Raw genomic sequence first — 72,089 nt, forward strand, 5'->3', positions numbered from 1 at the left:
GTTATGGACATTGGGGAAGGTATGTGTTATGGTGAGTACTGTGAAGTGTGTAAACCTGGCGATTCACAGACCTGTACCCCTGGGACGACTAATACATTGTATGTTAATAAAAAAGTAAAAATATAAATTAAAAAAAGTGTTCTGTAAATGGTCTATTTGGCACCTTTCCAAATATATTTCAAAACACCTCAAATCTGGCAGCAGACCTGATGTGAACTCTGCTATTCATACCCACCAGTAATCTGGAGAGTTTATCTACTGATGACTTTATCCAAAATACATATTCCTACCTCTTCCTATAATTGGCATGATCCTTCCACTTCATTATAGATATTGTTGTAAATGTTGTTCAGATCAGTTTTCATGGGATATATTATTAGGGTCACTTTACTCACATGGTTTCATTTCCCACTAGAGCATACAATTCCAGGACCATAGGGCTGATTCATTTCGCTTCTGCTCTTCGGATGACTGTTTTCCAATCTCAGAGAGCAGGAGATTATCTAAGTTGATACACACCTGGCAAAGAAGAGTTATTATAGCATAGAGCCATTCTTTAAAATCTCCTGGTTCTTCAGTTTAGAAGTGGGCAGAAGACATGAAGAGACACTTCTCCAAACAAGACACACAAATGGATAACAGATGCATGAAAAAAAAAAAAAGAAGTTCAATGTCATTTACCATCACAGAATTGACAAATCAAAACCACAATGAGAGATCACCTTATACCAGTCAGAATGGCTAAAATTTACAAGACAGAAATCAACAATAGTTGGTGAGGATGTGGAGAAAGGGGAATCCTCTTACACTGTTTGTGGAAATTCAAGTTGGTGCAACCTTTCTGGAAAAAAGTATGGAAGTTCCCCAAGATATTAAAAATAGAGCTACCCTATGATCCAACGATTGCATTAGTGGGCACTAACCATAAAGGTACAGATGTAGTGAAAAGAAGGGGCACCTGCACCCCAATGTTTAGAGGAGCAATGTCTATAATAATCAAACTGTGGAAGGAACAGAGATGTCCCTCAGCAGATGAATGGCTAAATAATATGTGGCCCATATACACAATGGAATGTCACTCACCATCAGAAAGGATGAATACCACAATTTTCATTAACATGGATGAAACTGGAGGGGATTGTACTAAGTGAAATAAGTCAAGGAGAGAAAGACAGTTATTGTGTGGTTATTGTGTTTCATACATGATTGTGTTTCAATCATATATGAAACATAAGGAATAGTGCAGAGGATGATAGGGGAAGGTAGGGAAAACTAAACGGGAAGAATTCAGAGAGGAAGAAAAACCATGAGAGACTCTGGACTGCAGCAAATAAGCTGAGAGTTACAGAATGGTGGGTGTTGGGGGATGGGGTGACAGGGTGATGGGTATAAGGAGGACATATGTTGTGATGAGCACTGGGTGTTAAACACAACTAATGAATCATTGAACACCACATCAAAAGCTAATGATGAACTATATTTTAGCTAACTGAACATAATAAAAAAGGAAAATTGCCCTCCATTTTCTACAAAAAATAAGAAAAAAATAAAGTCTCCTAATTCTCCCTTGAAGATGAGATCATTTTTTGATACATTTCTCCTATTTCTCACAGACTACAAGGCTTTACAAATTACACCACATTCAGCTTTTAGCCTGGTTTGGGACTATTCTATGGGAAACTAGCGTATTTAACTTTCAGGGATTTAGGAGGGAGATTCTAGTTATATCAGGAGAACATTTAAATTTAGGTTTTTAATATTTGGTACATGGTTGGGAAAGTATTAAAATGGAAATTATTTTATTTGCAACAACCCACATATTCTAGAGTAAAAAAAAAATGAGTTAAGGTGGGCTTTTGCTGATATAAAATCATACAATTTGTATTTGCACATATGTTTACCACTTGTGCTGATCTTCATTTCTTTCAGAACCATATTCCCAGTTGGCAGGATTTATCTGCTCACTAAATGGCTGATACTGATACATTTCTTGAACGTCATATGTCTGAAAGTCTTCACTACAGCTTTGTTTTTAAAGATATTTTTGTGAGTATTGAATTTGAGGTGGACAGTTTTTCTTTGAGCATTTTAAAGATGTTGCTCCATTCTCTTCTGCTCCACTGGTTTACAGTGTTTCCGGTGGGAAGTTTGCTGTGATTTTTATCTTTATTCTGCTCTATATCGAGTGTCTTTTCCCTTGGGCTGCTCTTAACATTTTTTAAAATTTTTATTTATATTTTTAATTTATTTTCAGTGTTCCAGAATTCATTGTTTATGCACCACACCCAGTGCTCCATGCAATACGTGCCCTCCATAATACCCACGACCAGGCTCACCCAACCTCCCACCCCCCACCCCTCCAAAACCCTCATATCGTTTTTCAGAGTCCACAGTCTCTCATGGTTTGTCTCCCTCTCCAATTTCCCCCAACTCCCTTCTCCTCTCCATCTCCCCATATCCTCCGTGTTATTCCTTATGCAAAACCATATAATAATTACCTCTCTCTGCTTGACTTATTTCGCTCAGCATAATCTCTTCCAGTCCTGTCCATGTTGATACAAAATTTGCGTATTCATCCTTTCTGATGGAGGCATAATACTCCATAGTGTATATGGACCACATTTTCCTTATCCATTCATCTGTTGAAGGGCATCTTGGATCTTTCCATGGTTTGGCGACTGTGGCCATTGCTGCTATGAACATTAGGGTAACATTTTCATTTTAATCACTGTTTTTGGCCTATGTATTATGATGTATCTATTAGTGCAGTGTGCATTATGACTTTGTGTCTTCTTTGATTATTGGCTCAGTGGATTTATAGTTTTCACTAAATTAAAAAAAAATTGGTCATTATTTCTGTTTTCTGGAATTTCTCCCATTCTGTTTTTTGAAGAGTCTAATTATTCATTCATAAGGCTGTTTGAAGTCTTTTCTTAGCTCATGGATACTCATGTATTTGTTTTTCAGTCCTTTTTAAAAAAAAAAATTCTTTGCTTTATTTTGATGGTTTCTATTTTAGTGTCTTCAAGTTTACTAATCTGTTCTGCTGCGGTGGACAATCTGTTCATCTGCTATTCTCATCCCAGTTATTGTATATTTATTCACTAGACTTTTAAAGTGATGTAAAAGCCTAAAATAAGGCTCTTTTTTGTGTTTCCAATGTTATACTTACCATATTCGAATTTTTCTCCAGTTTCTTGAAGATATTCAATGCAGTGATAATAATAATTTTATGGTACTCATTTACTAATTCTATATTCATTGTTTGTGTGTGTGTGTGTGTTTGTGTGTGGTATTGAATGGGTTGTTTTTGTCCCCATGAAATGAATGATATATTCTTGCCTCTTTACATGCTTGGTAATATTTGATTGGTTGTTATGCATTAAGATTTTTATCTTTGTTGCTGGATATTTTGCATTTCTATAATTGTTCTTGAACTTTGTTAAATGGGACCAGAACAGTTATTATTTTATGATTAAGTTTTCCTCTCTATTTAGGCAATGCACTTTTTAATATCTTACCTTGTCCTGTGAATTATGAGTTTCTCTATTCTGGTGGGTGGGAAACCCAGACTTATCCAGGTCTTGCGTGAGTGTCAAGGATTGCTTCCTCCAATTCCCCCTGATATCTGAAACGTACATGAAAGACCCGCGGATCCCCTTACCCAAGAATCCAACACTGCCACTGGATGCAAACAGCAAGAGGTTTATTGGGGCGCAGGTACCGGCAGGTGGTCGGCAGCTCCAGCTAACCGAGCACACCGACCGAGGGGAAAGCGGGATTTATATAGACAGGTACAAACAAGTTTTGGGTGGGGACGGCGCTGATTGATTGATCCTTTGAACAGGCATACTTGGCGTCAGTGGATTGGGTCAGGGGACCCCGCGCGAAAAGCAGACAAAGCAATCTTACAGAAGCAGAACTGGCCGGTTAGCCTACGCATGTGAAAAAAAAGCACTACCAGGATATTGAAGGCCTGGTTACTTATCAAGTAAAGACAATTGGGAGTCTCCTGGTGGAATGTCACACCCCTGCCATCAAGCATCCTTGTTAATGAGATTTAGGTTTAGAAGAAATTCAACTTTATTTACTTTTCCTTCTACCTCCGCCCCCCTCTGTTTTCATGGAGGGGAGGGTGACATTAGGGCTATTGATAAGGTAACTTCTTTGTTGTAATCTCAAGGACATTTGCAAACCAAGGGTGACTCCTACCTTGCAGGACTGTGATCTCTGCAAGTTAACTATTTATCGTTTTATGGCAGTCAGGGGTGCCTGAGGAATGTCACACATATTACCAAGGGGAGTGGGTGGAGAGGGGGTGCAAGGCATCAGCCCCTTCTCCATCCTCAGCCAGCCTCCTGCTCCCTCATCATTTCCCCCTGAACAATTTTGACCCTTAAATCTTTAAGGTGGTTGAAGGTGGAAGGTCTCATCTTCTGTAACTTCTTCGTGCTGAATAGGGGCGTAGAGCTGTCCCTACCTACTGGGGTCAATATTGATCAGGGTAGGAATGTATAAGGGAGTTACGAAAGGTGGAGGCAGCTGAATCCAGAGCTGACAGTGAAGAGGCGTCCTCGTGTGCGATAAGGATCATCTGTCATGGTGTAGTCATTGTAGCAATGGAGTCTCGGCACCAAGTAGAGAAACATGGAACAAAGTAACATATTAAGGTTAATAAGGCGATAAGAATAAGAAGCCCGAAAAGGAGATTTGGCCATAGCCCTCCTCCAAGCCAGGAACTTAACCAATCACTAAAAGAGAGAGAGGGACCTTGTAGAGCCTTAATCTGGGCATTCATATCCTTTATTAGTCCTGTGATAGTCTGGGATGTACACACAACATTCTGTCTTGATAATTGCACATGTGCCACCCTGGGCTGCTGTCAGGACATCTAAAGCCATCCTATTTATCTCTTAAGGGAGGGGACTCTCCAGGGCAGGGGTCTTTCATACACAACATCCAAAGATCTCAACTCTCCCAAGTTAACCTACACATTAAGGAGTTCCCCAGTAAAATCACTAATAACATATATTTTTAAGTAGACAAATTGTTTTCTCTTGAAAAATAAATAAGCAAAACATGAGCAGATAATTTGGACGAAAAATGGGGGGAAATTCTATCAGATAAAATACAGTACCCAGCTACAAATAATTACAAGTGTGTGGCATTAGCTAGGGAATAAAGATATCATGGAAGCTGAACACACATCTCTGAAATAGATCATGATAGATATAAGATTTTGGAAAAAAAGATTAATGTGATATTTAAATTATTTGGAAAATAAATGATTTTAAAAAAAGTTGCTAAGACAATACATGTTTAGTTATCTGGAATAATATTTTTATACCATGGGAAATAAAAATAATTAACAATTTAAATAGAAAATACTTATCTGTTTAATAAGGGAAACTGTGGCAAAGGTGTGTTGCAGTTTTATGGTAGAGAAGGTTTTTCTAATAATGACTCAAGGGCAGAAGGAAGTGAGAAGCTTTCCTAACAAGATTAAGCAGAGGGGACAGTTAAGGATTGAAGAGAAGTGGTAATTTTCTTACAATGAAGGGAAGAGAAGGAGCTGTGCTTTATATTTTGGGAACCTCTTCTAGTTTTAGGAGTATTTGTGGAAAGACACAAATGATTGAGAAAGTCCCTGTCTTCTCAGTAGAGCTCAGCTTCCCACGATCCAGTGTGTTGGAGAATTTTACTGTTAATTATAATTTTTATGCTCAAACTTTATCAAAACACAGAAGAATAGAGATTTTAGCATTTGTTAATTCTTCAGTCTTCTTCCAATAGCTGGGAACCAGAGGTCATTTTCTGTGGAGGCATGCTTTATGGGGAAGCAAGGCGGAGAGGTCATTTTGGAGATCTTTGTGGGTATCAGAAGTTATACCTAGAGCATTTACCATCCCCAGATGGTTTCTGAAAAAGCTAATTTTCCTTCCTTTCAAAGACTGTGTTTCTAATTTGACCCTGTATCCTGCATCTTAATGTTTCTTTTTGTTTTCTTTTTTCCATTCTGCCCTATGCTGGAAACTTTCTTCAATGTCTCACTGGAAGAATTCATCAAGATCCTTTTCAGTAATCATCATTCCCTACAAATGCCCAAATCAAACAAAAAGTAAAAATATTTCTAAAAGATAAATTTAATTCTTAAGAGATTTAAACATTTCATAATTAAATGTTATAATCTAAATATTACAGGACCGTGCTAGACCCATTAGATAAATTTGCTAATTAGTTTGAGGCAAGAGTCAAAATAAGATTCTTTTATTTATCAACAAGGCATTAGATTTTTAAAAAATGGGGAAAAAAAACCGTGCAATTTCATTTGTTTTGTGACCCTATGATGCCTATTCCTGAAGTGATTTGCTGTCAATTGCAGTTGTGGCTATCATGTGTGTGTTCACATCACGGAAAGAGGTTTGTTTTCTAATTATTGGTATTATAAGAATGATGATCCAAGTCATATCCAAAATATTTCAAATCCACAAGAAAACCAAAGTGAAAAAAAAGAGCGGTATTTTCTCCAAGTTACACTTACAGTGTTCATTAATATTTGAATATAAATATTCATATATCAGTAGTGAATTTGAATGCCATGACTAATCTGTAATTGTACCATTAGGCAGATTGGACACAGAAGTAACCTATAAAGTCATATCCATGAAGAGCAGAGACAACCAGAAATGACACTGATATAGGCCTTTTTCTCTTTAGTCTTTCAAATGCTGAGTTCTAAACTGATAAATTATTTTGGATGAATGCCAAGGCTGAAGCTGAGTTTTAGAGCATCCCTATTTAAAAGTCTTTTATAAATTTGACGAAAATGCTTTACACATTATCAAGGAACATGTAGGTATCATGTGTGTAAACAGTGGACACGTCAATGGATCACACAAGACTTGAATGCGTAGATGGCTCTGTGCCCATGCTCTGAGTGACAGGAAGCAGGAGAAGAGTGATCGCAGGAAGATGTTCCATGTAAAGGCAGGGATTTGGCATGAGTTCATGGTTAGGGAGAATGATTGGAGGCTTCAGCTGCAGTTCATGACTGAGCAGGGCACTGGAGTCAGAAATACAAAGATACCATTCAAAGTGGCTGATGTAATGTCTTCAGAAAATCAGGCATTATGTTGGGAGAATTGGAGCCTGCCTGTAGGAGCATTTTTCAGTAGCTCCATAGTAGAATTTAGCTCTGAAACTTCTTGCCAAGAAACCATTGGCTGCTGGAAGAAGGTGTCCCTGAGGAGTTGAAAAACAAAAGTGCCTGTTAGTGTGTTAGTGGTTTTGGCATCACACATTCTGATAATTAAAGGATTGCATCAGCCTTGGAGACCAGGAGACCATGTTGGAAGGAGTTATTGACCACAGTTTGCTGTGTACCTCAGGGAATCCACTTTTTCATTTCCTGCATCATGAGCCAAAGGCAGGAGTTGGTGTTTCAAGGCATCTGAGAGTAAGGCTGACCTAAGGAATACAACATTGTCATAGCTTCAGGATAGATTATGACCCCAGAAGAAAACTTGGCATATGTGTTTAAAAGTCTATACATCAGCTAGTAAATCCTTTTATTGAGCACTTTTATGTGCACAGAAAAATTGAGAGGGAGGCATAGCAATTTCCCATGTACTGACTGCCCCCACACATGCACAGCCTCCTCATTGTTAACATCCCCTACAGAGTCATGTGTTTGTTGCAGTTGAACTTATACTGATATGTCATAATCACCCATGGTCTGTAGTTCAACTTAGGGCTTACTCTTGCTGTTGTACATTCTGTAGGTTTGGACAAATGTATAATAATAATATGTATCCCATATTATAGTGTCATACAGATTGTTCTTACTGTCCTAAAGATCTTCTGTGTATCGATTCAACTCTCTCCATTACCTCTTCAAATTGGGTGTTTAAATTATGAAATAGGATGAAGGTAAATCTATCTTAGTTAGGCTATCTTCTTGAGGTCAAAAGAGTATGTTATGACAGTAAAAATGAATCTACAACTGTATTCACAAACCAATGTAAAACTTGGTAACATACATAATGTTAAATGAAAAATAAAAGCAATTCCTAGAATTCTGCATATAGTCTGTTATATTCTGTAAAATTCAAAACAGAGAAACTGAACAATATATTTAAGATGTTTTATTTTCAGGAAATAAGATAGTGATGTATTAAAAAAAATCAAATATTAGCTACCTTTAGGATGAAGCAGGGACAAGATAAGGAAGGAGTTAATTGGATTTAACTTTTGGTAATATTTTAGTTCTTTGGATAGTGTTAAGTTTGCAAATATTCATTATACTTTTTAAAAGCATGCAAAAAAGTAGTATAAAATGAATAAAATAAATATGGTAAAAGAGTTGGAAATGTGAAAAATGTAGAATTAAAGATTTTTTATTTTTTTATTTTTTCCTACTTGTCTGCTGGCTCTGCTTCCTTTTGGGCTCACTCCGTTTTAAATCAGGCTTTCTCCCCTATGACAAGATCTTAAGATTTCTAGGTCTCTACTCCAGAAACTCTATTAGGAATAAAATAATAACTTTTTTCAAGAGTCCAAGCAAAAATTTTGAGCTTGCATCTCATTTGGAAATAGATCTCTGACCTGATCATTAAACAGGGATGGGAGAAAAGCTTTCTGATTGGCCACACAGAAGTCATAGTGCCACCCTTGGAGAAAATGCTGCTCATAACTCATACTAAAAATGGAGGATTTGTGGGTCTTCAGGGGAAAATCAAGGTTCATTCAAAGAAGGAAGACAAATCCTTTCAGGAAAAATCAAACAGGGCACACTAAGGTTTTTTTCTTTTTCTTTCTTTCTTTTTTTTTAAAAATTTTATTTATTTGACAGACAGAGATCACAAGTAGGCAGAGTGGCAGGCAGAGAGTGGGGGAAGCAGGCTCCCCACTGAGCAGAGAGCCCCATGCGGAGCTCAATCCCAAGACCTCCAGATCATGACCTGAGCCAAAGGCAGAGGCTTTAATCCACTGAGCTACCCAGGCGCCCAACTAAGACAGTTTTTATAGCTCATCTTTAGCCTCTTCCTGAGGCAAGTATGGTGTATCTACTGAAGTGTTGGAGATGTTTCCTCAAAACAGCAAATGCCCGCCAAAGATTCTCCTTATTGATGATACGTTCTACAGCACTTCATGAGAAATATCACACTGTATTATGAGGACAACCTGACATTTCAAGGTTATTTGATGTTTAGTGGGATTCAGTGTTTCAGAGCTATTGACTCTAGCTGCAATTGAGGCCCAACACTGAAGGGACTCCTAGAGGACTATTAGCTGTCTCCCCAGACCAGACCTCACTTCAATCCACTGTTTCTAAATTAGTAGTTTTAGATTAGTTCAGAAATGATCTCCTCAACTTATTCCAACTACCATCATAAGGGGGAATTATTCAGAAGTAATTATAAATTATCGCTCAAAGCATTTTTTAAAAAGATTTTATTTATTTATTCAAGAAAGACAGAGAGAGAGGCAGAGGAGGAAGCAGGGTCCCCACTGAACAGGGAGCCTGTTCAGGGATCCTGACCTGGGCCCAAGGCATATGCTTAACCAAATGGGTTCCCCAGGTGCCCCCACTCAAAACTTTTTTCAGCTTGGTTTACTTGTTTAATTCATTCATTCAGTTCATTCAGTTAGTAACCAATAGATTGCTTAATGCATAACATAGACTGTTTTGGTGGGTTTTTTGAGGTTTTTTTTTTTTTGCGATTTTATTTATTTATTTGATGGAGAGACACACAGCAAGAGAGGGGATACAGGCAGGTGGAGTGGGAGAGGCAGGCTTCCTGCTGAGCAGAGAGCCCAATGTCCTGCTAGTTCTCAGGCCCTGGGATCATGAGTTGAGCTGAAGGCAGAGGCTTAATGACTGAGCTACCCAGGCACCCCTGAACTGCTTTTTGTAATTATTTACTAGTAGATTTGGTGGATAATGAGACAGTGGTAATTCCCAACCTCAATGAGTATTTAAAGTTTATGGAATATTATGGAATATTACACCTCCATAAAGTTTATGGAACTTGTGAAGATTTGAGGAGTAAAATCGGAATTCTTAATAACATATATACTCAGTACACATACTAATCTTCAGATCACTTACTACAAATCTGGTTCTTTGGGGGTGGGCTCAGTTATAACACAGAGAACAGAAACTCTGGTTTTGGGACACTATACTCCTTTCCCTGGATTGTACTTGCAAATAAATTAGAAGAGCTAAAGAAGCTTGTCTCCTAAAGCATAGATATTAATTTAGGGCACTGGGCAGGGATCAGAGTAGTTTCTTAGAGAACCACATCCTCTGTTGCCAAAGACACTGTTTTTTCTTCTTCACATCCTCAAGCATCTGTATTTTCTTTTTTCCCCTGTATCTTGGTCATCCCAAGTACCAAATGCCACAGAAGCACCAAGAACTACAAAACCTAAGTCTGAGGAGATTTATCTTACTCTACTGTGTTAGAACCAAAAGTTAAACATATTACAACATCTGGGATGTTTTTGATTAATAAAGAAGGGAAAACTTTAGAGAATGGTATTCTCTAGGGTGCTAATATTTTTTATCATCATGTCTTAAAATATTCCCTCTAGGATGCAGAAAAGGGATTTTTTTTTTTTTCTGTGTTTCATGGGAAGGCTGCTTTCAAAAAGGGATGGAAATATTTGGCACTAATTTATGGTGTTCTAACAGGTAAGTGACAGTTTGCTTACATCTTTGTACTCAGAGAGGCATCATTATAAAATAATCCAATATATTTAAAATATATTTTCATACATCATTTGGCTATTGCTCCCAAATCCTCTGAGAAGAGAAAATGAAAAAAAGATTTTTTTTTTCAAAAGTTTACTATTAATGCAGTAATGAAATAAAATGAAAGGTAAGCTTTGGAGTAAAATAATCTCATGAACTCACAAATATTTTATGAGTACCAGGTATGTGAAAATATTTGTGTGGTTTTCCATTGTTGTATGGGGGTGGAAGGAAGGATTTCATGTTGTAAGGTTTACTATAGGTTCGTGAGGTAGCAGAATGTGTAAAGGTTCACAAATGCTTTTCATATAAGGTCACTGAGGAGGATAGATCCTCAGTATGGATACCAAAAGTTAGAAGAGCTTAAGCCTGGTGATAATCTGGAGAAAAGGTCAATAGAGACATGACCTTGACAGGTTTGGGAGAATGTTAACTTTCCTATCTCCAAGTGACAGTTTCAAATAGGAAGTTGTGGGGTTCCTTGCTGGCTCAGGTGGTTGAGCATCTGACTCTTGATTTCAGCTCTGGTCATAATCTCGGGCCCCTCATTGAGTGCCATATCCAGCTCTATACTCAGTGGTCAAGGTCTCCAGGTCTGCTTGAGATTTTCTTTCTCTGCCTTACAACTACCTGCTGATTTCTCTCTCTTTCTTTCTCTTTAAAACAAATCAATAAATCTAAAAAATAATTAGAAATTTGCACATCATGGCATGGAGTTATTATTCTTTATTTTTTCAAAATAATATTGTAAGAATTTAATTTCCATTTGACCTATATTTGAGACGTAGTCTGATTGCTGAACAACTTTTTCTCATGGAAAGTTTGGAGGAAACATGACAATGTGGAGGCAACACAACATCATGAAATTGAAAACTGCCACCATATATGTGGGATGGTTTCTTTTTTAATCCTTCTTCAGTTTGGGCTGTTAAGGGATAAAGAATCTGGGGACTTTTTATTAACCTGCCCAGAGAGAATGTGAATTTTGCATATAAATGAGTATAGGCATTCTCCCAGAGATGGAAGTCTAGTGTAACCAATCAGGGAGGGTTAGGAAGTTGAAGGAAGCCCTTCAGCAAGCACTGTGTCTGCTGCAGAAAAACAGATTTATGGGGTAGAATTATTCACCTGACACTATATTCCACTCTCATCTATTCTCCACTTTTTTTTTTTTTTTCTGTGTGCTTTTTTTTCATCTCTTCTCTGTTACCTCCAAACCCAACATGTAGTTTGTTTTTTACCGTGCTGACAGATTTAGACATTCCAAAGTTGGCTGCACTTGTTTGAAAAGTTGAGGTGAGACCAATACTTATAAGAAGATGTGTTATTGTACTAGGGCCATTTGACCCAGGTCATTGCAACTCATTTTTATGTCATTTTTCTTGGAGAACCACATGACAGTGTGAACATGTTCTTGGAAAAATGGACATGTGGTCATCCACTAAGACTTGGACAAAAACATGCCTCAGTTACAAGAACATAAGAAAAATGTCAAGGCTGTCCTTTCATTCTTTGTGGGTTATAGAGTCTTGTAGAAAATACTAATGTTTAAGATGATGATTTTTATGGGTGTCAGTGTTCCCAGAATCTTTCATGGCTGTGTGATGCTCTTCAGAATACAATATTTTCTGCTCCAATGTCTACTACATTGTTTAAAATTGAACTCAGCTTAGTTCCTGGATTTATAAGTTAGGAGAATGTCTGTCTGCCACACATAATAAATAGAGAGCCACAGGCGATTAATGATGTGGATGTGTTCCATAATCTAAATATTACTAAAACCATCAGATAAATATATTTTAAGAAGCAATTAAAAAAATTTAATTAAAAACTACTAAGTACCTATATGATACAAGGTGTTGGGGTTGGAACTTTGGAGAATAAAATCCTGAGAATAAATAGTTTTCAAAGATTCCTATTCAATAATAATCTTACAAGAAAAGCTATAAAGGATGCCATTGGAGAATAGGAGTGAGAATTATTATTATTTTTTTATCATAATGTAAATACCAAAGGTCTCCAGAGGAGAGATTTTTGAATTGGGTCCTGAAGTTTAGGGACAACTGAAGTAGATAGAAATGTAGGAAGAAGGAAGGAGATTATTGATTAAAGATTATGGAGTATATATCTGATGAGAACTCACAGTTACTAACAAGTTAATGAAGCCATATATATTTATGTTAATTTATCTTAAAATATATGTCCACATGTGTATATAATTTTGCTTCAGGAATGAACAATCTAAAGGGTTGATAACATGGAAACCATACACTCAAAAGAGTGGTCACAATTTGGGGTATAGTTTTAAGTTCAAATATTTTGTGATGGATCACTCTTTCAAATGAATAAGAAAAGAATGAGTTTATTGTACTGATTAAGACACCAATTCATTTTCTTTGTAGTTTGAAATCTTTGACAAAGATTACATAATCCAAAGAAAATTAAACAAAAATAAAATGGAATTCTGAGGTAAATAAACTTACCAGACACTTTCCCAAGAGTGGTTTTTGATTTGGAGGAAGATAAGGTACAGTTCAATTACATTGGGGGAGAAGAAACTTTACCAAGGGAGAGGAAAAGATATATAAGGGGAATTTTCTGTCCATTTAGTTCATCTGTGCTATGGATGCTCACAAATTTCAGGACAGATAACAAAGGATAGGTGACTTTGTTGTTAATTTTTTTTTAATTTCTTTTCTGTGTTCAAGAGTTCATTGTTTATGCACCACGCCAGTGCTCCAGGCAATATGTGTCCTCTATAATACCCACCACCAGGCCCACCCAATCCTCCACCCCCTCCCCTCCAAATCCCTCAGTTTTGTTCTTTTTTTCTCAGAGTCCACAATCTCTCATGCTAAATCTGCCCCTCTGATTTACCTCAACTCACTTCTCTTCTCCATCTCCCCATGTCCTCCCTTTTATTCCTTATGCTCCACAAATAAGCAAAACCATATGATAATTGACTCTCTCTGCTTGACTTATTTCACTCAGCATAATATAGATGACTTTTAGAAGGAACACAATGGAATAAGTAAATCTTCCAAGTTACATTTCAACCCATCACATTTCAGGTTTTATTTTTACTTGTATGTAGTGCCTTTTCAATAGGCAAAAAAGATCTAGATAAAAGATTTTGTTCTTGGAAGTGAAGTCAGTGGTAATTTTTTTCTCCAAATTTGAAAAAGGAAATCTTCGTTTGAAAGGAGTGAGATTTCAAAGTTGGATGATCATCGACTTTGCCAGGATAGAAAACAAATTGGATAAAGTCAGTTCTGACTATTACTATTCCTCTTGTCTTAAGCTATATCTGCCTCACTCTTATGAATCTCTGCTCTGTTACAAGGATGTGGCATTTTGGGTTCCTGTAAAACCTACAGGGGATGATAGTCATAATGATCTGGTCCTACATGAATTACCTGGTGACATCTCCCCAAATGACCTCAGACCCAAAGTGCTAAAACTAATACTTGGATTAGTGAAAGCATGAGCTATTGAGTGATCATATCCCCTTTTCATTTATACATAACCTCAGGGATTTGGGGTCCACTAAGGAATGTTTTATAGAAATGGGAGGGAGAAATTTAGAAATGCAGATATTTGAGATATAAACAACTATCAAAGAACATTCATTCACTTATCTGCATTAGTGTCTGTCAAATACTAAGTATCATAAATGTGTATCAAGGTAATAGTGTATTATTTAGAAGATTAAGCATTTCCTGTTCCTCTTTTCAAGCTGTAATATCAGGCAGCAAATATTTTCAAAGAGGACATGTTATATATTTATAAAGATATAAATTTCTTTTATATGTGTTTATATAATATATAAAATATACAAAAATATACTCTATAAGTATGTATAACAAATACAGGCTGATAAATGTATGTATAAAAAAGACATTCTTTATAGGATAAATATCAGGTGTGATTTTTTTTTTACTTATACCATGAACCTCTAGTGGCAGTCAAATATATTGAAAATGCCACGTGATACACCATCAAAACATGGGCCCAATGATATATTAAATATGCAAAAATAATGCCATTAGTAATAAAATGGAGCCATATCTTTTAACTTTATATTCATTGAATTGTCAAAATAAATCAGAATCATTTAAATGCTATAAGATTGTATCTGACGAGTGCTCTAGGAAGATATAACCTTCACAAGATTGTTGAGACTCATAATGACCTTATGAAAAGATAATTATAAATAAAGGAAAGAACTATTGAGGTGACTTGTGAAAAATCACCCCCAAAATATTGATGAGGAATATTTAGTTTGCTTAAAATGTTCCATTAAATCACACATCACACCATGAATTAATACCTTTATTTTTTGCAGATCAACAAATTCATACTCAAGCGTCTCCTAATTGATGAAATAATGCAGCTGAATAATAACGTGACTGAATTCATTCTGCTTGGGTTGACCCAGGATCCTGTTAGAAAGAAAATAGGGTTTGTCATTTTCTTGCTTTTCTATTTGGGGACGTTGCTGGGTAACTCTCTGATTATTACTACTATCAAGACCAGCCAGACACTCGGGAGTCCAATGTACTTCTTCATTTTCCACCTATCTTTATCTGACACCTGCCTCTGTACTTGCATAGCCCCTAGAATGATTGTGGATGCCCTTTTGAGGAAGACCACTATCTCTTTCAGTGAGTGCATGTTACAAGTCTTTTCACTACATTTCTTTGGCTGCTTGGGGATCTTCATCCTTATCCTCATGGCTGCTGACCGCTATGTGGCCATCTGTAAGCCTCTGCACTACACAACCATCATGAGTCCTCAGATCTGTGCTGTGCTGATGGCTATGGCCTGGATGGGGTCCTGTGTACATTCTTCAGCTCAGCTTTCTCTGACCTTGAGTTTACCCTTCTGTGGTCCCAATGTGATTGATCACTATTTTTGTGACTTGCAGCCCTTGTTGAAACTTGCCTGTGCAGACACCTATGTGATCAACCTACTGTTGGTGTCCAATAGTGGGGCCATTTGTACAGTGAGTTTTGTCATGCTGATGTGCTCCTATGTTATTATCTTGTATTCTCTGAGAAACCACAGTGCTAAAGGGAGGAGAAAAGCCTTCTCCACTTGCATCTCCCACATCATTGTGGTCATCTTGTTCTTTGGTCCTTGCATATTTATATACACACGCCCTGCAACCACCTTCCCCATGGATAAGATGATAGCTGCGTTTTATACCCTTGGAATACCTTTGATCAATCCTCTGATTTACACATTGAGGAATGCAGAGGTGAAAGATGCCATGAGGAAGTTATGGAGAAAGAAGTTGATCTTAGATGACAAAAGATAAATGGGTGTTTCAAATTTTTCTTCATAGTTCAGATTCACCTAGAAGCCAATTGAGAATCTTATCTTTTTATTGTGGTGTTAACATCATCAAGGGACATGAAAATTCATTCCTTCAAGAATGAACATGTACACTGGTTAGTGCTGAGTCATTTTCATGTACAGAGGAGACAGCACCAGGTACAAACAGCCATGTCAAGACACATGCTTTTGATGTTCACTGCTGTGTCTCTGCCTCTCTTGCCTGCCTAGCATCACTGTGGTTTTGACCCAGTGTTTTCCCTGACCTTTTTCACACTGAATTCTGGTGTTCTCTGTTTACAAGTAATGTTTTATACACTTATATCCACAGCCTGGGAGGCTTTTCCTCCTTCAAATGACTTCCTTATATTAGACACTTCAGTCACATCATGTCGGTCCGTGGAGCTTCAACTTGGTTGTTCTTGGTTGACTGAGCAGAAAGCACCAGTTTCAAATAATTGTAAAATCCTTATGTTTTAGGGGACACTCTAGTAGCTAGGTAATCCCTTTATTTCTTGGGGTCATATTTCAAATTCTTCTTATATTTATTTAGATTCTTCTAAAACAGTGGCAGAAAATAGTGTGAATATTTATTTTTCTGATGGATTATTTTTACCTTGGAAAGTTTCTGATAATGGGACTGGTACTCTTTGTATTTTTTTTTTTTGTAAAAACTTTTTGCTTCTACAATGATCACTTCTAATTTGGGGGAAGCATTAACTTTTCCTTGGGTCATACAAATTATAATAATTTATTTATACTTTTGGGTTATTATGATTGTAGGTAGCATACATGTCCCAAATTAAGTAGATATATTCATGTGGGCTATAAATAAAACATATAAGCAGCCAATGGTTGAAATAGGGAATTTGAATATGATAACTGAAAATATTAAAACTCAGAGGGGACTTTTTAGGCTTTGAAGCAAATACATTGCAAATATGGATTATCTTAGTGAGCTTTATTTTTTTTAAGATTTTATTTATTTATTTGACAGAGAGATCTCAAGTAGGCAGAGAGGCAGGCAGAGAGAGAGGGGGAAGCAGACTCCCGGCTGAGCAGAAAGCCCAATGTGAGGTTCGATCCCAGGACCCTGGGATCATGACCCGAGCTGAAGGTAGAGGCTTAATCCATTGAGCTACCCATGTGCCCCTCTTAGTGAGTTTTAATAAGATCTAGAAAAGAGGGTAACTTGAGAGACACCAAGATATTTGGATTAAAAACTGTATTTTTGCAGTGTTGATGTATATCACCTTTTGCCACCATTCATCAATATGGCAATATTGAATTATATGATTCTTAAGAATCTTTTTGATTTCAACCCATTTTATTATTTGTATTTTTTTAAATTTTATTCAATTTTAAATTTTTCAGTGTTCCAAAATTTATTGTTTATGCACCATACCCAGTGTTTCATGCAAAACGTGCCCTTTTTAACACTCACAACCAGGTTCACCCCACCCTCGGCCCCTCTTCCCTCCAATACTCTCATTTTGTTTCTCAGAGTCTACAGTCTCTCATGGTTTGTCTCCCCCTCCAATTACCACCAAATCACTTCCCCTCTCCATTTTCCAATGTCCTCCATGTTATTTTTTATACTCCACAAGAAAGTGAAACCATATGATAATTTACTTTCTCTGCTTGACTTATTTGGCTCAGCATAATCTCTTCCAGTCCCATCCATGTTGATACAAAAGTTGCATATTCATCCTTTCTGATGGAGGCATAATACTCTGTTGTATATATGGACCATATCTTCTTTATCCATTCATTTGTTGAAGGGCATCTTGGTTCTTTCCATAGTTTGGCAAGTGTGGCCATTACTACTATGAACATTCCATAGTTTGGCAAGTGTGGCCATTACTACTATGAACACTGCATATTCATCCTTTCTGTTGGAGGCATAATACTCTGTTGTATATATGGACCATATCTTCTTTATCCATTCATTTGTTGAAGGGCATCTTGGTTCTTTCCATAGTTTGGCAAGTGTGGCCATTACTACTATGAACATTGGGGTACAGATGGTTCTTCTTTTCACTACATCTGTATCTTTGGGGTAAATACCCAACGGTGCAATTGCAGGGTCATAGGGTAGCTCTATTTTTTGTTTATTTTTTTAAATTTAATTTTATTTTTTTCAGTGTTCCAAGATTCATTATTTATGCACCACACACAGTGCTCCATGTAATATGTGTCCTCCTTAATACCCACTACAGGGCTCACATAATCCCCCTTCAACCTCCCCTCCAAAACGCTCAGTTTGTTTCTCAGAGTCCACAGTCTTTCATGCTTCATCTCTCCCTCTGATTTCCCCCAATTCACTTTTCCTTTCCTGCTCCTAATGTCCTCCATGTTATTCCTTATGCTGCTCAAGTAAATAAAACCATATGATCAATGACTCTCTCTGCTTGACTTATTTTACTTAGCATAATCTCCTCCAGTCCTGTCCATGCTGATACAAAAGTTGGGTATTCATTCTTTTTGATGGAGGCATAATATTCTATTTTATATATGAAACATATATATGTATATATTTTATCCATTTGTCTATTGAAGGGCAACTTGGCTCTTTCCACAATTTGGCAATTGTGGCCATTGCTGCTATAAACATTGAGTTAGAAATAACCCATTTTTTTATAGAATAAAAATGGTTTGTATACCTTCTTTCCATCACAGTGCACTTGTTCTGATCCCGAGTTGATGAATAGTGTCAGTTATGTAGAGATCCTACCATATATTATTTCTTAAAGAATCTCCACACTGTTCTCCAAAGTGGCTTCACCAGCTTGCATTCCCACCAACAGTGTAAGAGTGTTCCCCTTTCTCCACATCCTCTCCAACACTTGTTGTTTACTGTCTTGTTGATTTTGGCCATCGTAACTGGTGTAAGGTGATAAATCAATGTGGTTTTGATTTGAATTTCTCTGATGGCTAATGATGAACATTTTTTCATGTGTCTATTAGCTGTACATAAAATTTGAGAATTTTTGTTTATTTGGAACATATTTTTTTTATTTATAAATTACTAAATTATATCAAAATTGCTAAGTTTGTATTAACTTTATAATGCCAGGAATATTAGAACTTCTTAGTTTCAGGGGTACCTGGCTGGCTCAGTGAGTAGTGCATATGACTCTTGATCTCAGGTTTGTGAGTTTAAACCCAGTGTTGGGTGTAGAGTCTACTTAAAATAAAGATTAAAAAAAAAAAAAAAAGAACTTAGCTTGGGGAAAAAAAAATGATCATCTATTTCTTTGTGTGGCAATGGAATGTCATGAATTCCACAGTGAATACTTGTGACATACATACATCATTTTTTTTTCAGATTCAGAATTTATCCATCTCAAGCAGTTTATCATTGATCATAGTTGTTTGTTTTCTTCTTGCAAGGGTCACATTTTGCAGATCCTAGTTGGTAGAGTTTTAGTTGAAGTCCTCTTCTATTTAAAGATAAGACATATATAAAAAGGGGAGTATGTTGGGTTTCATTTAGGTACCTCCCCAGAGACATTCTATTCAAAATATATTCTGATATGCTTCTGATATGGAGCTCCCATGACTGCTGTTTTCATGTCTCTTGCCAACAGAGATAATGATCTAATTCTGGTTTAGAATTTTGTGATAATGAGAGTGGAACTGCTAAAGTAATGGAATGTGGAACCTCACTAGGTTTTGTTTTTTTTTTTTTTTCCCTTATGTCAGTGTTTTGATAGGAAAGAGTCTGGCTTCTAAAAGTAGATATCTTTGTATATGTAAGAGGAGAACTATGAACTCAGAAATGATCATGCATTCTCTTAGTTGTCACAAGCAGCTCCCTGTCCCTTTAAAGAAGGCAACAGCAGTCTTCTCTTGCCTAGACACATTGTGATTATCGCATTTAAACAAGTTGTCAGACAATGATATTTGTTTTTTTCTTGAGAATCTCCCGCATGCTTCTTTGCTGCCAAACATCTAACTAGATGCATGTCACAAGGAAGGCCAAGCAGGAATGTCCAATCGTGCTCTATGAGTACACGTCATACATGAGAGAACTGTAGGATTCAATGGCCACTATGTACAAGTGTGACCTCATGGAGCACTTAATGATAGGGGTGTTTTCACAGCGTGGAAAGATAGAATTTTGGAGTAGATGTCTATCCTGATGAACCTTCTGCAGACCCACATCATTGGAGTTGCCTCATAGAATAATTATGTTGTTTGCTTTACTCACAGACCTATTTTTTAGGTCTTTGGAAGGAACTATAAGAAAGAGCTGCCAAAAGTATGAAAGACATGATGGCCTTTTTTTTTTTAATCTTATGTATTGGCATATCGTCAAAGTCTGTATTATTCTTGGGTTTGCTAGTTCAGGAAACTAGCAATTCCTGAACTAGCAATTCCTATTCAAAGAGCCCTAATGTAAATTGCTTGAAATAATTAGATCCCAAAGTTTCTAGGCAGAAAAGTATCCCATCATAAAGTCATTATTGTGTCCATATTCACATAAAATATTCAGAGAAAATAAGCCCAACTGAAAGAATTGAAATGACATGACAACTGAGGATTGGGCATGGGGGATATATATATATATATATATATATATATATATATATATATATATATATACACACATACACACACACACACACACATATATGTATTATCTTTATTTTTATGCTTGTTGGCATTCTTAGAAACATCTTTATTACAAGTGCTCTTGAACACTTCCTCATATGCATTGCAGAATGGTATAACTTCTATTTACTGATACTATACTGTTCAAATTTTTATTTTTAATGGCAACCATACTACAATATTATAATGTATCAGATCAACATGTTGTACACCATAAATTTACACAAGCTATTTCAATTTTTAAAAAAGCAGATATTCTTTTTAAAAAGGCTATCATGAAGATAAATTTTGATTCAAAGATTGGAGGAACTAAGGCAACCTTGGTGGGCATGAAAATAAATTATGTGAGATTCCTTATGTAAAAATGTACTGACTTTAAATAATTTTGTCTACTGCTACATGTAATAATTGAAAAAAAAAACATTTATGGTTAAAAAATGCATATGTCTGAACATAGAATCTTTTGAGATGAAAAACTTACTTAAGACTTGAAAGTTGATGTTAGGAGTTGAATTGTGTCCCCTAAGGAAAGAATATTTTGGAGTCTTAATCTTCATAATGTGACCCTATTATGAATAGTGTATGTGCCTGACAGTTATTTATTTATTTATTTATTTTAATTTTAAAGATTTTATTTATGAGGGAGAGAGAAAGTGAGAGAGAGAGAGAGCACAAGTAGAGGAGCTGTGGGCAGAGGGAGAAGCAGACTTCCCTTGAGCATGGACCCTGATGAGGGGGCTGGATTCCAGGACCCTGGATCATGACCTGAGCCAAAGGCAGACTCTTAACTGACTGAGCCACCCAGGAATCCTGTTTTTTTTTTTTAATTATTATTATTATTATTTAAAGTTCTAACATTAAGCTTTGATGGCTGGAGCATCCATTTCAAAGACCTCTCATCTGCCATGAACACAATGCCAGGGACATAATTAGGTGAGGAGTCAGGCTGCTCCACCAGTGAATTCCCTCTTTTGGAAAGCCCTGGGTGACCTCTAACTGATCATTTGTGTGACCCTGTGTTTTTCTTCCTGGACTTTATATTTTAAATTCACCAGTAGTGAACCTACAAATACTGGGCACCCTACTCTTTTTCTCAATAAAGAGAATATCAGATTGTCAAGCTTTTTCTTTCTCTCCCTGTCTCTGTGTACCTGTGATCAAACTGTGCGTCCCTAGGCCTGTAATGTACCCTCTGTGACTTGGGAGTAATAAACCTTTTTTTTTTTTTTTTTTTTTTTTTTCAGTGTCCCCTCATAGATTCAAGTGAGAAAAGGAGGAGAAACTGAAAAAGACCACAGACCACTATTTGGGGTCTCAGAATTGCAATTTGGGGAGCATGGATTTGGTGTAAGCAGGAAAAGTGTCCTGTTTATGTGGGGAAAGCAAAGGGTTTTTTAAGAGAGAGGAGAAAGGAGTTATCAGATGATTTAGACAAAGAAGAGGAGAGAGAAAAATAAATCAAAAAACAAACTTGGTACTGACAGATGGAACTACTTTCAATTACTAACTACTAACTCCTTCATTGCTTTCCTTTTTTGTGCGTTGTTTTTATTTATTTATTTATTTATTTATTTATTTATTTATTTATTTAAGAGAGAGAGTGCAGGGAGGTGGGGATGGTCAGAGAAAGAGGGAGGGAGAACATCCCATGTGGGCTCCACACTCAACACCGGCTGGATCTCACAACCCTGAAATCATGACCTGAGGTGAATCAAGAGTCTGAGGTCTTACCCACTGAGCTACCCAGGCACCCTGTTTTGTTTTGTTTTGTTTGTTTGTTTTGTTTTGTTTTGTTTTTTTAATTAATTTCTTTTCAGTGTAAAAGAATTCATTGTTTATGCACCACACCCAGTGGTCTATTCAATACATGCCCTCTGCAATACCCACCACCTGGGTCCCCCAACCTTCCACCCTCTGCACCTTCAACCTTCAATTGTTTTTCAGAGTCCATAGTCTCTCATGGTTCACCTCCCCTTCCAATTTTCCTCAACTCCCTTCTCCTCTCCATCTCTCTATGTTCTCTATATTATTTGTTATGTTCTACAAATAAGTGAAACCATATGATATTTGACTCTCTCTGCTTGACTTATTTCATTCAGCATAATCTCTTCCAGTCCCGTCCATGTTGCTACAAAAGTTGGGTATTCATCCTTTCTGATGGAGGCATAATACTCCATAGGGTATATGGATCACATCTTCCTTATCCATTTGTCCATTGAAGGGCATCTTGGTTCTTTCCACAGTTTGGCTACCATGGCCATTGCTGCACCCTGTTTTTAATTACCATCTAATTAATTATTCTATTGATGCTGTCACACAAATGTATTCCTGGCATGGACTAGTTAACTTTTATATCTTCATAAAGTTTAATAGTTTTATGGTCCTTATTATAGTTGTTCTTTTGGATTTTTTGAGGAATTGCTTATAGAAAAAATTAGCATTCTGGCCCAGTTCAAGAATTTATTCTTTAGAAAGGAAAATGGAGCTTCAAGATGGGGTTTCCTGTCTTTAGAAACTTCCTAGCTGACAATTAGGGGAAGGAGGGGAATGTCGGCTTTCAGCTCCCAGAGGGCTTTGTATGTGGCCTTTCATCTTCGAAGCCAGGGGTGGTGCATTTTAGTCTAACTGTACTTTGAATCTATCCTACTTACTTTTCTGTTGCCAGGCTGGAAAAATTCTCTACTTTTAAAGAGCTTGTGGGATTAGATAGGATTGAAACATATAACTCAAAGTCAACATGCCAGTAACTTTAATCACATTGTTGAAATCCCTTAGACAAGTAATTCTACATTAATATGTGCTATATTATCATATTTATAGTCCTTGGGGCTAGGGCAGGAAATCCTGAGAGATATTTTGGAATTATTTCCACCACAGTGTAAAAGAAGTTTTAAAAATCATAGCTTTAACCCAAGAACTGAAGAATGAATAAGTCAATATTTATAAAATGAGGATTGTTCTATCCCTATGAAATATGCCACTTTTGCATCCTCTTCTAAATGTTATCTATGTGGAAAATATGATAATCCCTTAGGTCGGAATCAGTCTTGGAGGAAATATAAGTAACATTATATATTAACATAATCCTTGAATCCAACTAAATGTATGATCTTCATCAAGTAGCTTACACAATCACTTCAGCTATCACAAGTTGTCTGCATGCAAGAACATGTCAGTGTCATGGATGAGGCCTTGGAGTATGGAATTTATATTTCAGTATCACAGAATTTTGTGCAGTGAGTTGTTGTCTTATTTTGTCCTTGCGTATCAGTGACTTCAGTCTAAAGGTTGTGACTGGAATGCTTTGTCCTAGAAATATTTCCAAGTTTCTTTATAAATTGTGTCAAAAATTTCTAATAATAATAGTTAAATCATAGCCATACTACTACTACTACTAATAATAATACTGAATGTGTATTACTGATGTATGATAAAATAATTATAGTTATATGAGAAGAATCTAAATTCCAGTGAGATAAGTGCCTTACCTGAAGCCACATTGCCTGTGAAAGGTATACATGGGATTTAAACTCAGACTCTCTGTCTTTAGCATCTGAGGTGATAACATGAATCATCCTGGACATCTGGCAAATGCATCTCACATAAAACTGCCTCTCCTACCAAATGCTTAAGCTGCATATCTAATTAGATTTTGACACTGTTGCTCTGGTGCATCCTTCAGCCATCTTCCTGTGTCCATTCACATGCATGTATGCATTGTACACACAAAAAAATAATCAGTCCTGGGGCACCTGGGTGGCTCAGTGGGTTAAAGCCTTTGCCTTTGGCTGGGGTCATGATTCATGATCTCAGGGTCCTGGGATCAAGCCCAGCACCAGCTCTCTGCTCAGCAGGGATCCTGCTTCCTCCTCTCTCTCTACCTGCCTCTCTGCCTACTTGTGATCTCTGTCTGTCAAATAAATAACTAAAATATTTTTTAAAAAATCAGTCCTCCTTTATTTTGATGGCTGCATAGTATTCCATTGTGTATATATACCACCTCTTCTTTATCCATTCATCTGTTGATGGACATCTAGGTTCTGTCCATAGTTTGGCTATTGTGGACATTGCTGCCATAAACATGTGGGTGCACATGATCCAAAGGGACACGTGCCCCTTTGGATCACTATGTTTGTATATTTAGGGTAAATACCCAGTAGTGCAATTGCTGGGTCATAGGGTAGTTCTATTTTCAACACTTTGAGGAACCGCCAGGCTGTTTTCCAGAGTGGTTGCACCAGCTTGCATTCCCACCAACAGTGTAGGAGGTTTCCCCTTTCTCCACATACTCACCAGCATCTGTCATTTTCTGACTTGTTAATTTTAGCCATTCTGACTGGTGTGAGGTGATATCTCATAGTGGTTTTAATTTGTATTTCCCTGATGCCGAGGCAAACCATAAGTGACTCTTAATCTCACAAAACAGAGGGTTGCTGGGGGGAGGGGGGTGTGAGACGGTGGGTGGGGTTATGGACATTGGGGAGGGTATGTGTTTTGGTGAGTGTTGTGAAGTGTGTAAACCTGGCGATTCACAGACCTGTACCCCTGGGGATAAAAATATATGTTTCTAAAATATAAAAAATTAAAAAAAAAAACAAACAACAGTAAAACAGGAAAAAAAAATGAAAAAAAATCCTTTAAATTTTATGTTACTTTGCCATCCTAAAATCATCAATACTATAGAAATTAGAAATTTATTTTGTTGGTGCAATTGAGGTTCTACTATGAGTGGACTGTATAAGTTGGAAAATAAAAGTACATATGCTAAGTACTGCAATTCAAAATTTAGGTGTGATTTTGAACTATTCAGTACATTATTTTTTATTTTAATAAAAATTCAGATATACTTATTAAGACTTTACTCTGTATAAAGTATAGAAATACTGGTCACAGTAGGGTCAGTAAAGCATTTTAGCAAGGTCAAATTCTATTATACTAGTTACTAGCTGCCTAGTCTTGTCAATTATCTCTTTGTGTCTCTGGGAAATATTAAAAATATCATCTCATGGGGTCATTACATGCATTACATTTTAAAAATCCCTTTAACATCCTTAGCACAATTACTAGTGCATTGTAATGACTTTTCAATACTGCTATTGTTCTTGCCATGATCTAAATTTAAATTATTAAATACAGTCTTGTGAACCAATAGAGCCTATTTCATTGAGTTAATAGTTCATTGAGAAAGTGAGAGAACACCAATATTTAAAGAAGACACACAAAACCCCCCAAAACAAAACAAACAAAAAAACCTTCAGACTATCTATGAAAGGGGACTCAAATGATCTGATGAAATTAGGTATTGTGAGTGTAATGGGATAACTTGGGGCATGGGATTAGTTTTCAGAAAGGGGTATAATGTGACTAAGTTTTGTGGGAATGGGGACACTTAAGTTTGACCTTAATTATTTTAAGAAAAAGCTGAACACCTTTAATATTAAAAGATAATTAGTCTTGGGGCACCTGGGTGGCTCAGTGGGTTAAGCCACTGCCTTCGTCTCAGGTCATGATCTCAGGGTCCAGGGATCAAGCCCCGCATCGGGCTCTCTGCTCAGCGGGGAGCCTGCTTCCCCCCTCTCTCTGCCTGCCTCTCTGCCTACTTGTGATCTCTCTCTGTCAAATAAATAAATAAAATCTTAAAAAAAAAAGATAATTAGTCTTAATAATGGAAACAGTGGAAGACCTATAATAAACATAATGGATGCATTAGGGTTTATTCCTTGTGTAGAAAAGAATGAGGTCACTTTAAAATTTTTATCACCTGGTTGGCTCAGTGGGTTAAGCCTCTGCCTTTGGCTCAGGTCATGATCCCAGGGTCCTGAGATCAAGCCCCATATCTGGCTCTCTGCTCAGCAGGGAGCTTGCTTCCTCCTCTCTCTCTCTGCCTGCCTCTCTGCCTACTTGTGATCTCTGTCTGTCAAATAAATAAACAAACAAAAAATCTTTAAAAAAATAAAAATTTTACCACTGATCATGGAAACTGTATTCAATGTTTAACATCATATATTTGATATTTGAAACAATCTTTTAAAAAAAATATTCAAAAGCCCATTGGAAAAGCAAAAGCAAATTAAAATCACCAGAGTTTATTTTTACCAGACTTGTCCAAGAATTCCATTCCCATAGGCATTGCCATTGACAGGTCCAGTTCTCACAAGCATCCAGTGCCTTTAAATATTCTTACTGACTATTACCCTGCATCTTCTCCTAGAGTCCTCAACCCTGTACATTTAGGGAAGTAGACCTTAAAGCTCATTATTGCATCAAAGGGGAAAAATACGCAAGGCAGAAAGGGCCAGATACAGTTGAGATTTTCCTTCCAGTTTTATGATATACTTCTCATTCTTATTTGAGTATTCATAGTTAATTTTTAAAACATATTTCTTTTCTTTTTTTTTACTTTTTGTAGTTTCAAGTTTTTATTTATATTCTAGCTACTTCACATATAGTGTAATATTAATTTCAGGAGTAGAATTCAGTGATTCATTACATTTTAAATATAATTTGAAAACTATCTACAAAGTATTAGACTTCTTTTCATTACTTTTTGTTGTTGTTGTTATTGTTCTAAGAGATCTATTTATCTTTTGATTTTGGAGATTTTTTGTTGTTGTTGTTGTCATGAGTTCAAGAAGACAAGAATATCCCATTCACTATTAATTGGAATTGGCTAATATTAGAAATGTGAGTTCTTTTTTTTTTTTCCCTTTTCCATCTTCTGTTTATTCTTATGTTTTATATTTTTGAATACCTGGGCCTAAGTCATCTCTTTGAGCAATTACAGAATCATCCATCCTTTTTCACTTGTTTTCTAAGGTAATTGTTTGCTTGTTTTGCATGAATAATAGTCTAGAAATATATCTTCTTGGTAATGGCTTCTTTTATAACTTTTAGGCTTGTAATTCATGTAACAATTTGACATTTTAATAGTTTACAAAAAATCTTTAAAAGGTCTGTTGTAATAAAAAAAATGGAAAAATGAGAATGCTATTTTGAAATCCTGGTTTCAAATATGGGCCTCTTTAACTGCCACATCAAGGAGCTAGGAGAAATTATGGAACGTTGTGTACTCTTCTTTGGACAGAAAAGAAATGAAAAAAATAATAAAAGTCTGGAAAAAATAATATAAGAAGAACATAAAGAGAATAATATAAACAATAAAATAAAAAGAATAAAGAGAGTAAGAAGATGATGGAAAGTGAATTGATAATTTTGATAAATTGGTAAATAGGTCAGAAAATAACTTGATTAAAAAATTCAGTTCTTTGCAGGTGGAAGGATCCATGAAAACTACAATTCCTTATTTTCTTTGTTTTTCTTTTTAAAAAATTTTTGTTTGCTTGACAGATCACAGGTAGGCAGAGAGGCAGGTGAGGGGATGGGGAAGCAAGCTCCATGCTGAGCAGAGAGCCTGATGCAGGGCTTGATCCCAGGACCCTGGAATCATTACCTGAGACAAAGGCAGAGGCTTTAACCCACTGAGACACCCAGGTGCCCAATTCCTTATTTTCTTAAGAGGAAATAGATACCAAGCGGATATGCAGAACTTCTTCCTAAATCCCATAATCAGGGAGTGGCAGATCAGGACAAGAACCTCCATTTATTTCCTCACTGAGCCACAGGTATGTAATAGTGAGCAATAATTCCTGATATTTGAATGAATAGGGATTATATGGAAGAACATTTCAGGGACCACAGGTGGAGAGTTCAAATTATATAATTGATGACTATTTTTCTAACAAAGATAGATCTGATATATGTATTAAAAATGTTTAAAACCCTGCAGAAAATGATAAAATGAACTAAGTAAAATAGAGGGATAAAATATTTTCTTGAAGTGTTGGCTCCATTCATTCTAAATAAGAGAGAAATAATCTTTCGTAGGGTGTTGAAGGTCTTCATGAGTAAATTTTTACTTTGATTTCAGTTCTTTGATCTATGAAATGGGTAATCCTGTGTCCTATCACAAGTCTTGGTCATTGGTTTGGGATTTTCAGTAGTGGTTACTTGTCAAAATACTTGTATAACTTCTATAGAAATCTATGTTCAGTGGCATGTCAAACTATTGAAGAAAATGTGTTCCCAGAGCTCCCTTTGTCCTATGAGCTGTGAAGCACTTATAGAATATTAGTCATTTTTAAATTAATAAGAGTTCATAGTTATTCTTATGATGTATTATATGCACATATCTGTAGCTCACTGTTTTATATGAATATTTTAATTTGATCCCCCACAAGATTCCTATGTGATAGGTACTATTATCATTGTTTTATAGATGAATAAAACAAGACTCAGAAGGTTTATAACTTGCCTAAGATTATTCAGGTTTAGTGGATCATATATTGGAATGCATTCAGCCAAATTCAAGCACTCTCTCCCACCATGATAACCTGTCTCTCTTGCAAATACGTTGCCAATTTCACTTTAGGAATTGAAGATGAGCTAGTCAGTGTTGTGTCCTAAGCAATATCTTCTGTGAGACTAAGGACACCAAGATGATCCTGAAAATCAGGGGTTATTTGTTTTCCTCCCTTTTAATGCCTTTTTGGAAGTTGTGGTAAGGGAGAGTGAAAACCAGTGTCCTGCCCCTTTGAAAATGCTGCCTGGTGTAGATTTCCTTAATGAACCTGTTGCAGCAGAGAGGAAGATTGCAGGTAAGCAAAAGTTTGCAAGTGACAGCATTTCTACTCATTCCATACATACCGGAGGTTGTTAACCTTTTGCATAACATATCCTGGTATTCAGCAATCTGTGTTGCAGATTTGTTGTTTCCTTCTGTTAAAACAATAAGGGCTAGAGTTGGTTCAGCAAAATAAGGAACCATGAAAAGAGCAAATTATGAACTTGAGTCCTAAGTAATAACAGCTAGAGATTTTACAAATCACCTTGAAATTTCTTTAAATTCTATCAGGATTATAAAAGTATAGTTAGGGGTCCCTGGGTGGCTCAATGGGTTAAGCCTCTGCCTTCTACTCCTGTCATGATCCTGGGGTCCTGGGATCAATTCCTGCATCTGGCTCTCTGCTTGGCGGGGAGCCTGCTTCCTCCTCTCTCTCTGCCTGCCTCTCTGCCTCCTTGTGATCTCTGTCTGTCAAATAAATAAATAAAATCTTTTAAAAATTAAAAAAAAAAATTATAGCTAGATGAGCTAGTGCTGAAATAAAGACCAAATCCAGACAGAGGTTTAAAAGAGATATAGATATATGTGTGTTTCCTTATATCAAATATGTCCTTGTGAAGGTGTGTGGGAGTTAGGTTTATGTACCTGTCTAGTTATAGTTACATTTTTATGACAATTGATGACATATGATGCTTGAGGAAGAGCATCTATGTCTAAACTTGCTAAAGTCATTGAAGAAACAATATAGTGATTAATAAAAGTTCTTTAAGATTACTGACTTCCAATAAAGGTTCACTTTTTATTGTGCTTCCTTTTATTTTTTTCATGTGTTGTGTTCTTCTTAAAATGTACTATAAAATGATGTTTTAAAATTAACTTTAATTACAGAATAATGAAATATAATCCCTTTAACAAAGAGATTAAAACATTGAATAACCCAAAAATCTACTTTGGCTATCATCTCCTCTATATCTGAGAAGTAAATCTTTCCTTCCACACGTTTTTCTATTAATTTATAAAAACAGAGGTTCTCATAGAAACTACGTGATATTCTGTGGCTGTGATTTTTTTTTTAATGTGTACGTTATCATACTGTGATTTTTTTTTTTGTATTTTATTATATTTTCCACACTGAAGTGTGTCTTAGTGTTTTCTATCATGGTATATGTTTCGTAAGCCTCAAACATTAAATTTGTCTAGTTTTCAGTAAAGAGAACATACCATCCCTTATTTCCATTCTATGCTCAGGTTTTAGATCAACTTCTCTTTTCCAAATTTGAAAGAGTCTGTGAAGAATATCTTTTTGTATGCTTTCTGGGGTAGTTTTGCTGTGTCGCTCATCAAAATTTTAAGGGACTATCTTTTTAAATTTATTTTTATTTTTTGTTTATTTTTTAAAGATCTCATTTATATATTTGAGAGAGAGAGGGTAAGCAAGCGAGAGAGAGAGCACAAGCCAAGGAGAGAGGCAGAGAGAGAAACAGACTGCCCACTTAGCAGGGAGCTGGACGTGGGCTCAATCCCAGGACCCGGGGATCATGACCTGATCTGAAGGCAGACACTTAACTGACTGAGACACCCAGGCTCCCAATGGACAACCTTTTATATTTTATTTTTATGAAGTTGCTGAGTGGGACTATACTATCTCATTCTTGTGAATCTGCATTTCAATGATTGTTATGAGGTTGAATAGTTTTATATATATGCTTTTGGACAGTTCTGATTTCTTTTGTGTGTATTGCCTTGTCAAATACTTGGTCTTTTTAGACAAATGAGCTATTTGTCTTCCATGATTGATTTTAAAAGATTTATAAATATTGACTCTCATTTGCCACTTTTAAAAATGTTTGTTGTATATGAAGTTGTGTCATATAGAAGGTTTAAAAATAGATTTTACATATTTTTTGAATTTCCATTTTCTGTTTGCTTTGAAAATATTCTTACATAAAATAGAAACCTATTATAATTATTTCTCAAATCTTTTTATACTTTTGTTTCACACATTTGTATCTTTCACCCATCTGGATTATAATGTTTTGTGCCTTGTGAGGTATATTATATTCAGATAGAGATTCAAATTCTTAACATCAGCTACTAAAATTTACATCAATTTGAATTATGTAGAGTTCATATCAATATAAAATTTCAACTTAAATATGAAATAAATTCCCATATATATATGTGCTAACTATTGACTATCTTTCAACCCAGCAATATCTTTACATACAACTTTGTTTCTGATATTTATTTATTTTTGAGAGAGAGAGAGTAAGAGCAAGAGCAAGAGGGGTAAAGGGAGAGGGAGAGAGAATGTCAGACTCTTTGAATGTGAAGCCAAACACAGGGCTTGATCTCAGCACCCTGAGAGAGCGACATGAGCCATAATCAAGAGTTGGACACTCAACTTACTGAGCCACCCAAGCACCCCTACATACAACGTTTTAATTGCCATAGCTTGATAATGTACTTCAAATCTGGAAGGTATATCTATTTTCTTTGTTTTTCTTTTGAAAACGTTAGCTTAACTACTCTGTGTTTTAATTCTTTCTGAATTTTGGAATCAGCTTTTCATGAAAAAGTTTGTCAGCATTTTTGTTTTAATTATGCATGTATTGATTAATTTGGGAACAATTGACATCTTTCTTATAGTGACCTTTCCTAACTATAAACATGGTATAATCTTTTAACTTCTTATAATCTTTTTGTATATTTTAGTACAATTCTGTATTCAACGAAGGAATTCTATTTTTAAGGACAGAATAGATAACTCACAGATAAAATGATCTTGAACTGTTTACTTAAAAAAAAAAAAAATCACACCATAAGCCAGAATTATTATGGCTGGTTTTGCTTATGTGACAGTGATATTTTCAGAGATTTTTGTGAGAAATTAGGCTATAGTTTGTTAATCAGTGGTTCATGGATGGAATTCAACCCAAAAAGTCCACAAACTCCCTAAGACCCTATTAAAAATCTGTTTGTATGCCAAATGTGCATTTTTCTAAAATAATCTCATAGGAACTCACATTGTAAAATCAAAAGTGAAAAGCATTGTTCGGTTGCTGTTATAACCTTTCAGAACAGGCTGGCACATTTTATCAGTGTTCAGTATTATCAGTATTAGAGTTAATGTTTTGTCCCCTTGGGCACTGAGTTTAACAGTTTATTATTATTTTTTTTTAAGATTTTATTTGTTTCTTTGACAGACAGAGATCACAAATAGGCAGAGAGGCAGGCAGAGAGAGCAGAAAACAGGCTCCCCACTGAGGAGAGAGCCCGATGCAGGGCTAGATCCCAGAACACTGGGATCATGACCTGAGCATAGGGCAGAGGCTTTAACCCACTGAGCCATACAGGTGCCCCCTGATTTTAACGGTTTTGTGATACTTTTTTTTTTTTTTTTTGCCAAAATGTAGTAAGTGCTATAGTTTAATACTTTGCACCAAAGCAGTATATACTTTTTAATTAAAATATTTCAGGATTGGGACCCATGTGCCTATAGTGAGCCTGTTAAGAGAAGAAGTGGCTCAATTCAAAGAAATACAAGCTGGTAAAACAGATCTAGTGAAAAAGAATCTTTGGAGGCAATTTGCCCCTCCAAGGATGCTGTCCTACTGGGAAGTTCCAGAAAGTGGGACATGAAAGGATGAAAACTCCTGCTTTAGGCTGGAAAGTGAGCAGAGACATGAGGTCAATTATAGGAAACCACAAATATGGTAGAACCCTGTGCAGTACAGCAACCCTTTTCCCCAAAGATCTGATCATTGCCCAATGTTCATGAAAAGGTGGTAGAAGCACTTTCTGAAATTGACAGGTGGAGTCTAACAGTTAAAGCTGGTAACTCAGGGCACCAGGGTAGCTCAGTTGGTTAAGCAGCTGCCTCTGGCTCAGGGCATGATTCCAGGGTCCTGGTATGGAGCCCTACATTGGGCTCCCCGCTCAGTGGCTAGTCTGCTTCTCCCTCTCCTACTCCCCCTGCATGTGCTCTCTGTCTGTCAAATAAAAATAAAATCTTTTAAAAAAAATTATGAGCTCACTGATGTCTAAAGATGTTACTGAACTTCCAGGATTCAGCACAAATTTAGTCACTGGGGAACAATTGAGAACGATAAGATTGCGCTTGAAGAACAGAAAACCTCAATGTTGTTTTGAACCAGAGATTCAAAAATCACTCTTAAGATATACTACTGCAATTGCACCTCAAGATTGACATAAGAAAAAGCCCCAACATTTCATCTTTTAAATTATTCATCCTCTTGTTCATAGTGATATTGTTAGTATATGTGTACTCTAACAAACTATATACATAGAGGGTATAGATTGTATGTACTTTGCACACTGCTTTCTGTACACTTAGCACTCACTATGGTGTTTGTATCATAATAAATTATCAATATATATTTGTTGGATACATGAACGACTTTTAAAATAAATCAATAGTTTTACAAGTTGACTGTTTTCAGTACATTAACTTTCTCTTCTACATGATCAAACCCACAGAAACAATGGGACACGAAAACATCACAGAATTTATCCTCTTGGGACTTTTTAGTGATGAGGATGCAAAGGTCACCTGCTTTGTGGTATTCTCACTTTGCTACATTGTGATTCTGTCAGGAAACCTGTTCATTCTTCTCACCATCAGAGGCAGCCGCCTTCGTGAACAGCCCATGTACTTTTTCCTGAGCTACCTGTCATTCATGGACGTCTGCTTCACTTCCACAGTGGCTCCCAGACTGATCACAGACCTATTGGCTGAGCAGAACACCATCTCCTACGACAGCTGCATGGCCCAGATGTTTTATGCCCACTTCTTTGGTGCCACTGAGATGTTCATCTTGGTGGCCATGGCCTATGACCGTTATGCAGCTATCTGCAGACCCCTTCACTATATGGTCATCATGAACAGACAAGTATGCTATGTCCTTTTGATGGCCTCGATTCTTGGGGCATTTCTCCATTCAATCCTACAGGTATTGATTATTATTGATCTTCCCTTCTGTGGCCCCAATGAGATAGACCACTATTTATGTGATATTTTCCCTCTGCTGAAGCTGGCTTGCACGGACACTAGTCTGTTGGTTATTGTGGTCATTACCACCACAGGAATGATATCCGTTGTGACCTTTGTTGCCTTGGTAATTTCTTACATCATCATCCTGTCCACCCTGAGGACACGCTCATCCCAGAGCTGCCGCAAAGCTCTCTCCACCTGCAGCTCACACATCACTGTTGTGTTCTTGTTCTTCCTGCCCCTCATCTTCACGTATGTCCCCACAGCTGATTCTGTCAGTAACGACAAAGTTTTTGCCCTATTTTACACCATGTTTGCTCCCATGTTCAACCCTTTCATCTACACGCTGAGAAACACAGACATGAAGAATGCCATGAGGAAAATGTGGTGCCGAGACACACGGTTTGAAGGGAAATGAATTCTCTGGAGTTCAAACCCTTGGCTGGGGCTCATTCTATCCACAGAATCCTAATGTCAGCAAATGCAGCAAGTAGAGAGGTGGTTTGCTGTCATCAAACGTTGTCAGATGTGAAGGGAAAAGGCCCCTCAACTACTTCTTCCTGTTTCTTTAGTTTTCTGACCTGGTATAAGGGGAACAAATCCCACGAGCTCCAGGTCCCTTCCAGCTTTGATATTGTGGAACCTATGTTTGGTGTTCTGGAACATTCTCTCCTTCATGGTCCTTGACATAGTGGAAGTTATAGCACTTTTATCAGGGCACACTGTAAACATTGTAGGGTTTGACAGTTATGCTGTGCTTTAGGGAACAGATCATTAAGAGACCTCTTATGGAAAGAGAGAAAGTGGTCCTAAGTACTCCATTTTTCAGTGGTGTCCACTGCAATAAAATAAGGAAGCAATGCCTAAAAATTTACATGTTTTGTATATTTTAACACTTTTTACATAAACAATGCTGCTAAAATAATATAATGCAATGGAATTACATAGTCACACTGTCCTTATAGATGTTAACTCTTAGTACCCTGTTGATGGTGTATTCCAGAAATTACAAGTTTCAAATTAGATAACGAACATCACTTTCAATCCTTTAAATGTAATTCCATGGTGTATTTATGACCCCATTTAAAAATCACTCATGAGCATATAAACTGATGTTTTTTGTAATGTGCAAAGTGGAAAATCTCCCATTCTATAAAGGATCCTGAGTTTAAGAAGTCACATAGTTTAGTGTGTCTGGATTGCTCAGTAGGTTAAATGGTTAACCAACCATTAGAGCATCTAATGTTGGCTCAGATCCTGATCTCAAGGTCCTGGGATTGAGCCTGTCACCTACTCCCTGTTCAGTGGGAGTCTGCTTGTCCCTCTTCCTCCCCCCTTCCCCTTCCCCCCTTACACCTCCCCGATTACTGTTCTTTCTTTCTCTCAAATAAATAAGTAAATAAATAAATAAATAAATAAAATCTTTAAAGGACAAAAAAAATGTAGGCACTTAGTTGAATAGATGGATATTTAAATACTTGGGGTGCATTTTGTTAACCCTCCCTGCTCTGTATGCAAGCAGCATACTTAGACATTTTTTACCCACCATTTACACTATGCAAAACTGTCTCCATTCTACTCAGGCAGGCCTTTATACTAGTGGCACAGACTTGAAAGACACAGACTTGTTATTTTCTTGTGCTCCATCTTCTTGACCACAGTCCCCACAAAGAAATTGTGTTGTATTTACTTGAAGAAATTGTCCTTTGTGCAACAGAAATCTGGTTTTTCTTTTTGTTTTGGAGTATAGTCAATACACGGTGTTGCATTATTTTCAGGAGTACAGCATAGTAATTCCACAAATCTCTGTGTTTTGCTGTGCTCACCACAAGTGTAGGTACCATCTGTACTATGTTCACTACACGATGCCTTTTGCTAGGACTTATTCATTCCATAACTGGAAACCTGTCTCTTCTACTTTTCTTCAACCATTCTGCCCACCTTCCCTCTGGGGACCATCAGTTTCTTCTCTGTATTTATGAGTCTGCAGGAACCTGGGTTTTAAGATGAGTACATTAACAGAAATTAGCCACAGTTGATGATGATTCAGCAATAGATTTTTTTCTTCCCAAAGGACCCTTACATGTGTACTGCCTGCAAGTTAGGGAGCTTAGCACATAAAGGGAGGCCAAAAAAGTAATGAAGTGTGTTGAAAAGGAGATAAGAAAGATAATAACAGATTAGATCAGGATTTTGTTTTGATGCTGATCTGGTGGCAATTACGTCCTGGTGGGATTCTCCAATTCAGAGATGTGAGGGTGAACAGAAATGTCTATAGCTGCATGGGCTAGTGCCTAATTCTGGTGGTTTTGTTTGTTTGTTTTTAATTAGCCTATTACTGATGCATATGTAGGCTACATTCTCTGGTAATGGATTAAATTTGTTTATTGTAACAAATTTTCTGTTTGGTTTTTCCCCAGTAAGACAGGCTTTCAGAAGTCCATGTGAACCTGGCTCTTATGCATCTTTTGTTCACCGTCTTCTTATAACTTAGAAACAAAGGAAGGGTGGAAAGGAACATACCCAAGAGTAATAAATGTGTCCTTTTTATCCAGTGTGTTATTCATGGATGAGATAGTGAAGACGGAGGTTGGCTACATGCTTAGGTATTTAGAATTTGACCTTTATGTATAAACCCAAGATTAGGTGCTGTCCCTCATGCCCATTATCTCTTGCTTGGACTTTCATACTGCTTCTTTCAAGGTACCTTACACTAAACATATTGGAGGTTTTACTGACTCAAGAGTATGCCTCAGTCCCTACTTCTACAGTCAGCTCAATAATGCTGTGTAACAAGCCACTTCAGTATTTACAGCTTATACAACAAGCATTCCTTTTTTGCTCATGTGTCTGCAAAAGGTAGGGTTCAGCTGATCTAAGGAAGGTTCAGATATGAGGTTCCTCAGGAATAAAACAGAAATATAAACCTAGTCTTTGCTGAAATTGAAAGTTCATCTTCTGGACCAGTGATGTTTGTCATTGCCATTGGCTGTTATGAAATTTCAACATTGTCTATCTCTCTTTATACTCTGGTGCACTTGGCTGGTGGATTGTTTAAACAATGAAATGTAAAATAAAGAGTATTTTGAAGATTTGAATAAAGTAATAAGGTTGCATTATACCTCAAAACAAAAATTGTCATTGTGAAAGATATGGATATATGGAAACTGTCAAAATGAGGCGTTCCTGATGAGTTATCATAAATATGGTGAAATTCTAGAGACTGTGACATGTGACAAATGTTTTTCTCCTCAATATGTTTAAATTAAAAAGGTAGTTACATACAGCGGAACATGAAAACTATTCTTACATATTAAACTGAGAAGTGCAAGAAAACATGTTTAAAAATGTTTTTGCTCCTCCCTGGAACAGGAATATAACCACTGTTTGGAAGACAGTGGGAGACACATTTTTATTGTTTTCCACTGTTATGTAAACTAATTTAACCATCTGGAAAATGAGAAGGCTGCCGTTTATTTTTGTCAGTGAGGGCTCTAATCAAAGTCTCATCTGTCATCTTGTAACAGCAAGGTTATAAAATTATAAAAACTATAAAACTCCAGTGGATGGCAGCCAGTGCTGTGATCATATGTCTATGAAATAAAATGGCATAAACCACACTCACCCCTACTGTAACTGAGGAGAGTCTAGGTTTTAATGAAATAAATGATCTCTTTCCAGAGAACCAAGAGTAGACTCTCTGAGCTCCTCTGATTGGGATTGGCCCTGAGGACCTTGGGGAATAGGAATAAATGTATGAAATCATTGGTAGATACCTGAATACTATTCCATATGTCCTGCTTCTTGGTTTTTGAGAGTAATAAATGCCTCAGCTTTTACCTTTTTAAGGATGTCAGAACTTCAGTAGAACTAATGTCTCTTGGTAGTCAAGATTTAAGTACAAAGATGTAGAAGAAAGTAAAGTGTATTATGGAGAAAAGTTACAAATGGCTAATATTTATTAATTCTTGCTTGGTCACTCTTCAAGAGTGTAGTTTGGGCTCTGCTGGTTGTTTTAATGCAGTGGTTGTTTCTCAAAAATAAAGGTTTCAAGGTCTCTCAAGCCAAACTTTAGGAATTATACAAGATCTTTACCACCTTCTTTTCATGTGGTTAAAGGTTACATGAGAGATGTCTCATAAAATAAGATAAGATGTCTTACCTGGGCAGCTTAGTGACGGCACAGTACATCAACCAGTAGCTTCGTAATATCCCCCTCAAAGTAGTGAGAACACTGAAAACAAGATATTTTAATGAATATATTTTAAGATAACCTTTGACAGGAAAGTTACTATTGGAAATGAAAGGTTTTCCAGCTGAGTAATTGGGAACAGCATTTAAAATAAAATGGAGTTCTTTATAGATCCTGGATATCAACCTTTTGTCTGTACTGTCATTTGCAAATATCTTCTCCCATTCCGTGGGTTGCCTCTTTGTTTTCTTGACTGTTTCCTTTGCTGTGCAGAAGCTTTTGATTTTGATGAAGTCCCAAAAGTTTATTTTCGCTTTTGTTTCCTTTGCCTTTGGAGATATATCTTGAAAGAAGTTGCTGTGCCTGATATCGAAGAGATTACTGCCTATAATCTCCACTAGGATTCTGATGGATTCCTGTCTCACCTTGAGGTCTTTTATCCATTTTGAGTTTATCTTTGTGTATGGTGTAAGAGAATGGTCGAGTTTCATTCTTCTACATATAGCTGCCCAGTTTTTCCAGCACCATTTATTGAAGAGACTGTCTTTTTTCCACTGTATATTTTTTCCTGCTTTGTCAAAGATTATTTGCCTGTAGAGTTGAGGGTCCATATCTGGGCTCTCTACTCTGTTCCACTGGTCTATGTGTCTGTTTTTATGCCAGTACCATGCTGTCTTGGTGATCACAGCTTTGTAGTAAAGCTTGATATCAGGTAGCATGTTGCCCCCAGGTTTATTTTTGTTCTTCAACATTTCCTTAGTGATGCGGGGTCTCTTCTGGTTCCATACAAATTTTTTGGATTATTTGCTCCAGCTCTTTGAAGAATACTGGTGGAATTTTGATCGGAATGGCATTAAAAGTATAGATTGCTCTAGGCAGTATAGACATTTTAACAATGTTTATTCTTCCAATCCAAGAGCATGGAATGGTCTTCCATCTTTTTGTGTATTCTTCAATTTCTTTCATGAGTGTTCTGTAGTTCCTCGAGTACAGATCCTTTACCTCTTTAATTAGGTTTATTCCCAGGTATCTTATGGTTCTTGGAGCTATGTAAAATGGAATCGATTCTCTAATTTCCTTTCTGTATTTTCATTGTTAGTGTATAAGAAAGCCACTGATTTCTGTACATTGACTTCGTATCCTGCCACGTTGCTGAATTGCTGTATGATTTTTAGTAGTTTAGGGCTGGGGACTCAACACACACAAAACAGACAATCATATCAAAAAATGGGCAGAAGATATGAACAGACACTTCTCCAATGAAGACGTACAAATGGCTATCAGACACATGAAAAAATGTTCATAATCACTAGCCCTCATGGAGATTCAAATTAAAACCAAATTGAGATATCACTTTACACCAGTTAGAATGACCAAAATTAGCAAGACTGGAAACAACATGTGTTGGAGGGGATGTGGAGAAAGGGGAACCCTCTTACACTGTTAGTGGGAATGCAAGTTGGTGCAGCCTCTTTGGAGAACAGTGTGGAGATTCCTCAAGAAATTAAAAATAGAACTTCCCTATGACCCTGCAATTGCACTCCTGGGTATTTACCCCAAAGATACAGATGTCGTGAAAAGAAGGACCATCTGTACTCCAATGTTTATAGCAGCAATGGCCACAGTCGCCAAACTGTGGAAAGAACCAAGATGCCCTTCAATGGACGAATGGATAAGGAAGATGTGATCCAGATACACTATGGAGTATTATGCCTCCATCAGAAAGGATGAATACCCAGCTTTTGTAGCAACATGGATGGGACTGGAAGAGATTATGCTGAATGAAATAAGTGCAGAGAGAGTCAATTATCATATGGTTTCACTTATTTGTGGAGCATAACAAATAGCATGGAGGACATGGGGAGTTAGAAAGGAGAAGGGAGTTGGGGTAAATTGGAAGGGGAGGTGAACCATGAGAGACTATGGACTCTGTAAAACAATCTGAGGGTTTTGAAGGGGCAGCGGGTGGGAGGTCGGGGTACCAGGTGGTGGGTTTTATAGAGGGCATGGATTGCATGGAGCACTGGGTGTGGTGCAAAAATAATGAATACTTTTATGCTAAAAATAAGTAAAAAATAAATTTAAAAATATAAAAACAAAACAAAAAACAAAACAAAAAACTTTAAAAAATTAAAAAAAAAATAGAATCTTGTCACAGTTACTAAGAATGTGGTAAAATCGAATATATTGAAAGCATTTATTTTTTTAAAGTTTCTGTATAAATTCTAATTAGTTAACATACAGCATAATAGGAGTTCCAAGTGTACGGTTTAGTGACTGCATACTTTCATAACACACACAATGCTCATCCCAACAAGTGTACTCATATCCCCATCACCTAATTAACCTGTCATCCTATCCACCTCCTTTCTGGTGACCATTAGCTTATTCTCTATGGTTAAAAGTCTGTTTCTCCGGTTTGTCCCTCTCTCATTGTGTACCTATATTCATTTGTTTTGTGTCTTAAATTCCATGTGAGTGGAATCATATTCTAGTTTCCTTTCTCTGATTGACTTGTTTTGCTTATCATAATACTTTCTAGTTCCATCCTTGTCATTAAAAATGACAATAACTCATTCCTTTTGAGGACTGAGTAAGAATATATATATATATATATATATATATATATATATATATGGATAGATAGTTATAGATATGTATATATCTATATATAGGTATACATATACCTATTTTTAGATATAGAGATATACATCATGTATGTATATCTCTATATATAGATATATAGATATATCTATATATACTATATCTATATCTATACAATATCATTATATCTATATATATAGATATATAGAAATGTATATCTATATATAAACCCAGATTTTATCCACTCATCATTCAGTGGACACTTGAAGTATTTCCATAATTTGGCCATCATAGGTAATGCTGATATAAACACTGGGATGCATGCAACCCTTTGAATAATATTTTTTGTACTCTCTGAAATCAATGAATTTTTAAAGTTCATTGTATAACTGATGCATGCACATATTCAAGGCATGGCTGCTAATCTGGTCTACTCAGTATCAGCACCAAAATCCTATTGGAAATTCTAACTAGTGAATAGGCATTCATCCTTTTCTAGGAAAGCACAAACAGCAAAGAAAGCTGCTTCCTGATGCAAATGTAGTTTCTCTCTATAACTAGAGAAAAGTATCCTGAGTACTTCTCAATGCATTAGATGCCTTTTCTTATTCCATTGATATGACCCAACTGTGAATGAAATAATATACATTTTTCCTTCAAATCAGGTTTTACCTTTCTGTACTTCAATCTCAGAAAATATGTCCAATCAATGTTATATTTAAATTCTTATTCAGTCTTGACAACATACATTTTACTACCTTCCCTCTTAGCATTGTAGAGAACTCTTGTAGCATCTATATCCCAATCCAACAAATAAGCTGAATATCATGAGGTGTTTATAATACTATGTTTAAAAAATCCCATACATAATGTCACAGTTATCTTAATAGTCAAAGGAAACATATGAAAAATTATTTAAGAAAGAAACTACACATATTTATATATACAGCCTTTCAGCTTTTGGTTCACTAGTATGGAACTTTTTAAGGATAAACTAATCATATAATGAAAGGAATTTCTTGACACACCAAGTTAGTTCCTTTGCTCTGATTGTGTTCAGCAGAAAGCAGGATACCTTATAAAGAATGTACAATAGAGAGAATTGTAAGTCATAGACAACAAGCTCTACTTTATTTATGCATGCTCACTATTTGAACAGGTGTGATTATAAAATTTCTTTCTCCTTATCAAAACCAGAGTGCATGGGGAGTTAGAGAGGAGAGGGTTGGGGTAAATTGGAAGAGGAGGTGAATCATGAGAGACTAAGGACTCTGAAAAACAATCTGAGGGTTTTGAAGGGGCGGGGGGTGGGAGGTCGGGTTACAGGTGGTGGGTATTAAAGAGGGCACAGATTGCATGGAGCACTGGGTGTGGTGAAAAAATAATGATACTATTATGTTGAAAATAAATAAATGAAAAAAAAAAAACAGAGTGCAGAGTGAGATGTGAGGAGTAATTCATAATCAGTAATATCAGAATTGAGCTCTCAGGAAAAGTAAGAACCAGACCAGAATTTTGAGGGAAACTACTAGTTTGAGGGCATAAGTACAGAGAAAAGTAAGGAAATCAGCTGCACTATATTAGGGTGTGTTGGACAAGTGAAGATATTCACCATAATATTTTTGATATCTGTAGGGATTAAGTAATCAGCCAAATGCCTCAATTCATCTTTTGCTTTCTGTCGGTATTTTGATATACCATAGCTTTCTCATGGCCTTTTTCACTTCTGCATTCCTTAGTGTGTAGTAGAGTGGTTTAAAAGGGGCCCCAATATTATAAAATATGGACACCATCTTGCCCATGGGGAAAGTGGTTGGGGGACATGTATATATGAATATACATGGAATAAAATAAGAGTACTATGATGATGTGAGAAGTGCAAGTAGAGAGAGCTTTTTCCCTCCCCTCTGCACTGTAGTTCCACAGTGAATGCAAGATGACAATATATGAGATCATCAGAATCACAAACCTGCTTCTGCAAATGACCGACAGCAGGTTGATCACATATGTGTCCATGCAAGCAAGTTGTAGCAAGGGCTGCAAATCACAGCAGTAATGATCAAACAAATTGAATTCACAGAAAGGCAGTCTCAAAGCCAGGATAATCTGGATGATAGAATGGATAAGAGCCTCTACCCATGCAAGAACAACCTGGATGGTGCAGTCCTGCCATCTTGTGATGGTTGAGTAATGTAAGGGCTTACAGATTGCCACATGGTGGTCCACAGCCATGAGGATGAGGACAAAGATCTCCATGCAGCTAAGGAAAATGTAGGCAAAGATTTTGAGTCCTGCACTCATTGTAAGATATGGTTCTTTTTGCAGAGAGTGAATCCACAATTAGTCTGGGGAATGTGGGCGTTGAGAAACAAGAATCAGCAAGGGACAAATAAAATAGGAAAAAGTACATGGGGCTCCCAAGTTCTGGCTGAATTTGATGGTCACAATAATCAGCAAATTCCCTACCATGGTTCCCACGTATAAAATGAAGAAGATTACAAGTACCATCTTCTAGTCAATCCGATCTTGGGTCAATCCGCACAGTATAAACTCAGTTCTACTGTTATTTTGTTGCAAAATATTTCAGGCAAAGTGGAGAAAGTACAGGTAGGTAATAATTAATCTGCAAAGAAAGAAAAATTAGGAAATGAATACTCCATTTGGAGGTCAAATCCATATGCTTGATCATGGAAGGGCCACTTACCAGTGTGTAATCACTGACTTCCCATGTTGTTTTCTTCTGAATAAAGTGGAAATCATAATATCTATTCACCATCTATTCACCTGATTGCTTATGGAAACAATGAAATACATCAATAATGAAAGAGTACCTGTTTCTTCAGGCATAATAAATATTAATTTTAGGGGATTTGGTATGAGACGGTATCTTTATGAGCTGAATGTCTTTCTTAGTTTATAGCAAAATCCTTTTAGGACAGGATGTTGCCAAATTAAAAAACTCATGTATGATTCACAAAACGCCCTTTCACAGTACTTGAACCTAGCAGTTCAGTTATAAAGTATCTTCTAGTAAATATTATGAACATTCAAGCATGGTGTAGAAACATTTGAAGGGAGAGAGGACTAGGGAGAAACAAACTACCTTTATGCAGTGAACGGTCAGTTGGTTTAGTCCGTCGTAAAATTCGTTTTAATCTGTTACCTTGACTAAGTTTATTGCCTTTTACTTTACCTCTGTATAATTTCTAGTTGCGTGTAGTTTAAATTCAGCTTCTACAATAAAGCTTTGTACTTTTGAAATTATATCATGTTGTCCAAAGTTAAATTATTTGCCTTGTTCAGCATTTTAATGGGTCTTTCAGCATATTTTCATAAGATATAAGGAAAGACTGAGATGAAAATAAATGATAAATAGAGAACATTTGGCATAAATCAAAATATTCTTTCAAAATTTCATGTTATTTTAAAGACCAGGGATTTGTTTATTTTATTTTTAAAATTTTTATTTATTTTTTTGGGCGCCTGGGTTGCTCAGTGGATAGGCTGCTGCCTTGGCTCAGGTCATGATCTCAGGGTCCTGGGATGGAGTCCCGCATCGGGCTCTCTGCTCAGCAGGGAGCCTGCTTCCTCCTCTCTCTCTTTGCCTGCCTCTCTGCCTACTTGTGATCTCTCTCTGTCAAATAAACAAATAAAATCTTTAAAAAAATAAAATAATATTTTATTTATTTTTTTTAATTCATTTTCAGAATTTCAGAAATTCTTTTCAGAATTTCTTTTTATTTTCCAGAATTCATTGTTTATGCACCACACCCAGTGCTCCATGCAATACATTGCCCTCCATAATACCCACCACCAGGCTTACCCAAGCTTCCATCACCAACGCCTCCAAAACCCTCGATCGTTTTTCGGAGTCCACAGTCTCTCATGGTCCATCTCCCCCTCCAATTTCCCCAACACACTTCTCCTCTCCATCTCGCCATGTACTCTGTGTTATTACTTATGCTCCACAGATTTGGAAAGTGAGATAAGGGAGCTCCAAATCATAGCTGAAACTTTTCTTTTTCTAATTAATCAATCAAACAATTAATTAATTAAAATTTTATCTTATTTTATCAGTGTTCCAAGATTCATTGCAACTTTTCAATAGAGACCCTGGAATCTAGATTCTTGAGTGTCCCATATCCTGACTTTAGTAAGGGAAGATAGAAACAGGAAGGGAACTAGTATTTGTTTATAGATGCCAAACAGTGGAATAACATTCTCTGTCCTCATCACATATATTTTTAAGTAGTAACACAATTAAATGTATAAGTGCCAAGGCATTTAAATACATTTACAACATGTATATCAGACAAAAGCACAATTTTCTCAAATATGAATAAATTTCAGAGATCAATCTTTAAAACACAATGCTTAAGGTACCTGTGTGGCTCAATTAATTAAGCATCTGACTCTTGATTTCCACTCAGATCATGAACTCAGGGTTATGGGATTGAGCCCTGTGCTTTGGAGCCTGTTTAAGATTCTCTCTGTCTCTCTCCTCTGTCTCTTTCCCTGCTCACTCTCAATCTCTCTAAATAGATAAAATCTTTAAAATAATGCAAATGAAAATGGGCAAAAGAACTGATTAAAAAAAACTCTTCTCCTAAAAAAAAAAAAAAACTCTTCTTATTAAAAATAATGTGAAAATATAATAAATTTCATTTATAGAAATACATTCAGAATTTAAATGTCAACTATGTATCTTTTCACTTATTAGATTAACAAAGATAAATGTATCTTAACAAACACTACTGAAAATGATGTGGGAAACAATTGATCCCACCCACTATTAGTAGGATTTTAAGGGGATGCAATATTTAGGTGAGTGATTTTCAGCATTGATGTTTTGATAGAAGGTAGGAAGTGATAGTACAGATACACACATAAACAAGTGCATTTGCACTGTGAGGAGAATGTGCCAAAGGGACACAACAGCCAATGGGAAGAGCTCCCAGTGCCAAAAACTGGAAAAAAACTGAGGAACAAAATAAATGACAGGAATTTAAATATGACTCATAGTTTTAAAAATGTATAAGTTCCTAATGATATAACCACTTAAATAAGTAACTAATAAATAGGGGATTGTAGATAAATCTCCCCTAATAATGAATCCCTAATGATTTTGTAGGTATTCTGCTCTCAAAGTGTTATAGGGTAACTCAATCTCTTCTTTGTGGACTGTACACAAGTGAGTTCTTTCCAAAAGGGGCATGGTGAAATGGAGCAAGGGGAGTAATTCACAGAGGAGAAATTCTGCAAACAGTAACCTCAATCAGGTGATCAAGATTAACACCAGTGGTGATGAGCCACAGTGAAATAGGTACCCACTGGCATGATGTGATGTAAATGACACTTTCCCTCTGTCACCTTTCTCCCAATAACCCATAATTCCAGTCAAATCTTGAGTAAAATGTCAGACAAACCCTAAATAAAGGTTTTTTATAGGAAATGTCTGACTAGCTCTCCCTCAAAACTGTCAAGTTCATCAAAGACAAGAAAAGTTAAGGGACACCTGGTTTTCTCAGTTGGTTAAACCTTCCTCTCTGGTTTTAAGGCTTAGGTCATGATCTCAGCAGCATGGGTCTGAGCCCCTCATGGGGCTCTGCACTTTGCAAGGAATCTGCTTCTCTGCCTCTCTCTCCCTTTGCCCTCCCCCACTTGCTCTCTGTCTCTGAAATAAACAAATAAATCCTAAAAATTGAGAGAAGTTAAGAATAAACTTATCATGATGGGCACTGAGTAAACTATAGAATTCTTTAATTTCTTTATTCTTTAGATTTTATTTATTTATTTATTTATTCATTCATTCATTCATTTATCTCAGAGAGAGACACAGAGCACAAGCAGGGAAAGCATAGGCTTAGGGAGAATCAGGCTTCCTTCTGACCTGAGAACCTTATACAGGACTCATCCTAGGACCCTAGGATCATGAGGTGAGCTGAAGGCACATGCTCAAACTCCTAAGCTACTCAGGCATCTCATAATTAAATTTTTAAATGATCAATAATATAGTCAACATTTAGTTTATGTTATCCATATATTAATAATTTTTGTCCTGGGACACCTGGGTGGTACAATTGTTTAAGCTTCAGGCTCTCTGCTCAACAGAGAACCTGCTTCTCTCTCTCCCTCTGTCTGCCTCTCTCTCTACTTGTGCTCTCTCTGTCAAATATATAAGTAAGATCTTAAAAAAAAAAAATAAAGGCAACACAAGGTATAACAACTCTCCTGCATACAACTGAAAATACACTAAAACCTCCACAAGTAAGGAAGGTAATTTTTTGGAGGGGGTGATTTTTACTTTCTCCTTGATATTCAGTAAATTACATACTGTGATGTAAAATAAAAATACTAAAATGATAGAAAGCCAATATATCTTCTGTTACATGATAAGGCAATAAGAAAGGGAAGAAAACAAAGATACTTGCTTTATACATATTCACAAACATATTCATAATATAAGAAGTAAATAATTGTAGTCTTCATTTTGTAACAGTCACATGATTAATTTGTAATCACTTTCTTCTGTTACTCATTCTATAGTCAATGTGTTTTCAGCAAGCACAAATGCTGGTCATGACTATTTAGCTGGTGGGGTGATACAGACCTTTATTACTGAAGGGTCTGTGTCATTAGTAATTCTGACTGGATTGGGGTATTGTAGTTCTCCATTGACCTTGTCACAGAGCATGGTGATACTAAGGGTAGTCCTATGGGATATCCTGTTTTCTAGATACACTCTTCCTTACCTCCATTGTGGAGCAGTAGTCCAATTTCCCCCGGCTTCCAGGATTAATCACCCCAAACAGCACAATAGCTTATTTCTCTGCCTATTGATTCAAAGGCATGAGCTTCCCAAAGTGGTAGGACAGCAGTCTTAACATTCTTTTCAATAGAATCTTGTTGTGTCTTTGTCTTTGAAGAATTTCTCCCTCTGGAATGAAGACTTAGAAGCAAGATGACCAAAACTTAAAGAGGACAGAAAAAAAAATTTCCTTAGTGTGTCGATAAGGGTAATAATATGTGGTGCCTCTCCCATTTCTATCCTTAGAATACAGGACCTGGTTGTGGGAGGAACAGCAACATGTCATGGGTGCTGATTCAGAGCATATATGGCCTTCCAGAGAACTGAAGACTCTTGCTCCAACCCTTGAAAGTACTGGTATCTAGTTCATACTATAACTAATTCTGCAAAAGGAACTTCCACCAATTTTTTGGGCTAATTGCTTCAAGATAGTGGGAAATATGGTAACAACAGTGAATTCCATGAGCATGGGACCATTGGGGCACTTCATTTGCTGTGAGGTGAGGTCATGGATTAGAGGCAATGCTGTGTGCAATACTATAATGGTGGATAAAAAAAAAAAATTCTCTAATTTTGTGGATGGTAGTTTTGGCAGAAGCATGGCATGCACAGAGAGCCAACCTACGTCTTTTCCAAATGGGATAAAACGTTAAAGCATTGATTACTGGACATAGGTTTGTGCCTTTCTCTTCCTACTGCAAAGAATATTTAGATCTGTTGGCAAACATGTTTTGTGCTTAACTGATTCATAAATTTGTCATCTAAAGAATTCTGTTGTAACCGTTCACAATTGGTTAATACTTAGCCATCATTAGAGACTGAAGTGTTTCTAACAGTAACAAATTAACAGTACAAAATTCTGTAGCTAAGACTGATGGAAATAAGGGAAACAGCCCTGTAAGTTGAAAAGTAGGAGATATGTATGAAAGATAAGGAATGGGAATACATTTTGTTGAAGGTAAGAGAAGGTAATTTTATCCTAAATGAGATGGTTGTTTGGAAGGAAATGGCTTGGGACAAAACCTGAATGCAAAGGAAAGTTGTAGAAAGTTTGTGATGGAAAATCTTTGAAATACAATTTTAGGTATGGTCCAGATGAACTAAGATTGAGATTAATTTTAAAAAGACACTGGTATAGAAACCTGTTTTTCTCTCTGTTCAAAAGACAGTTTTCTTAGATTAATTGATCTGCTGTTAAGAAGAAAATGGAAGTAGTTTTCTCTTTGTCTGCCCAGGAAAAAAAGAAAAAAAAAAAAGAAAAAGAAAAAAACAGTTTCTATGTTTTGTTTTATCAGATCTTTAACATTCCTACTATGCTTAGGTATGTGCTTTAAAACTTTCTACAATTTTAACAAATGTTGACAAGACTTAAACTGTAAATGAAATCTCTTTAATTCATAAGACTTTTTCTTAGTATGCTAAATTACTCAGGAAGTACCGCTAAACAAATGATAAACCTTGGGTTACATTTGGGTAAATGCTATAACTACTCAAGGTTTTATACATTTCCAAAAGTTTTCATGTTTTGATAAGGTCATCACTTGATATTTAATTATTGAAATATTATATGTCACAGAAATAACCTGATTTCCTTGCTAGCTAAATTGTAAACTCTCATCTCATCAGCTCTTTAACCATATCTGTTCTGAGTTTTTGTCATTTATAATTGCATTAATTCTCTTGTAAAATGAATTTTGCCTTAAAAGAGATTCATATAAAGGACTTTCAGGACACATATAGGTTTTTGATATATAAAAAATCCTAAAACTTAAATGCATAAGCATTTCCAGAACTCACTAAAGCTGCATTCAAACTAAACGAAAATTAGTAACATGGAACTAAATGAGCTAAAAGATTTTAGTATTGTGTCTCTTATTTTAAACATTGCTGGTTTTCTAATGTTTGCTCTTTCACACTAAGGAAAATTTTTCTTAAGTTATTAGTGACTTACAGAAATATAAAAATATTCATTTGTAAACAAATCAAAGAATTCAACTTTTCTCTCAGTCTGAACCCTCTAAAACTCAAAAGGTCTCAGTAAGTATTCTTTCTTCCATGGCAATCAGTCATGTGCATAAGTTCAGTAAGAATCTGTTCTTGCAACAGGAAAACATTGTAAACACTGGTTATTTTACCAAGGCATTGACTGGAATGTCATATTAGAGAAAGACATGCAAAGATTCAGATATGACCAGATATAAGTTTAATATCCGTTTAAAGGAACTAAGGTTGACTTTATAAAACTTGGAGCCATAAAGCCCCTTGGAAATGCTGGCCCCATACCATGCTTGCAGAAGTCCCAGCAGCCTCACCAGTTGAGTAATGAATGTCACTTCCTGGCAGGTGCAGGAACCTCAGGATACATTGGGGACCTCAGTAAGGGGAATTCACCCAATATGACTGGTATTGCAGGCACATCTGATGACAAGTATGTGGCTTGGCTTCTGGCCTGGAGAGGCCTGGAGAGTTCAACCTAGAAATTCCTTATAAGAAGTTCCAGCAAAGCAGATTCTAAAAGATATATATGATCACTCATTGTTCTTGCTGAGCTTATGTAAATAATTTGGCCAAATCTGTTAAAAACTGTACTTGTTCTTCAGCTAAATTAGTCCTGATTTAGCTATCTCTGGAAATGAGTGTTATTTTAGGAAAAAAAAATATGTTTTAATAACACACCTTTGTGAATTCTAGATTTGATTGTCTTTAGATGTTTGTTTACCTAAACTAGACAACTTGGGGTAAACTTCAGAGAAGTTACACAATAGTTCGTCTAGATAATCTTCTTGCTTTTTATTCTGTGGGGATAATAACAAGAACCCATGGCACATGATTAAACAACTGGAAAATGCGATTAACTTCCCAACAATTATATAACTTAAATATCACCTTGACCAATTCTGTGTGGCTGGGATAATGAAATTGCATAAAAGCCAGAGCAAACCCCACTCCATAGGATTAACTATGAACCTGTGGAGATAATACATGACCCCACTTTCTTTATGATTGCTTGGGTATAGCCTTATCTTCTGAGACAAGTTTTCTCCCACTTGTCAGTGATCCTTTGTAATTAGAATGTTAATACCTCAAACAAAGAGCTTAGTGGTATTTTTCAGTTATATTTATCCTAGAAGTCACCTCTATTGAGGTACGATTGTAAGAAAAGGCTTTCTAAGCATACAACAGGACTTCTGGTAAAAGGATCCTCAAGGCTTCTTATGGGACAGCCCCTGACTATAATGACTTCACGTCAGGTCCAGAGTGTCTTAAAAACCAAAGGCCACTAATGGATGATGGAGTCTTTGCTGGTGTAGCTACTGCTGCAATGGGCCTTGTGACTTCCCTTAACTTTTACTTCAGGCTTTCACAAGAACTCAAAAATGACATGGAACATATCACAGATTCATTAATGTCCTTCCAGATACAACTCTCCAGTCTGGCAGCAATAGCCCTCCAGAATCAGCAAGCCCTAGATCTTCTCACTGCTGAAAAGGGAGGAAGCTGTCTTTTCCTACAGGAGAACTATTGCTACTACATCAACCAGTCTGGGATCATCCCTTCCAAGGTTCCTGAGCTCTGGGAACGCATCCAGCACTGTCAAGAAGAACTCACATCTTGGGATTTCAACCCACAATCATGGACATCTTAGCTATTACCCCTAGCAGGTCCTTTATTGTCCCTACTCCTCCTAGTTACCCTCGGTCCTTGTCACCTCAACAGCCTCGTCCTTTTCATCAGAAATACCATCTCTCAACTCATGACAGTCTATACAATTTCCCTCTGAGGATACAGTCCCTTAAATCTAGATAATGATTATCTCTAGGGTACCTTTGTCAATAATCAAGAGGGGGGACATGAGGTGGATAGAGACTCCTGGGCCCCAGCCCCTTAGCATCCCCTGTTCCCCATTGCTCCTGCTGGGGCAGAAGAAAAGACCAAATGGCCATCCCATTTAGTTAAGATAAGGTAACAAGTCATTGCTCCTGCTGAGGCAGAAAAGTCCATATGTCTGTCCTGTTTGATTAAAAAAAGAAAAAGAAACAAGTCCCTCAGGGTGATTTAGCACTCTCCTGAGAGGCCTCCCCATAGATTATACTTCTACATGAAGGGTCCATTTGGCCTTGAGAGACCTCAGACCCAGCCTGAGAGACTTCGAAAATGACCTGTTAACATCCCTCATCACCCACAACCATAAAAAACTCACTCTTAACCCTGTCAGGTGCTCAGCATTTGGGAAATGATCCCACTGAGCCCATTGATGATAATAAAGATAATTTCTCCCTGATTTTTGTGTGCCACTTGAGTTTCCTCAGTTGCTTCATATTTTCTGCAACAATACATGTATTTATTCAATAAAACTGATTCACTTAATGTTATATTTTGAAATTAAGTTCTAAGCTACAATTCTATAAATAAGTAAAATCGACATATAGTATACTTAAATGAAATAATAGAGGTGATTGGTAAAGCCGAGTTTTTAAGGTTGTCCAACAATGAGAAGTTGTAAAAATAAAAATTCTAATGTTATTTAACATGAGATCTTGCAAAACTCAAGATTTGGTCATATGACATACCTTCAGAGAGTCCAAGAACAAGGTGCAATTTTTCTAACTTGTTTTTTATGACTGTGGAGGCAAGGTCTCTGGGACAGAAATGAGGGAAACATCATCCAATTATTACAACTTGATCAAATTTAAAGAACTAAGATTTGTATTGCTTTCAAAGAGAGATTTAAAACACAAGACTTAAGCATTTACGATCCTGAGGAGGAAATAACATTTTTGGTTTACTAAGGGATTTATCATCCCTCTAATTAAGGATGATTGCTACAAGTTATCCAAGTAGAGGATTTACCAAATCATTTGGGTGTCTTTTTGAACCCTAGTTGATTGTATTTTTAGTTCGAAGTAGAAAAGGCTATCATTTACCTTTTTAGAAGATACACTGTGAGATTGTGTGTGTGTGTGTGTGTGTGTGTGTGTGTGTGTGTGATGGACCTGTGAGCCCAGATGGAGCTCAGAGAGCCAGAGTTCATCATGTTAGTTTCATACCCCAAGGCTGGTTCTCAATTGATGAAGGAGCTATTCCCTGACCCAGTGAATTTCCATCCATCTGCTTCAATAATAGGGTATTCCCAGGGGAAAGAAACTCACATGGGTGAGACCACCAGCTGCCTCACAGCAGAAGTCTACATCAGTGTTAACCATGTTGTTCCTGTACAGAGTGGCCATGTGTGTAATCATCCAATAGAGCCACATGCTTCTTAGCAGGCATTTCTCTTCAATAATAATTTTTTAAATCTCAAGAATTTGATCCATGCATATTGGTCCTTGAATAGCTCCACCACAGAAGTGGTAAGCAAGACTTGGTTCTTTTTTTTAAATTATTTTTATTAACATATAATGTATTGTTTGCCCCAGGGGTACAGGTCTGTGAGTAATCACAATTCACAGCACTTACATAATTCAGAGCACTCACCATAGCACATACCCTCCCCAATGTCTGTAACCCAGACACCCTATACCTACCTCCCCACCCCCAGTAACCTTCAGTTTGTTTTGTGAGATTAAGAGTCTCTTATGGTTTGTCTCCATCCAGATCCCATCTTGTTTTATTTTTTCCTTCCCTACTCCCCAACCCCCCAACTCTGCCTCTCAAATCCCTCATGTCAGAGAGATCATATGATAATTAAGTCTTGGTTCTTTAAAAGAATTCCTCACCTGGCAAGATTTTCCACCCTGATTGGATGGGAGGTATGAAGAGAAGAGCAAACAGTGACTTAAAGACATCAATTTCAGGTATGCTAGGATGGCCCTGACCTCAGCTGTGAAGAAAGCCTTCTCTGAGAGAGGAGCCCCATGCTGGTGGGAGGGTGGGGAGAATGACTGGAGTGGAATCAGGAGTTCACATTCTGACATTTTGAATTTGAGATTCTATTAGATAACAAAGTGGAGATTAAGACAGGCAGTTAGACATACAAGTGTGTAATTAGGGAACGTGATCTGGGATCCAGCTATAAAGATGTGAATATTCAGCCGTTAGGTAACATTGAAATCTATGGGATTCAAAGTATTTACTGTAGCAATGTGTATTGACAGAGGAAAAGAGGATCTAAGACATACACTCTTAGTCGTCAGAGAGAAAAAAAGTAGAATCTACAGGAGAATGAATGTGATCTGCAAAGTAGAAGGAAAAATCAAGCAACCAGGGCAAATAGGGAACTGCATGGACTAAGTACAAAATCCTCTAGGACTAGGTGAAACTGGAAGCCTGGATTTAGCCTATTACTTGATTTTAATGCCACATTGTGGAAAGATCTCATAAGAGCCAATTTAACCAAAGGGTTGTAGAAGCCACAGAAATTACCATTAAGCAAGCAGGTCACCCTCACCTGAACAGGATGAGAGTGAGTGGATTATTCCTTTACCTATTTAGGAAATTGTCCTGGAAATTGGTCTTTATAAAGCTTTATCACAACATTGGGTTAGCTTATCTGTCCACAGGTGTGACAAATCCCCCCTTAAAAATATATAGTTAATTCTTTTTAGTGATAAGCCTTCTCTTTCCTCCTAGTTTAGTATCCTTCATCTTGATTTTCCTCTGAAATATCTGAACAATGCTGTACTTTAGTTAAGAGTTCTGTAAATGGTCTCTTTTGGCACCCTCTGCAAATAGATTTCAAAGCACCTCAAATCTGGCAGCAGGCCTGATGTGAACCCTGCTACTGATACCTACCAGTAATCTAGAGTGTCATCTACTGATGACTTTATCCCAAATACATATAGCTACCTCTTCCTAGAGTGGTACCATGATCCTTCCACTTCATTGTATATATTGTTGTAAATGTTGTTCAAATAAGTTTTCATGGGATAGATTATTAAAGTCACTTTGCTCACATGGTTTCATTTCCCACTAGAGCATTCAATTCCAGGACCATAGGGCTGCTTCATTTAGCTTCTGCTCTTTGGATGACTGTTTCCAATCTCAGAGGCCAGGAGGTTTTCTAAGTTGATAGATACCTAACAAAGACGAATCATTATATTACAGGGCCATTCTTTAAAATTTCCTGGTTCTTCAGTCAAGAAGTGGGCAGAAAAGATGAAAAGACTCCTCCAAATGGATAACAGACAACTGAAAAAAAAATGTTCAATGTCATTTGCCATCACAGAATTACAAATCAAAACCACAATGAGAGATCACCTTACACCAGTCAGAATGGCTAAAATTAACAAGACAGAAAACAACAAATGTTGGTGAAGATGTGGAGAAAGGGCAACCCTCTTACACTGTTTGTGGAAATTCAAGTTGGTGCAACCTTTCTGGAAAACAGTATGGATGTTCCTCAAGATATTAAAAATAGAGCTATCCTATGATCCAGAAATTGCACTAGTAGGCACTTACCCTAAAGGTACAGATGTAGTGAAAGACGGGGCGCCTTCACCACAATGTTCATAGCAGCAATGTCTAAAATAACCAAACTGTAGAAGGAGTGGAGATGTCCTTCAACAGATGAGTGGCTAAAGAAGATGTGGTCCATATACACAATGGAATATCACTCACCATCAGAAAGGATGAATACCACAATTTTCATTAACATGGATGAAACTGGAGGGGATTGTACTAAGTGAAATAAGTCAAGGAGAGAAAGACACTTATCATGCGTTTTCACTCATATATGAAACATAAGGAATAATGCAGAGGATGATGGGGGAAGAGAGGGAAAACTAAATGGGAAAAATTCAGAAAGGAAGAAAAACCATGAGGGACTCTGGACTGCAACAAACTAACTAAGGATTACAGAATGAAGGGTGGTGGGGGGATAAGGTAACAGGGTGATGGGTACTAAGGAGGTCATTTTTTTCTTCTTTTTTTCTCTTAAAAAAAAAAAAAAACAACTTTTAAATTTCTTTTCAGTGTACCAGAATTCATTGTTTATGTACCACACAGAGTGTTCCATGTAATACATGCCCTCCATAATATCTACCACCAGGCTCACCCAACCTTCCACTCCCGTCCCTTCAAAACCCTCAGATTGTTTTTCAGAGTCCATAGTTTCTCATGGTTCATATCCCCCTTCGATTTCCCCCAACTCCCTTCTCCTCTCCATCCTGTTGATCACTGGGTGTTATAGACAAATAATGAATCATTGAACTCCAGAGCAAAAACTAATGATGTACTATATGTTAGATAACTGAACATAATAAAAAGGAAATTTCTCTCTATTTTCTATTAAAAAAAAAATTAAAAAAACTCCTACTTCTCTCCTGAAGATGAGATCATTCTTTGATACATTTCTCATATTTCTCACAGTCTACAAGGCTTTAAAAATTACACCACATTCAGCTTTTAGCCTGTTTTGGGACTTTTTTATGGCATATTTAACCTTCAGGGATTTAGGAGAGAGATTTCTAGTGATATCAAGAGAATATTTAAATTTAGGTTTTTAATATTTGGTACATGGATGGGAAAGTATTAATGGAAATTCTCTTATCTGCAACAACTCACATACTATAGAGTAAGAGAAATGAGTTAATATGGGCTTTTGCTGACATAAAAATCATATGATTTGTATTTGTACATATATTTACTACTTCTGTTGGTCTTCATTTCTTTCAGAACCATATTCCTAGTTGGAAGGATTTATCTGCTCGCTTAATGGCTGGTACTGATGAATTTCTTGAATGTCATATGTCTGAAAGTCTTCACTTAAGCATTGTTTTTAAAGGTATATTTTGTTACTATTGAATTTGAAGTCAACAGGTTTTTTGTTTGTTTGTTTGTTTTTGGAGTATTTTAAAGGTCTTGCTGCATTCTCTTCTGACCCACTCATTTACAGTGTTTTTGGTGGGAAGTTCGTTGTGATTTTTATCTTTATTCTGCTCTATATAGAGTGTCTTTTCCTTTGAGCTGCTTTTAACATTTTCTTTTTATCACTGTTTTTGACCAATGTATTATGATGTTTCTCTTAGTGTAGTGTGCATCATGGTTTTGTGCCTTGTTTGATTATTGGCTCAGTGGATATATAGTTCTCACTAAATTCTGAAACGATTTGGCCAATATTTCTCTTTTCTGTCATTTCTCCCATCCTGGTCTTTGAAGATTCCAATTATTCGTCCATCAGGCTGTTTGAAGTTTTTTCTTAGCTCATGGATACTCATATATTTGTTTTTCAGTCTTTTTACTTTTTCTTTTTCTTTTTCTTTTTAGTCTCTTTGCTTTCATTTTGATGGTTTCTATTTTAGTGTCTTTCAAGTTCACTAATCTTTTCTGCTGCAGTGAACAATCTATTCATCTGCTATTCTCAACTCAGTTACTGTATATTTAATCATTAGACTTTTAAAGTGACTTAAAAGTGTAAAAAAAAGGCTCTTTTTTGGTATTCTCAATGTCTATACTTAACATATTCAATCTTTTTCTCTACTTTCTTGAAGATATTTAATACAGTGATAATAATGATTTTATGATACCCGTTTACTAATTCTATAATCATGGTTATTTGGTGTGTGTGTGTGTGTGTGTGTGTGTGTGTGTGTGTGTGTGGCATTGAATGGGTTGGTTTTGTCCCCATAAAATGAATGATATATTCTTGCCTCTTTACATGCTTGGTAATATTTGATTGGTTGTTACATATTATGACTTTTATCTTGGTTGCTGGATATTTTGCATTACTATAATTGTTTTAACTTTGTTAAATGAGACTAGAACAATGTTTAGTTTATGACTAAGGTTTCCTCCCTATTGAGGGAATGCACTTTTTAATATTTTACGTGGTACTCTGTGTATTATGGGGCTCTCTATTCTGGTGGGTGGGAAGCCCAAACTTTTCCAGGTCCTATATGAGTGCCAGGGATTGCTTCCTGCAATTCCCCCTGATATCTGAAACATACACAACATCTAAAGGTCTCAAATCTCCACAGGTTAGCACACAAATTAAAGAGTTCCCCAGTAAAATTACTAATAACATACATTTTTAACTAGACAAATTGTTTTCTCTTGAAAAATAAATAATAAAACATGAGCAGGTAATTTGGGCAAAATTATGGGGGGAAAGGTCTATCAGATATAATACAGTACCCAGAGGAGGAGGAGTCAAGATGGCGGAGAAGTAGCAGGCTGAGATGACATCAGGTAGCAGGAGATCAGCTAGATAGTTTATCAAATCATTCCAAACACCTACAAATCCAACAGGAGATCAAAGAAAAAAAGAGCAATTCTAGAAACAGAAAATTGACCACTTTCTGAAAGGTAGGACCAGTGGAGAAGGAAATCCAAAGCAACAGGAAAATAGACCTCTGGGGGAGGGGCCAACTCCTGAAAAAGTAGTGGAGCACAAAATCAGAACTTTGAAATGTCTGCTTCACTGAAAGACATCGCTCCGGAAGCTAAGCCGAGGCGAGGCCCACATGGGGTCAGAGTGGTGTCAGGCCATACAGGGTCACAAAAGGATTGGGGGTGTCTGAATGTAGCAGAACTTATAGGTATTAGAGCAGGGAAGTTAGCTACAGAGAGGGAGCCAAGGAATGGGATCTCAACTCGGGGTTACCTTAAATTGTGATCTGTGGCACAATGAGGCCACTGCTCTTTGAGAAAGGATCCCACAAGGTGCGAGGACACCCCCCAGAAGAAATCAGGGTTCTGCAGGGTTTGGAGACTCCAGACAGGGCTGTGTGCCAGAGACAGAGACAGTTGGTTACAGGCTGGGTGAGCTTGGAATGCAGCTGGAGGCCAGGGAGATAGGATTGATTGAGAGATTTTCCCCAAGGGTACACTGAAGAGGGTGGTGCCAAGCTCTCAGCACCTCCAGACAAAAGATTGGGAAGTCACCATTTTCATTCCCATCCTCTGAAACTCTACAGAGAACATTTAGGGAACAAAAGCTCTGGAAAGCAAACCCGAGCAGGTTATGTAGCCGGCCCCTAGTAAGGGCAATGCAATTCTGCCTTGGGCAAAGACACTTGAGAATCACTACAACAGGCCCTTCCCCCAGAAGATCACAAAGATATCCACCCAAGAACAAGTTCACTTACCAAGGAGAATAGCAGAATTCTAGAAGAGGAGAAAACAAAGCATGGGATTCATGGCTTTCTCCCCAGGATTTTTTAATTTGCAAAGTTAATGAATTTTTTTACTTTTATTTTTTCTTATGCTAATTTTTTAACTTTTACTCTTTCCTCCTTTTATGTTTTTTAACTAGTTTATCTTAACAATACTTTCATAAAAAGAAATCTTTTTTGAACCTTCATTATTTTTTAAAGGTTTTATTTATTTATTTAACAAACAGAGATTACAAATAGGCAGAGAAGCAGGAAGAGAGAGAGGAGGAAGCAGGCAGCCAGACAAGCAGAGATCCCAATGTGGGGCTTGATCCCAGGACCCTGTGATCATGACCTGATTCAAAGGCAGAGGACTTAACCCACTGAGCTGCCCAGGCGCCCCAGTGAACCTTCATTATTATAGTCATATTTTATCCTTCATTGTATCTAACTTTATTTTTTGTATACACATAGGTATTTTTTCCTCTAAAAATTTTGGGATACAACTCCTTCTAATAGATCAAAGTATACCCTAATCCTAGCACAGGGTATTGTTCTAGTGTCCAGCCTGAGAAAATTCTCTCCACTTTCTTTTTATTTATTCTTCCAACCAACTTATCTTATCAAGTCCTTTTTTAGAAATTAAAAAAAATCATCATATTTACAGTCATATTCCGTCCCTTCATCATGTTTACCCTTATATATGTTTTTCACTCTTTAAAATTTTAGTAGGTAGTTTCTTCTAAGAGACCAAAATACTCCCTAAATTAAGTGGGTGACACTGTTCTATTTACCAGTCTAATATATATATATATATATATATATATATATATATATATATATTTCCTTTATTTTTTCTTCTTTTAGTTTCTTTTTATTCCTGAACTAATTTTTACTACCTTTCTTCCCCCCAAGATTTGGGGTCTCTTCTGATTTGATTAAAGCACATTTTCCTGTGGTCTCTGCCACCCTTTTAGCATTTTATTCTTTGCTTCATATATTCTTATCTGGATAAAATGACCAGGTGGAAAAACTCACCACCACCACAACAACAAAAGAGCAAGAGGCAGTCCTGAAGGCTCGGGACCTAATCAAGGCAGACATTGGTAATATGTTAGATCTAGAATTCAGAATGATGATTCACAAGGTGCTAGCTGGGCTCAAAGAAGGCATGTACAATATTAGAGAAATGCTTTCTGGTTAAATAAAAGCCCTTTATAGAGAAATAAAATAATTAAAATCTAACCAAGTTGAAATAAAAAAAAAAGTATTAATGAGGTGAAATAAAAAAAAAATGGAGGTTCTTACTGCTAGGATAAATGAGAGAAGAGAGAATTAGTGATATAGAAGACAAAATGACAGAGAATGAAGAAGCTGAGCAAAAGAGAGACAATCAACTACTGGACCATAAGGAAAGAAATCAAGAGATAAGTGATACCATAAGATGAAACATCATTAGAATAATGGGGATTCCAGAAGAAGAAAGAGAGAGAAGAACGGAAGGTATATTGGAGAGAATTATTGTAGAGAATTTCTCTAATATGGCAAAGAGAACAAGCATCAAAATCCAGGAGGCATAGATAATCCCCCTCAAAATCAGTAAGAATAGATCCACACTCCATCATCTAATAGTAAAATGTACAAGTCTTAGTGACAAGGAGAAAATCCTGAAAGCAGCCTGAGACAAGAAGTCTATAACATACAATGATAAAATACTAAACTGACAGCAGACTTATCCACAGAGACCTGACAGGCCAGAAAGAACAGGCATGATATATTAAGAGCACGAGAAAAAACATGCAGCTAAAAATACTGTATCCATCTAGGCTATCATTGAAAATAATAGGAGAGATAAAAAGCTTCCAGGAAAAACAAAAATCAAAAGAATTTGTAAACACCAAACCAGCTCTATAGGAAATATTCAAAGGGGTCCTCTAAACAAAGAGAGAGCCTAAAAGTAGTAGATCAGAAAGGAACAGAGACAATATACAGTAACAGTCACCTTACAGGCAATACAATGGCACTAAATTTGTATCTCTCAGTAGTAAACCTGAATGTAAATTGGCTACACACCCAATCAAAAGACACAGGGTAAGTGTGCTTGGGTGGCTCAGTGGTTAAGCCTCTGCCTTCAGCTCGGGTCATGATCTCAGGGTCCTGGGATCAAGTCCCACATTCGGCTCTCTGCTCTGGAGTGAGCCTTCTTCCTCCTCTTCTCTCGCCTACTTGTGATCTCTGTCAAATAAATAAATTAAATCTTCTAAAAATTAAAAAAAAAAAGACACAGGGTATCAGAATGGATAAAAAAATAATTCAATATGCTGTCTACATGAAACTCATTTTAGACCCAAAGACACCTCCAGATTTAAAGTGAGGGGGTGGAAAACAATTTACCATGCTAATGGATATCAAAAGAAAGCTGGGGTGGCAATCCTTATATGAGATCAATTAGATTTTAAGCCAAAGACTATAATAAGAGATGAGGAGGGACACTATATCATACTCAAAGTGTCTGTCCAACAAGAAGATCTAACAATTTTAAATAGCTAACCCCTGGTGTACCTGGGTGGCTCAGTGGGTAAAAGCCTCTGCCTTCGGCTCAGGTGATGATTCCCAGGATCCTAGGATTGAGCCCTGCATCAGGCTCTCTGCTCCAGAGGGAGCCTGCTTCGCCCTCTCTCTCTGTCTGCCTCTCTGCCTACTTGTGATCTCTGTCTGTCAAATAAATAAATAAAATCTTAAATAAATAAATATGTCCCAAACATAGGAGCAGCCAACTATATAAACCAATTAATAACAAAATCAAAGAAACACATTGACAATGATAATATAATGGTAGGGGACATTAACACTCCCCTCACTTAAATGGGCAGATGATCCAAGGAAAAGATCAACAACAACTACAAAAAAGGCCTTTAGTGACACACTGGTTCAGATAGACATAACAGCTATATTCAGAACATCCCATCCCAAAAGCAACAGAATACTCATTCTTCTCTAGTGCACATGGAACATTTTCCAGACTAGATCTCATCCTGGGTCATAAATCAGGCCTCAACTGGTATCAAAAGATTGGGATCATTCCCTGCATATTTTCAGACCACAAAGCTCTGAAGCTAGAACTCAATTACAGGAGAAAATTTGGAAAGAACCCAAATACCTGGAGACTAAAGAGCATCCTTCTAAAGAAAGAATGAAATACCACCTAACACAAGTTAGAATGGCCAAAATTAGCAAGACAGGAAACAACATGTGTTGGAGAGGATGTGGAGAAAGGGGAGCCCTCTTACACTGTTGGTGGGAATGCAAGTTGGTGCAGCCACTTTGGAAAACAGTGTGGAGATTCCTTAAGTAATTAAAAATAGAGCTTCTCTATGACCCTGCAATTGCACTACTGAATATTTACCCCAAAGATACAGATGCGGTGTAAAGAAGGTCCATCTGTACCCCAATGTTTATAGCAGCAATGGCCATGGTCACCAAATTGTGGAAAGAACCCAGCTGCCCTTCACCATGCGAATGGATAAGGAAGATGTGGTCCATATACACTATGGAGTATCATGCCTCCATCAGAAAGGATGAAGACCCAACTTTTGTAGCAACATGGACAGGACTAGAAGAGATAATCTGCTCAATGAAATAAGTCAAGCAGAGCGAGTCAATTATCATATGGTTTCACTTCATAACAAATAACATGGAGGACATGGGGAGATGGAGAAGAGAAGAGAGTTGAGGGAAATTGGAGGGGGAGATGAACCATGAGAGATTATGGACTCTGAAAAACAATCTGAGGGTTTTGAAGGGGTGGGGGGGTGGGAGGTTGGGGAAGCCAGGTGGTGGGTATTACAGAGGACACGTATGGCAAGGAGCACTGGGTGTGGTGCATGAACAATGAATTCTGTTACACTGAAAAGAAATAAATAATTTTAAAAAATCCAAAAAAATTACCTAAAAAAAAAAAAAGAATAAGTGGGTCAATAAAGAATAAATTGGTCAATCAGAAAATCAAAGAAGAATTGAAAAAAAAAATCATGGAAACAAGTGATAAGGAAAACACAACAATTCAAAATCTGTGGGACACAGCAAAGGCAATCCTGAGAGCAAAATATATAGCGATACAATCCATTCTCAAGAAACAAGAAAGGTCTCAAATACACAACCTAACCTACAGCTAATGGAGCTGGAGAAAGAACAACAAAGAAAACCTAAACTCGGCAGGAGAAGAGACATAGTAGAATCAATGAAATAGAAACCAAAAACAAAAACAAACAAACAAATATAGAACAAATCAACAAAACTAGGAGCTGGTTCTTTGAAAGAATTAATAAGATTGATAAACCCCTGGCCAGACTTATCAAAAAGACAAGAGTAAGGACCCAAATAAATGAAATCAGGAATGAAAGAGCAGAGATCACAACCAAAACCAAAGAAATACAAACAATTATAAGAACATATTATGAGCAACTACACACCAGCAAATTTGACAATCTGGAAGAAATGGATGCATTCCTAGAGACATATAAACTACCACAACTGAACCACGAAGAAATAGAAAACCTGAACAGACCCATAACCAGTAAGGAGATTGAAGCAGTCATCAAAAATCACCCAACAAATAAGAGACCAGGGCCAGATGGCTTTGCAGGGGAATTCTACCAAACACTTAAAGAAGTAATCCCTATTCTCCTGAAACTGTTCCCAAAAATAGAAATGGAAGGAAAACTTCCAAACTCATTTTATGAGGCCAGCATTACCTTGATCCCAAAACCAGACAAGGTTCCCATCAAAAAAGGGAATTACAGACCAATATCCTTGATGAACACCAGTGTGAAAATTCTCACCAAAGTAATAGCCAATAGGCTCCAACAGTACATTAAAAGAATTATCCACCACGACCAAGTGGGATTTATTCCTGGGCTGGAAGGTTCGTTCAACATCTGCAAATCAATGTGATAGAACATATTAATAAAAGAAAGGACAGGAACCATATGATACTCTCAATAGATGCTGAAAAAGCATTTGACAAAGTACAGCATCCCTTCCTGATCAAAACTCTTCAAATTATAGGGCTAGAGAGCACATACCTCAATATTATCAAAGCCATCTATAAAAAATACACCACAAATATCATTCTCAATGGAGAAAAACTGAGAGATTTTCTGCTATGGTCTGGAACACCACAGGGATGTCTATTATCACCACTGCTATTCAACATAGCACTAGAAGTCCTAGCCCCAGCAATCAGAGAAGCAAAAGAAACTAAAGGCATCCAAATCAGCAAAGAAGAAGTCAAACTATCACTATTTGAAGAAGATATGATACTGTATGTGGAAAACCCAAAGGACTCCACTCCAAATCTTCTAGAACATGTACAGGAATTCAGTAAAGTGTCAGGATATAAAATCAATGCACATAAATCAGTTGCATTTCTTTACAACAGCAACAAGACAGAAGAAAGAGAAATTAAGGAGTTAATCCCAGTTATAATTACTCCCCAAACCATAAGATACTTAGGAATAAACCTAACCAAAGAGGCAAAGAATCTATACTCAGAGAACTATAAAGTACTCATGAAAGAAAATGAGGAAGATTCAAATAAATAGAGAAATGTTCCATGTTCATGGATTGGAAGAACAAATATTTGAAAATGTCTATGCTACCAAAAGCAATCTACACATTTAAGGCAATCCCTATCAAAATACCATCCGTTTTTTTTTTTTTTTTTTCATTTTCAAAGAAATGGAACAAATAACCCTAAAACTTATATGGAACAAGAAAAGACCTCGAATAGCCAAAGGGATATTGAAAAAGAAAGCCAAAGTTGGTGGCATCACAATTCCATACTTCAAGCTCTATTACAGAGCTGTCATCACAAGATGGTATGGTACTGGCACAAAAATAGACACATAGATCAGTGGAAAAGAACAGAGAGCCCAGGGGCACCTGTGTGGCTCAGTAGGCTAAGCCTCTGATTCAGCTCAGTTTGTGATCTCTCTGGGATCGAGCTCTCTGCTCAGTAGGGAACCTGATTCTCCTTCTCTCTCTCTCTCTGCCTACTTGTGATCTCTCTCTTTGTCAAATAAATAAAATCTTAAAAAATAAAAAAAAAAATTAAAAAAGTAAGAAAGAGCCCAGAAATAGACCCTCAACTCTATGGTCAAATAATCTTTGACAAAGCTGGAAGAATGTCCAATTAAAAAAGACAGTCTTTTCAACAAATGGTGTTGGGCAAATTGGACAGTTACATGCAGAAAAATGAAACTGGACTATTTCCATACACCACACATGAAAATAGACTCAAAATGGATGAAGAACCTCAAGGTGAGAGAGGAATCCATCAATTGAGGAGAACACAGGCAGCAACTGCCTCAACCTCAGCTGCAGCAACTTCTTCCTAGGAACATCACCAAAAGCAAGGGAAGCAAGGCCAAAAATGAACTATTGGGACTTCATCAAGATCAAAAGCTTTTGCACAGAAAAGGAAACATTTAAAAAAGCAAAAGACAACTGACAGAATGGGAGAAGATATTTGCAAACGGCATATCAGAGAAAGGGCTAGTATCCAAAATAGATAAATAACTCATCAAACTCAACACCCAAAGAACAAATAATCCAATCAAGAAATGGGCAGAGGACATGATCAGACATTTCTGCAAAGAGGACATCCAGATGGTTAACAGACACATGAAAGAGTACTCCACATCACTCGGCATCAGGGAAATACAAATGAAAACCACAATGAGATACCACCTCACACCAGTCAGAATAGCTACAATTAACAAGTCAGGAAATGACAGATTCTGGCAACGCTGTTGATGGGAATGGAAGCTGGTGCAACCACTCTGGAAAACAGTATGGAGGTTCCTCAAAAAGTTGAAAATAGAGCTATCCGATGACCCAGCAATCACACTACTAGGCATTTACCCTAAAGATACAAACATAGTGATATGAAGGGGCACATGCACCTGAATGTTTATAGCAGCAATATCCACAATAGCCAAACTATGGAAATAATCTAGATGTCCATCAACAGCTGAATGGACTAAGAAGATATGGTGTATATATATATAATGGAATACTATGCAGGCATCAAAAGAAATGAAAACTTGCCATTCATGATGATGTGGATGGAACTAGAGGGTATTATGCTTAGCATAATAAGTCAATCAGAGAAAGACTATTATCATATGATCTCCCTGATATGAGGAAGTAGAGATGCAATGTGGGGGGTTTGTGGGGTAGGAAAAGAATAAATGAAACAGGATAGGATCAGGAGGGAGACAAACCATAAGAGACTCTTAATCTCACAAAACAAACTGAGGGTTGCTGGGGGGAGGGGAGTAGGTAGAGGGTGGTGGGTTATGGACATTGGGGAAGATATGTGCTATGGTGAATGCTTTGAAATGTGTAAACCTGGTGATTCACAGACCTGTAACCCCGGGGCTAATAATACATTATATGTTAATAAAAAATAAAAGAAAGTAAAAATAATACAGTACACAGCTATAAATAGTTACAAGTATGTGATATTAGCTATGGGATAAAGATATTGTGGAAGCTGAATACACATCTCTGAAATAGAACATAATAGGTTTAAGATTTTAGAAAAGATTATTGTGATATTTAAATTATTCGGAAAATAAATGATTCAAAAAAGTTGCGAAGACAATATGTGTGTAGTTATCTGGAACAATATTCTTTATACCATGGGAAATAAAAATAATTAACAATTTAAATAGAAAATATTTATCCATGTAATAAAGAAAACTATGGCAAATGTGTGTTGCAGCTTTATGGTAGAGAAGGTTTTTCTAATAATGACACAAGGGTGTTGCAGCTTTATGGTAGAGAAGGTTTTTCTAATAATGACACAAGGGCAGAGGGAAGTGAGAAACTTTCCTAACAATTAAGTAGAGGGGACAGTTAAGGATAGAAGAGAAGTGAGAAAGGGGTAAGGGAAAAGGGAGAGTAAAAGAGGTAATTTTCTTACAATGAAGGGAAGAGAAGGAGCTGTGCTTTATATTTTGGGAAACTCTTCTGGTTTTAGGAGTATTTGTGGAAAGACACAAAGGATTGAGAAAGTCTAGCCTCAACTTCACAGTAGAGCTCAACTTCCCAGGATCCAGTGTGTTTGGTAATTTTACTGTTAATTATAATGTTTATGCTCAAATTTTATCAAAACACAGAAGAATAGAAATTTTAGCATTTGTTAATTCTTCAATATTCTTTCAATAGCTGGGAACCAGAGGTCATTTTCTGTGGTAGCATGCTTTATGGGGAAGCAAGGTGGAGAGATCATTTTTGGAGATCTTTGTGGTTATCAGAAGTGATACTCAAAGCATTTACCATTGCCAGATGGTTTCCAAAAAAGCTGATTTTCCTTCCTTTCAAAGACTGTGTTTCTAACTTGACCCAGTATCCTACATCTTAATGTTTCTTTCTTTTCTTTTTCCTTTCTGCCCTATGCTGGAAACTTTCTTCAATTTCGCCCTGGAGGAATTCATCAAGATCCTTTTCAGTGGTCATCATTCCCTATAAATGTCCAAATCAAACAAAAAGTAAAAATATTTCTAAAAGAAAAATTTCATTCTTTAAGAAATTAAAACATTTTCGAATTAAATATTATAATTCAAATATTACAAGACTCTGCTAGTGCTATTAGATAAATTTTCTAATTAGTTTGAGGTAAGAGTCAAAAATAAAAATCTTTTCTTTATCAACAAGGCATTATATATTTTTTTTAAATGGGAAAAGAATTTGTGCAATTTCATTTGTTTTGTGACCCTATTGGAGCCTATTCCTGAAGTGATTTGCTGTCAGTTGCAATTGTGGCTATCATGTGTGTGTTCACATCAGGGAAAGAGGTTAGTATTCTAATTATTGGTATTATAAGAATGATGATCCAAATCATATCCAAAATATTTCAAATTCACAAGAAACCAAAGTGAAAACAAACAAAGAGGTATTTTCTCCAAGTCACACTTAGAATATTCATCAATGGGGGCACCTAGGTGGCTCAGTGGGTTAAAGCCTCTGCCTTCGGTTCAGGTTATGATCCCAGGGTCCTGGGATCGAGCCCCACATCGGGCTCTCTGCTCTGCTCGGAGCCTGCTTCCTCCTCTCTCTCTCTCTCTCTGCCTGCCTCTCTGCCTACTCGTGATCTCTGTCTGTCAAATAAATAAATAAAACCTTTAAAAAAAAAGAATATTCATCAATATTTGAAGGTAAATATTTATATATCAGTAGTGAATTTGAATGTCATGACTAATATGTAATTGTACCATTAGGTAGATTGGACACAGAAGTAACCTATGCAGTCATATTCCTGAAGATCAGAGACAACCAGAAATGACAATGATGTAGCCCTTTTTCTCTTTAGTCTTTCAAATGCTGAGGTCTAAACTGATAAATTATTTTGGATGAATGCCAAGGTTGAAGCTGAGCTTCAGAGCATCCCTATTTAAAAGTCTTTTATAAATTTGATGAAAATGGTTTACACATTATCAAGGTACATGTAGGTGTCATGTGTGTCAACAGTGGGCACTTCAATGAATCCCACAAGACTTGAATGTGTAGATGGCTCTGTGCCCAAGCTCTCAATAACAGGAAGCAGGAGAAGAGTGATCTCAGGAAGATCTTCCATGTAAAGGCAAGGAGTTGGCATGAGTTCATGGTTAGGGAGAAGGATTGGAGGCCTCAGTTGCAGTTCATGACTGAGCAGGGCACTGGAGACAGAAATACAAATATATCATTCAAGGTGGCTGATGTAATGTCTTCAGAAAATCATTCATTATGTTGGGAGAATTGGGGCCTGCCTGTAGGGGCATTTTTCAGTAGCTCCATAGTAGAATTTAGCTCTGAAGCTTCTTGCCAAGAAACCATTGGCTGCTGGAAGAAGTTGTCACTGGGGAGTGGGAAAACAAAAGCTCCTGTTAGTGTGGAAGTGGTTTTGGCATCACACATTCTGATAATTAAAGGATTGCGTCAGCTTTGGAGACCAAGAGATCATGTTGGAAGGAGTTATTGACCACAGCTTGCTGTGTACCTCAGGGAATCCACTTTTTCCTTTCCTGCATCATGAGCCAAAGGCAGCGGTTGGAGTTCCAAGTTCCATCTGAGAGTAAGGCTGACCTAAGGATTACATCATTATCATAGCTTCAGGATAGATTATGACCCCAGAAGAAAACTTGGCATATGTGTGTAAAAGTCTATACATCAGTTAGTAAATCCTTTTATTGAGCACTTTTATGTGCACAGAAAAATTGAGAGGGAGGCATAGCAATTTCCCATGTACTGACTGCCCCCACACATGCACAGCCTCCTCATTGTTAACATCCCCTACAGAGTCATGTGTTTGTTGTGTTGGAACTTACACTGACATATCATAATCACCCATGGACCATAGTTCACCTTAGGGTTCACTCTTGCTATTGTACATTCTGTGGGTTTAGACAAATGTATAATAATGACATGTATCCCTGTATTATAGTATAATACAGATTGTTTTTATTGTCCTAAAGATCCTCTGTGTATCAATTCAGCTCTCTCTATTACTTCTTCATATTTGGTGTTTAAATTATGAAAAAGGATGAAGGTAAATCTATTTTGGTTAGGCCACCTTTTTTAGTTCTTCACTTTTATGAAGCTATTTAGGAAGTTCTGAAGACAGTCTCTTAAAAAGTACAGGGCCCACTTAAGACTGAAGGTTCTGTAAGTTCTTCTATGTATATAGAGGTTTGTAAACTACCAATAAAGATGATGCATTTCATTATTATTTTCCAAACAGAAGACCTTATTCTTCTTTATCAGGCTTTTGAACCCAGGCAGTATTCTAGGGCATAAGGAACTTATTGTATCATGCAATTCTCTAATTCATTACCATGCTTCTCCTAATATCGGCAAGTTATCTTTAATTAATATAGGTATTTAGGAGTAGATAGATATGCATATGGTTCTTGGTAACAAAAGTGTAATCATATACCTCAAACCTAACCTTGTAGATCACATATTTTGATATTACCTAATAAACAAGGGAAATTTCTTCTGCTTCATAAAAACTCTTTTCCTTTTATAGCACATCAGTTTATTTTAGTGTTCAAAAATCTTATTCTATTTTCAACATTTTGAGGAACCTCCATGCTGTTTTCCAGAGTGGCTGCACCAGCTTGCATTCCCACCATTGGAAGGGGAGGTGAACCATGAGAGACTATGGACTCTGAAAAACAATCTGAGGGTTTTGAAGGGACGGGGGGTGGGAGGTTGGGGTACCAGGTGGTGGGTATTATAGAGGGCACGGATTGCATGGAGCACGGGGTGTGGTGCAAAAATAATGAATACTGTTATGCTGGAAATAAAAATAAATAAATAAATAAATAAATAAATAAATAAATAAATAAATAAATTTAAAAAAAATCTTATTCTAGATATGACACAGATAAAGTGGTAAGCATTGGTAATTTTTAAATTTGAGTCTAATTGACACAACAGTTAATTTCAGGTGTACAAGTTAGTGATTTGGCAATTTTATACATATGCTGTGTTCTCCGCAAGTATAGATGCCATCTGTCCCATAACATTGCTAACAATGGACATTTTTAAATTGACAGTGAAAAATATGGACCCAGATTGTTTTGTGAATTATAAATTTATCCATGTTTTTCATTAAAACAACAAAATAGAACATTATTTAAGCATAATTCTTTTTCAGCAATTAGAGGCATTAGATCTGTTTATAAATATTCTGGTCTCTTCCTTTTTGGGACATAGTTCAATTGCATTTCCTGGCCCCCTTGTGGAAATGTATGATACTATCTTATAAAGCTGTATTGCCACATCCTGCAACCTACCAATTACACTCGTAGGAGACATATTTATAAAGATTCATAGTTATTGTTTATCATAATCAAATACTCATTGACAGGATAATACTTCAATATATTTTGAAATAATCATACAAGAGAGTATGTTATGATGGTAAAAATGAGTCTACAGCTGTATTCACAAACCAATATAAAACTTGGTAACATATGTAATGTTGAATGAACAATAAAGGCAATTCCTAGAATTCTGCATATAGTCTGCTATATTCCTTAAAATTCACAACTGGGGGAAACTGAACAATATATTAAGATGTTTTATTTTCAGGAAACAAGGTAAAGATATATTTAAAAATCAGGATATTAGCTATCCTTAGGATGAAGCAGGGGACAAGATAGGGAAGGGGTTAATTGGATTTAACTATTGGTAATATTTTAGTTCTTGGGATAGAGTTAAGTTTACAAATATTCATGATACTTTTTAAATAAATGCAAATAACAGTTGTATAAAAGGAATAAAATAAAATATGGTAAAATAGTTGGAAATGTGCAAAATGTAGAGTTAAAGATTTTTGATAAATGGGTTTTTTCTACTTGTCTGCTGGCTCTGCTTCCTTTTGGGCTCACTCCATTTTAGATCAGACTCTCTCCCCTTATGGAAAGACCTTAAGATTTCTGGGTATCTGCTCCAGAAGCCCTATTAGGAATAAAATAATAACTTTTTTCAAGAGTCCAAGCAAAAATTTTGAGTTTGCTTCTCATTTGCTAATAGATCTCTGACCTGATCATTAAACCGGGATGGGGGAAGTGCTTTCTGATTGGCCACACAGAAGTCATAGTGCCACCCTTGGAGAAAATGCTACTCATAACTCATACTGAAAATGGAGGATCTGTGGGTCTTCAGAGGAAAATCAAGTTTCATTCAAAGAAGGAAGACAAATCCTTTCAGGAAAAATCAAGTTCTTGATTTTTCCTGAAAAATCACTAAGACAGTTTTTATAGCTCATCTTTAGCCTCTTCCTGAGGCAGGTATGGTGTATCTGTTGAAGTGTTGGAGATGTTTCCTCAAAACAGCAAATGCTCGCTGAAGGTTCTCCTTATTGATGATACATTCTACAGCACTTCATGAAAAATTTCCTACTGTATTATGAGGAGAACATGACATTTTCAAGGTCTTATTTGATGTTTAGCGGAATTCAGTGTCTCAGTGCTATTGACCCTAGCTGCAACTGAGGCCCATCACTGAAGGGACTCCTAGAGGACTATTAGTTGTGTCCCCAAACCAGACCTCACTT

The 72,089-nt window shown here is 36.7% G+C and overlaps 2 protein-coding genes and 1 non-coding gene across 3 annotated transcripts; all 3 read left to right on the forward strand.

Moving 5' to 3' along the window:
- The first annotated feature begins 15,143 nt into the window (after positions 1-15,143).
- On the forward strand, positions 15,144-16,076 carry LOC116600059 (olfactory receptor 4C16-like). Its single transcript, XM_032360043.1, has one exon. It carries the CDS (start codon positions 15,144-15,146, stop codon positions 16,074-16,076), a length of 933 nt encoding a protein of 310 aa, XP_032215934.1.
- A 4,145-nt stretch (positions 16,077-20,221) lies between these two features.
- On the forward strand, positions 20,222-20,348 carry LOC116600486. Its single transcript, XR_004289686.1, has one exon. It is a non-coding gene; the product is annotated as a small nucleolar RNA SNORA18 (small nucleolar RNA).
- Positions 20,349-33,835: 13,487 nt separating this feature from the next.
- On the forward strand, positions 33,836-34,847 carry LOC116600093 (olfactory receptor 4P4-like). The gene has a single exon (XM_032360170.1). It carries the CDS (start codon positions 33,836-33,838, stop codon positions 34,760-34,762), a length of 927 nt encoding a protein of 308 aa, XP_032216061.1. The 3' UTR covers positions 34,763-34,847.
- Positions 34,848-72,089: the final 37,242 nt, after the last annotated feature.

Source organism: Mustela erminea, chromosome 9 (assembly GCF_009829155.1).
Source record: "Mustela erminea isolate mMusErm1 chromosome 9, mMusErm1.Pri, whole genome shotgun sequence".
Lineage (NCBI taxonomy): Eukaryota > Metazoa > Chordata > Mammalia > Carnivora > Mustelidae > Mustela > Mustela erminea.

What these genes read in the sequence shown, in the direction of transcription:
- LOC116600059 (XM_032360043.1), top strand. Translation starts at nt 15,144, where the DNA reads ATGCAGCTGAATAATAACGTGACTGAATTCATTCTGCTTGGGTTGACC.
- LOC116600093 (XM_032360170.1), top strand. Translation starts at nt 33,836, where the DNA reads ATGGGACACGAAAACATCACAGAATTTATCCTCTTGGGACTTTTTAGT.